The following is a 72,089-nucleotide window of genomic DNA, read 5'->3' on the forward strand; positions in this document are numbered from 1 at the left end:
ATTCTCTAAAATGAGTATATTTATGTGTATATAGCAGATGTTTATAAGACAGTGATTGATAAGATGCATTTGTTTTATGGATTTCTCATGATTCTTGTCAGCATGTTTAATTCCTAATCACTAATAATGCGTAAATTACATAACTGACTTTAATTGTATAATTCAACAGATTTTAGTATCAATACTGTCTGAGTATTTTATCACTATATGCAAAACAAATTCAATGACTTCAATATTAAAATGGATTTTCAACCATTTTATGCTTTTTTAGAGATGTTTAGTATGAGCTGTCTTCATTTTATCTAAGTTTAAATCAGCACTGATCAATCCATGCATCAATATTGCTTCTTTTAATATATTTACAATACAATTAGTAATAGTAACAAAAGTGGTAACAGAAGCTAAAATAACAATAATTATCATGAAAATTATTTATTAACATATTTCAGGAATGCACTAAGATTTGTATTTGCCATTGAATCTGCACAAAAGAGGTTACTATGGATGGTTTGTTATGATCCAATTACTCAAATGAGGAAGTATGTAAAAGGAAATTAATTGCTTAAGATTACTGGACACTTAAGAACAAATTTGAACCCTGATGTTCCTGATTACAAAGCCTGTGAGTGCTCTTCATCATGACAATTTATATCTGTACTGAATTTTAATTGAAAATTAGCTTCAAAATAAACTTCATGTCACAGATAATGTAGAAGTGCTAAATTCAAATAAAACTCACTCCTTTTTGAAGCAGTTTGAATTACGAAGGACTTGTTTTTGCCACACATATACACAAAAATTAGTACTCATTCATTATGTACTCATAAAAACTGAGACAATGAAACTTTGGTTATTCCATTCCCATATTTTTTTCCCCAACATTTAAGTGTAGGGCAGGTGTAGCGCTGAATCCTAGTAATAACTAGATTGGACACTTGGGTGTTCTGTATCTAGTTCCCTGAGGAGCTTCACCTCAGAAACCAGTTTCCCAAGGATCTGATCACGTACTGTTTCAAGGAAAGACAAGAGAAGTAGTGCTTCATAACTGGGCAGCATCTATTTCGGTTTAAGCCGGAGCCTTTCCAAGGTAACTGTGATTGTAAGCAAATTACTTAACCTCTAAAATCATTTTTCCCAATGGCAAAACTTAGTCTCATCATCAAGAGGGACTCTTGACACATTCCCCAGTCCTTACTGCAAAATCCTTATTAAAAGAAATTCTATCATCTTTCTTAAACCCCGAGGTTTTTGTTTAATATCACAACATAGTGTAAGTAGAAATAAATTTGGGAGTATTTGGCATGAAAGTTTAATCTATACCAGTGCAATACACATTGTTTTTACTGTTCAAATAATCCAAATCATTTATTGCCCCCACTGAACTCTGGAATTCAAAACAGCAGAGAGATTTCAATTAATTGATGGAAAACAGCCATTGTAACATCAGCAATCATTAGTTTTTCTTTTTAACTGCAAAGAGAATAAAAGATTCAGAAAGATACATAATTTGAGATGGAAATGGACGAATGTTTAGCATAGCAATTAAGGCAACCCTTGGGATGTCCACATTTAATAAGAGAGTGCCAAGATTTGAGTCTCACTCTGCTCCCAAATCTATGTTTCTTCCAGTGCTAACACTGGGAGACTGAAAATGATGAATCCAGTTGATGGGGACCTGTTACATTCCTGATAGTCACCTGACTGGATGCTGGATATTCACCTGCTTTTTGGGGAGTAAACCAGCAGATCAGAGCTTTTTGTTCTCATTCTGTCTGCCTCCCTGCCTTACAAATAAATAGTGTGTTTTTAAAAGAAGAAATCAGTCAATTGCTAATTTTGACAATATGATTTCATCACATACTCCTTATGAATAGCATTTGTCTTGAAAATGCATTTGCTTCCCAAATTCTGTCAGCCAAAAGTACGATTTACCCTAAATGTTCATATTTTTCTTTAGCTACCTGAAAGCCATATAAAAGTTCTCTACTTATATTTTAATATCTTTATAAAATATATTTATAAATATAGAAATTGTTTTGCTTCAGTTTAGTAAAATTGCTTTCTTAACATTGCCTCAAATATTTTGTTTAGATTTTGTTTATTTTGTTAATTGTGAAAAATTCTTCATTCCAACAACTAGAAACTAAATCATTTCCAGGTTTTCTTTTATGAAATGTGATTATGAGAATACATTCAACGTTCAAAATATTCCTTCTATGAGAAGTAACTTTTAAGTGAAATTTAACACCCACTTACCTCTCAAAAAAGAATCAAAGGCATTAGATTCATCATTGGACTGCACATCTTAGAATGTGACTAATTAGTTTAACGTTATGTCTCAGGTTTTCCTTTGCGTGGTTCTAAAAATGATCTTAATTGTGCATTTTCCATGTAAGTGAGCTGAAAAAAATCAATATAAGACTGGCAGTGGGTATAATAAAATCATGTTGTTGATCATTTGACCTTACTGCTGATAAGAAAGAGGAAGCATTTTTCTTTTTCTTCTTAATTTTTTACCCTTGTTACTAGGAATACAATTGTGATTTTTAAAGGAATTCCTTATTTCTTAAAAGGATACAAAGCTTGTACTCTTTAACTTTTTGAAAGATAGCTTTATTGTGGACTTGGATCCTGAGAAAGTGTTAGTGGCTCAGAACCCAATTTTTCAAGGAAGGGTGAACGCAGGGATCATTAACCTCCTCTCTCCTTCTTCCCCACAAGGGTACTTCCTAAGAGCTTTGCCATAACTGAGCCTTAGCGGAGAGAGGGCAAAGGTTCCCTGCAGGCCTGCTTGCTGGTCCAATCATAACCTGATCAAAAATACCATATGCCCCTTGTCAGACTCTCCTGGGAGAGTTGGGGGACACACCCTTCATGGATGCTCTATTCTCTTACAATCAATATCCTAATCATTCCTTGCCTTCAGAATAGATGGCTGTGGGATTAACCTTCACACTCACAACTCTTCTTGCCTTAGTTGAAGGATCTACATCTCTTCAACATATAAAATGAAAGACGTTTATGAGGGTGCTGCAGAAAGTTTGCTTGAAAAATCAAATTAAAGAAGTTTATCGTGGTGCAAAATATTCTGCAAATCATGTCTACCCTTTTTTTTTCAAAACCCACATTTTCCATCATCAAAGACTCATATATAGACTTCAATTTTTTGTATTAAAAAAAACCAAAAAGCAAAAAAATGAAATTCTATTTTTCTGTTTCTATTTTTCCACAAGCCTTTCAAAGTACCATCATATTCTGCTTGACTAGGTAGGGGCAAACTCACAGTTGCACCCCAAACTTTCTGATTGCTGCCTGGTTACTGTTCTGGCCCCACATGCAGGAGCTCAGGGATAAGTGACATGGCTTGCAAACCATAGAACATGTCCCTCTTGCTTCCTCTATCTCTTGCTTCATCTTACTTTGAAATTTATCTCAGATCCATACATAAAATTTATTGTTTTTCAGAGAATATACTTTTCAAAGCAGCAACATTTTCTGTGACATAAAAGGAATAGATGCAAATATGATATGGCGTGGATTAAATACACTGGCATCTTTTTCCCTTTTCTTAAAGTTTCTCTTTCAGATTGAAATGATTAAATCATGGATTTCAATCATTTGGATTAGTCCAGTGTAACGCTGGACTTAAGTTTGTTTCTTTTTCTGTTGTTGTTGTTGTTACATAGAAGATAAGAGAAGTGGAAGTGTAGAGAAAGACACAGAGGGCTCTTCTATACCCAATCACTTTTCAAGTGCCAGCAATCAGACAGGGTTGAACCTGGAGCAAAGAGTTGAGAACCCAATCCTTATATTCTGTGTATGTGGTAGGACTCCAGTCACTTGAGCCATCCTTGCTGCCTTCTAGGATCTTCACCAGCAGCTACTGAAGTCAGGATCCAGAGTCAACAATCTCAGACTCTGATGTGGAAGTTGGGCTTCCAACTGCTAAGCTAACATCTACTCCTCATTTTTTCTATATTCTGAATAAATAAAAATGATTATTACTGTACAACAAGTTACATTTTAAACACATGTTCAGCACTATTTAAATAGTATTGTTCAGAAGCAGATATACACAAACACAGTTACCCATCAGCTGTTCAGGGTAGTATGCAGTTAAAAATTTCTGTATTCAAAAGTTTGGTGCAATGCTTAATTTCTCTATGCTAATTTTCATCTACAAGCAGAGACAATAATACCAACACAAAATAATTATTACGTAAATACAAAGAAACTGTCACACTTAATTCAGTAAGTACTCTTGTAGCACATGGTAAATGCTTCATAAAGGCTTGCTTACAGTATCAAAACCAAGCAAGAAAACAATTGAGTATAAAGAAGGCTGAAGAATAAGTAGTATTATTTGAGGAAAACATCTGAAGTGGCAAACACACACGAGGTAAATATTGATATTAAATCATCAGATATGCAAATAGCACTGGACTGCCAAAGGCTGTGTGCTTCTGTTCGTTTTCTGTCCCTGCTCGGTAACAATGATATAATATCATGTTTCCAGTTATATAATCAAGATGGAAAGCCATCCAACACAAACTCTTCAGAGTTTAAACAGAAGCAAGAATTGTATTTTACATAGCTTTTCATGAGAAATATTTCTTAAGTTTGAAATTACATTGAGTTACTTCTTTCTAAAGCCTCATTGAAGGCAATAAAAGCAGTATGAAATTCCTCAACGTTCAGAACATCAGTATTTGATATTTAGTGTCCCTATTTTATCCTCATGTTATTTTATTTCTTGTGCCATAACCTTTAAAGGAAGATCAATTGACAATCTATTGCCTTAGAGATTTTCTGAGATATATCGAATCTATTGCTCAATATTCATTTTTAATAGTTGATTCAATTGTAAAACAAAGTGATCTCTTAATTTTGTTGCTCATGGAAAGGAGAGGCACAGCCTGCTGTCCTCTCTGTCCTTACAAAACCTTATTTACAGCTCCATAACCTTATTTACCCAACCAATTTGGCTCTAGTGCAAGATCTATCCCTGTGACCAACAGAGTCTATATACCTCCCCAGAACTGTTCTACAAGGTTAGCCTACAGTATCATTGGGAGCCCTGCCACCACCCCTCTGACGATACTGCTTTTAGTAAGAGACCAAAATAGGGGCGTCTTGGCCTGTTCACTCTTCTTACAGCCTGTTGGGCATGGGTCTGTGTTGCTGTCATGGAACATATCCATTTCACTCCCCAGCCCTATCCCTACTGGTCTTCCTGTTTTACTGCAACTTCAGATGAAATACATGTCGGAAAAATCTTCTTAATGCCAAAACCAATGACGCAAACACAGCACCGTTTGGGCAGTGGAAGTCAGACCAGTGGATTCAGTGCTCTACAACAGAGTGACTCATTTTCTATAAGGCTCAAAATCCAGTGTTAACTATTATTTAGCATCCATACTTAATATTTTGACTCAAAGATTCTAAATATTTGTATTTCATAAATATTTCTGTCATTGGCAAGATGCGATAGTGATAATATGCAACTACTTTCTATTAAATAAGCTTGTGTCTCAAAAAATACTAAATCAGGTAATATGGACTTATTTATAATATTCCATTATTTTACCATTTTAGTCATAGTAAAGGTTAAAGTGAATATGTGTAATATTCAAATTATCTACAGCTATGTAAGAAATTATCTGGAGCCAACATAGTGATTTCCCAGATAAGCTACTTCCTACAACACTGGCATCCCATGGGGGCACCAATTTGTGTTCTGGCTGCTCCAGTTCCCATCCATCTCCCCCAAAATGCCTTGAGAAAGCAGCAGAAGATGGTCAAGTGCTTGAGCCCCTGCCATCTACACTGAAGACCTGCATGCAGCTCCTGGCTCCTGCCTTTGGCCTCTGTATTTCTCTCCATCTTTCTCTGCAACTTTTTTTTAATGAATAAATACTATTAACACACAAATTATTTCAGAAGTTGCTAAAATTGCATAATAGGATGGCTGGATACACTAGCTTATTAGCAAGTTAGAATTGCACTCTATGTTTTTGATTAAACTTCATGAGATTTTATGACTTACCAGATGGCTAATTATCCTGAAGTATCTTTTACAAAGCATCATTTACTTGAAATTTATGCTGGTGGCTAATGGTCAGAAATTGTTGCTTTGGAAATTGGTGCTTTGAATCATAGTCATCAGTCATAATGTTCACAAGGTCTCAGGTATAGCTTTTGTGAATTTACCTGGAAGAGCCCTTTTTTGGTTCCTGGGGACCAGGTAACACTTTGAGTTACAGTTTTAGATTCTCTTATGAAGTTATATTTTGGTAATTCTTTCATTTATAGCTTGTACTACTAAAATATACATTGTTATCTTTTCTAACTGTTACCTCCAAATTTTTCATATTTTAAATGATTTTATAAGAACTAAAACACTTTCTAAGAAAGGTCAAGATTTTCTGTTGATATGAATACATGAAACTTTGTTCTTAGATTTATTCTAAATGATGTAAGTAACTAGATGCTAAATTAGAAAAATAGATTGTGTAACAGCATCCCCTCATTCTCTGAACTATTCGTTATGACTTTTGAAATTACTACCGTGTATCTTATCAACTGTGCCATTCATTCATGTCAGTTTATTGCACCTACCATTTATAAAATCACATCTCCTTAAGAACCAATGAAAGTTATTATTTCTCTTACAGTCATTTTAGGTACATGACATTTTTCAGTTTTTGTTATTTACATAAAATAGTAAAGAATTTGAGTGAAATTCTTTATGCAACATATCTATGTTATTACTTCCTCAGATTATCTGGATATTAAACCTATATAGTTTTCTATTTCACTTTAGGAACGATCTTTCTTTTGACAGAATGATAGCGTATTTTCTTATGGAAGAAGGACAGATAAATTACTAGAGCAAATAGGTAATTCATTGATTAGTTGATCATCATTCTTATTATTTGCATTTAAAAGTTAGATAGTATATATTTAGTTCTGCCTATATTTTCTTATGTTATTACTACTTTAAGTAGTAACAAAAAATGTTTTTGTAAGAGTTCTATAAAGGAGATGAACAATTTCGTTTCCCTTCACAGTCAAATGAGTTATCAAAGCTTTCCCAATAGACATACCAAGATGAACATATTTATACTATGTAGTTGTATAAATTTATTATGTTTTAGAGTAATGTCATATTTTATTTCATTTAAAATCCACTAAAGCATTTGAAATTTAAGCCTGTCCTAGAGAAAATTCTCATACATATCTCAAAAGAGCAATTTGTGGTCAATGTCTGTAGACATGATAGAAGGATGAGTTATATTGTTATGAATACAAAACAACTAACCCTTGGTTACTAAAACTTTTCTAGAATTCTAGATGTGACTTTGTAATACCTTCCTTTATTTGCTGGATTATCCATGTTATTTTAATATAAGGAGGTGATGGTCTTGTTACAATAATCTGGCTATGGTATTTAGATATTTCATGAACATTATATTAACCTGAAAATCTTACATATTTCTCAAGCATCAGCTTTTACAGTTTTATTATGAGAATAGTAAAGGACCAATGAGTGGAATGTTCTTTAATGATGACCATCAAATAACTCCACCTCTTTCTATTCTGGTGTTTGGTTGGCACTTCTTAGTTCCCCTAAAGCTACTTGTGCCTTTCTTTAGTCCATAAACTGTGAAAAGTGATGTGTGAAACTTTCATGTGAAAATTGGAAGAGGATTCTGCAAACTGCACACTCTGCTTTGCTTCTGCTATGATCATAACAACCAATGTTCCAGTGTGTCTTCATCAACCTAGACTTAAGAGCTGGGGTAACGTAAGGACAGCCTCCATGTAGAGACAGGGAGAAAGAAATATTTGTTCATTTAAATCACTAGGACACAGATTTATTAATTGGAGTTTTATTACACAGTTCTCTTTCTCTGTCCATGTCTGTAGGCAATACTACTGCTTATCTACAGTTTGGAATAAAGTTAAACTCACTCCTAGTTCCTTAATTTCATTTCTAGTTCTCTCATCAGAGTTTGACCTGTCATATCAGACAGCAAACTTGATCATGGATTAAACACACACTGTTCTCTAGCAGTGCCTGGGAGATCCTGCATGATCATGCCACAGCATCATCTTAAGTCCCTGTCTGCTTCACTCTGCTCTCAGGTTTATTTTAACTTTCGAAGTCACGGTGCACATGAATCCCCAAAACCTGTGCATGGCCTCCCTCCTGCCTACTGCAAAGAATCCTGCCTGCAACCCAAGCCTGCTCTTTTTGTCTCAATGTTCTTGAGGGATCAGCTAAAGAAAAGCTGACTGATGCAAGTGATGTTCCTGTATATATTATCTCAATGAACCACATTTGTTTGAATAAAGCTGTCCTTCTTTTTTTCTTTTCATAGCCTATGCCTGAATTCTTTGAACACACTAAGCTAAACAGAAGTGATACATCAGATTGTGTTTTACTGCTGCAAGTCAAACAGTTAATCATGCCTAATAACTTACATTAAATCAAAATTATTTGCTGCTAATTAACACAGGTCACTTTTTCAAGCAGTAATGCACAATTCTTCTATTAATGTCGCTGTGAATTAAGTTCCTCTGATATTAGTGTTTGACAATAATTCACTCTATTTCTTGTTCTTCTGTCTGTATTTTAAATTGCTATCACAGTTTCAAACAATGCAGAGAGCAGCTTCTTTTAAGTGCATATACATTTTGATTTGGGATGCCTTTAGTTGCTTAAGATTTACTAGGTTCTTGTGATTTAAAAAGGGGAAATAACTTTTTCAGTTTTTAGTACAGATTATGATATAAATAGTAATTTTTCCCTCCCCCTCAATTGTTCTTAAATTTGGGGGTTTTCAGTTTATGTATCACTTGAAACACATATAACCACTTATATCCTGAAAATACATTTACCCAATTATATGTTTTTTTGATATTGTATTTTACAAATTATTTTTTGAAGCCTCTGTGTGCTTACTGCAATTTCCTATAGAGGAACTTCTATGCTTTTTAGAAAATTACTTGGCGTCATCTTAAAATGGAGATTAAATGCTGTGAGCTCAAGATCTATTGCTTTTAAAATTCTGAGATTAAACACAGACTTAAAACCAGAATACATGATGATATGCTTAATTAAAGAAAATGATGTCTTGTTCGAAGAGGAAAGTCGATGGCAATAGTAGCAATGGTTATGTATCTTTGTTTTTGAGTCTGTTTTTGAACTGTTATGGTGCAGGAAACCTAGGTTCCTATAAGAGGTAGAGGAGTGATTTATGGGATTCTATTTTCAGAAGGAAATAAAAGTCCTACAATATGAAAAGATTTTTGATTGCTCAAGATAATAATGTAAAAATTAAGTGTTTTTTACCTGAACATTTTATTCTTCCTGGTTACCATATACTGCTTCCCTGAATCCAGATTAATTAAAGAAGAAACTAGACTGTTTTTTGTGTTAACCAATCTTCCTAAATCAGAGAGTAATTTATGTATTATGATCACATAAAATTTTCCTAAGAGAATTACAGAAATGAAAACTAATTATGTTAAAATTTTCCATTAAGCTTTAAATTGAAAGAATTATGAAAGAAATGACAGGTTTTACTTAATTTCAAAGATATGGTAACTTATTATGAATAGATGAAAATATCACAGAGATAAAATTTCCACTGCTTTCTGATTTCTTCCTTGCAGTGCAGTAGAATTTGAGAAAGCCCTTTCTTTTACTAAATTCCCTATTCCATATATTTCAGCTGAAACTTCTTAATAAATGTCAAAGGAGATGCAAGTTGCTGCTCAATTTTTCTTGCATGAATCACTCAGTGAGGCTTTTTCCAACTGGAAGAAGGTAATACACTGTGGCTATAAATTAAACAACTATCTAGTGACTATAGTTCCAAAATGTGTGCTTGAGCTTGTTTTATGTGTTTAGTTCCTGGGAGTGTTCGTTCAGCACAAATCCCACACACAGACTTATTTTTGAAAGGTTATTATGTGTTACACTTTTATGACACACTCTCAATGATCTTTGTATATATGACAATACTTTATTGTGCTTTTCTTTTAGAAAGATGCTAGGTAAAACAGATTAAAGATTCACTTACCAATTGTTAACTACATCTAAAAATCATATTTCATTGACGGATATATGTGGACTAAATTCACATTGAATTTAGTAAGAATTTCCCATATTCCCATACTAATCAAAAATGATATATGTAATATTTTAAAGCTATTATTCCAGGTGAATGACAATATTTAAATAGTATAAAGGCAGACATAGAGTTTGATAATTTTTTGTTTGTTTTTATAAGTTGAATCATTGAAATATCACATTCATCTTGAAGTTTCAAAATCCATATAACAAAAAACAGACCAAATCTTCCTTTCTAAAGGTTTAAACAGATGCTTCATTGCATTTGCTTTTATTTCTTTTTTTCTTTATTTTCTTAATTACATTGCATTATGTGACACAGTTTTATAGGCACTGGGATTCACTCCACCCCTCCCCACACCCTCCCCCCATGGTGGATTCCTCCACCTTGTTGCATTACCACAGTTCAAATTCAGTTGAGATTCTTTCATTGGGAGTATTTACCAAGCATAAAGTCCAGCATCGCGTTTGCTCGTATTTCACAGTGGACTATAAACTGTCTTCTAGCAGACACACCCAATTTTGGTTAACATAACCAACAAAAATTTAATGAGTAATACATACTTTCTTAAAATATTTATTTATTTTTATTGGAAAGGCAGATTTACAGAGAGGACAAGAGACAGAGGAGAAGAGATTCCATTCACTGATTCACTCCCCAATTGCCTCAATGGCCAGAGCTGAGCCGATCTGAAGCCAGGAGCCAGGAGCTTCTTCTGGGTCTCCCATGTGGGTACAGGGACCTGAGGCTGGCCATCCTTGATTGCTTTCCCAGGCCACAGGCAGGGAGTTAGATGGGAAGCAGGGCTACCAGGATTAGAACCTGCGCCCATATGGGATCCCAGTGCGTGCAAGATGAGACTTCAGCCACTAGGCTACTGCATCGGGCCTGCAACAAATACTTATTTAAAACCAATTTCACCAAACCTTTCCTTTCTACAGTTAACAAGAGCTCTCAGATATTTCTACCTGCATGTGAAAATAGAAACCAGCAATAAATGTCAGAACTTTCTGAAAAAGACAGAAAATTTTTTTCAGCCCCATAATTCAAAAGCTTGCTTATTCACTTACTTCAGAAGTCAGTGATTTCTTGCCAAAATTATAATTAAGAAAGCCTTAAAATAACAAATTACTTCAGTATGGTGACTTACTTTGATGGATTGATTCTAGCTTTGCATGGGAACTGAGAACAAATTATCCAATATTTAATTTTATATTCATTTTCATAGAGGGACAGGACAAAGTTCATACAATTCTACCAATGAGGAGAAAGGAAACCTTCAGGAAGTTTTATTTAATTTATAGATTACTATTCCAGCTATTAAGAAATTATATTAGCAGTAGGTAATTGCTCAAAATTTCAAATTGAGCAAAATAAACACCCATAGATTTTTATTTAAAACAAGTATTTATACAATCTTATAAACAAAATAAATATGAAATGAAAATAATTTTAAAAGTCAGTAACACTTGGAAAGATATGTTTTTACAGGATTTTTCAACACCTAAACTCTGTGAAGAAGAATGATTGTCAGCCTAGAGAAAAACTTAGCTAATGTATAAAATCAAAAACAATTTTAAAAACAAATGAAACAAAAAAAGTTTGAAAAGCTACTGAAGGATTTAAATAATAGAATCAAGAGCTAGCTTGGGATACAATAAGCTGAAAAAACATGATTTAAACCATAATCCTAGGAACTGAGTTGGATGCAAAAGAATCAGAGGTTGTAATAAATAAGTTTTAGGGGTCAGACAGAAGCAACGCTAACATTGCTGAATCCAAAATAAGAACTAGAGACTCTTTGTGTTTTTTTAAAAAATGGATAATAGGCTGTGCTTCAATGAATTCTACTGCGTTAGATTTAAAACTGCGAATCTTCCCTCTTTCAATGCTAAGTTGAAAACTTGCTGCTGAACTGTTACCCTAGAAGGGGATGGTGATTTCTTCTTCCATGACCATGAGCTTAAATCTCCTGGGAATATTACTAAATCACTGTTCAGGACATATTGATAATGGAGCTCCATATGGTTTTTCCTTGGGACCCTTGACAGGCCTTGTCCCACAACACATGGTGGCAGCTATTTTTAAGGAAAATTGCACTAACTAATACCATAAACTTTAGTATTTAAATTATGTTATATAGAAAACAGAATGTGTGTGAGGAATGCTTATAGTACTCAAGTTGTGCCCAGTTACCATAATTACTATAATTATTATTCCTCCATTCCCAGGTCATTATGACTCTTTAAAAAAAAAATTCTTTTATAAGCCACTAGACTTTTTTTATTTTCCTAAGTTCCAAAACATGTGTGATGCTGGTAGTTTTCTCAATTCCTTTAATTACTACAGAGGTAAGGATTGTTCTATTTCTGGCTTGAGTTTAATATAGATCATCTTTATTTTAATTAGAATCCATTTAGTTAAATGACTTTGGCCTCAGATCATGGATGTATTTGGAGTATGAGATAAAACTATTATGAAATTATAGTGCTTTATTTATAATCTTGAATTATTTCTTATTCATCTCTTATAATAAATAATAAATAAATAATTCAAGATTATAAATAAATAATTATTTATTTAAATATGGATTGTCATCCCAGCACACTTTCTTCAACATACCCAGTCGTACTACTCAAATTTGTTGTGTGTATGACTTCAGTTTCCATCTTTGTACAGAAAAATGGCATAGAATATCTCCATGGAAAAATCAGACATTTACCTATTCTCCTCTCAGAATGTTGTTAAATTGTGCTTTCAGGAAACCTATGTTCCAAACAGAATCATGGTCAAAAATAGACTAAAGGATCACTGTTACTAAAGCTAATCTAAAAGAAAGGGAAAAGAGGGCTAGGGCATTCAGTAGGGCAGTTAAAGATTGAATCTTGGAACACCTGCATCCCACGTAGCTATTCCATTTTGGACTGAACTTCCTTCAGTAGTGATGGTTCAAGTACTTGGATGTCTGTTTTCTCACAAATCTGTTTTGGATTGTGAGCTTCTTAATTTGGCCTGGCCAAGCCCTGGCTGTTGCAGGCATCTGGGAAGTGAACTTGTGGATGGAAGACTTCCATGCCTGTCTATCTCTTCCTTGTTCTCATTCTTTCTCTGTCCTTGTTCTCATTCTTGCTCTGCATCTCTGCCTTACAAATAAAATAAGCATAAATAAAATTTAATAGATGTCTCTTGAAAAGTCGTGATAAGACCTTTGCAACACAACTGTCCCTATGGTTTGGGTACTGGGCCTCATGGGTAAATAGATTTGCTAATAAGTAAAGTGAGTACAAAAATAAAGAGGACATTATCCAACACTGTGATAAAGCTTATTCAACACCAAATATGAGTTGGTATCAATTGTAGTTAAATATATTTGGAAATGTATTAATCTCCCCATTTAAATGAGTCTTTGAATTTGCAACAACAAGGTCATGTGACCAAATTCAGCTTTATCTTTTAAAAAAGAATAGCTTCCCACAGAAAGATGTGAAAAAAACTAGACCCAGAATAAATAAATAAATAGAATGCAAGGTAACCCAAGTAGAGAAGATTGCTATATTCAAAAACAGATGTTATGCTTTATTTCATCTTCTCTCCAGTCTCCTGCCAGTACCCTGACCATAGTCATCCTGAAGTTGGTCCACTGAAGAGCAGAAAAACCTATTATTTAATGTTGTCTTTAGAACAATAGGGCAGAGCAGAATTAAGATGAACAGTGATTCTGAATACTGCAAATACCCAACCCAATATATAGATTCTTTAAATATAAAGTTATTGAGTGTGATAAATTGAATAACATCTTTATTTTAGACTTGCCTGGGGTAATGTCATGCAGCTACAATCAAACCTACCTTCCTGCTTTTTAATTTTGAGCATGACCATATGGTTTACTTTGGCCAATGACAGTAGATGTAAAACATAATTTCTTACAGCTTGAGTTGCTAGTTTGTACTTTTGCTATTGCCTGGAAGGTAAATTCTACATGACTGTAAGCTGTCAACTTTGATTCTTCCTAATCTAGCCCTGCCTGCCTTGCCAAATAACATGTAGAACAAAACTCCTTCAGTCAACCTAAAGATTTACAAACTAAAGAGGAGCTTTTCCAGTAGACCTGTGAGTACAAGAAGAAATAGATGGTTTTCTATTTTTTTAAGTTGTATTTATTCATTCAGGAGACTGAGAAAGAGAAAGGAGAGCGAGAGAGAGAGAGAGAGAGAGAAACAAGAACAGTAGCACTTCAAAAGCTGGCACACTCTCACCATGACCATAATGGCTGCACCTGGGTCAGGCTGCAGCTGGAAACAAGCAAGATGTCACATGTGGGTGGCAGGAAATGTGTTAGGAGACAGACCAGCTATTGAACCCACACACTCTGATACAGGATGTGGATTTTGTAACTCGTGTCTTAATCACTAAATACTCACCTTGAGTGTGTTTTTTAAATCACAAAATTTTGCAGTGGTTCATTATAATGTACTCCTACACAACCAACTGGGTAGAAAGCATGGTGTTCCTCACATGCATTATTCATTTACAATACTGAATTATTTAAACATCGCTGTAGATAAGTTGGAAGTATCAGCTCAGAGAACCAAACTGACACTCTAGTCATTGTAACCAGTAACATCCTGAAATCCACTTAGAAGCAATCATTTAATTCAGTATAGGACATATTAGTTATAAAACAGTGTTCTAATATGTACTCATATTACATCAGTTGTTGAAGAGACACTACTAATTGTCCATTTAGATCTTTTATTTTTTTAACATGATAATTGGTACTATCCAAGAATATTTAATAGAAAGATGGGTTATATGCACAAGAATGATAAACTCCTGTTACCTTGTCTCCAAAGCAAGTATTGAAAGATTATCCGTGAGAAGAATTCTTCACATTCTAGCCTTGTGTTTTCCTGGTTGCAAAAAAAAATAATGCGGTACTAAATGTAGCCTTTTCTGTACTTTTAAAAAAGGAACTGAAATTCAACGTCATTGATATGTTTCTTACTATATACCTCTTTCATTTTATTACTGGATGGATAGTATGCAGTGATAATTCTGTATCACATATTAGTTACCATTTTTCTTGTCAATGACTATTCTTAAATTCTACTTTATTTATTCATGTTTTACATGAATGAAATAGTCAAAGAGAAAGAAGAAAGTATAATTAAATCTACCTGCCTACCTCTTATAACATCTTGCTATAATGTACATGAGCCAGCCTCAGGAAATGTGGAATACTCTAAGAGCTCTCAGAATTATATGATTTATATTTTCAGTACAATACTCTCTCAGATTGTAACATTACTTCAATTATATAATGACCCTGTCATATCAGATAATTGAGATTAATGTCAGAGATCAACTATGTTCCCCAAAACGCAGCTAGACACACCACATCTTGAACTTACTTGTGCTACAGGTGTAGTTAATAAGTCAGAACTGGTACAGATACCTGTTGATATATAATTGAGAGGACTTTAAAATCTTGTACTTTAAGGAGGAAACTAATTATTCACACGAACTTTTTGCCACCATGCCAAAACTACAATGGGAAGAAACAGATACCTCAGGAAAGCTCAAACTCAGAAAATATCACAAAATCTAACATTTTTATTAACCAGTATGCCTGAAGACCAATATTTTTAATGCATGTTGGAGGAAGGCAAACACTTCCCATAAAACTCAACTGTTGAAAATGCAGAAAAAAAAGTTTGTGTATAAAATGATTCATAAAACTTTTCTGTGGCTAGCAAAAAGAGTCCTGATACAAGACATAGCTCTCATAACCAGGTATTTATGACAGAACGATGGAGGATGTTCTAAAGAGTATAGAGGACAACGGTCAAATAGGCACTTGAAGTGTTTGTCTCTCAGCCGTTGACTCTTGAGAACTCTGCATTCCAGCTTCCTGCTGAAGTCCTTCTTGGCGGGGGTGGGGCAGTGGTGGTTCAAATGCTCCAGGTCCTGTTACCAATTTGAGCCACCTCTGGCTGTCGCAGGGTTTTGGCGAATATAGAGAGGAAAGGAGAGACAGACAGGAAGATCATCTGTTGGATGGCTCACTCCCCAAGCGGCCGCAATGGCTGGAGCTGAGCCAATCCAAAGCCAGGAGCCAGGAGCCAGGAGCTATTCCAAGTCTGCCACACAGGTGCAGGGTCGCTAGGCTCTGGGCCATCCCCGGCTGCTTTTCCCAGGCCACAAGCAGGGTGCTGGAAGGAAAGTGGGGCCTCCCGGATTATAACCGGTGCCCATATGGGATCCCAGCGTGTTCAAGGCGAGGACTTTAGCCGCTAGGCTAACGTGCTGGGCCCAGGAGGTCTATCTTTGCATTTCTGTCTCTGTCTCTAGTTCTCAAATAAAAATGAAAATAAATAATCATGTAGTGAAGATCCATTTATTTTTATAAAGAAATAAAAGGAAAAGTATATAAGAATTTGTACTACTTCTTTTGATGGAAAAGATTAACATGATAATAATTTTGTCTACTTATATATGTATCTATATAACACATAGATACATATCAAATATAATTCAAAACGTTCAGTCAATCTCCAAATAACATTTTATTCACCTTCACAAAGTCCCAAATTAAAATAAAGGTGCTCTAAATATCAAATTTTTAAGCCCATAGAGGGACTAGGTGACCACATCCTGATAACTGCTGGTGCTCACTGGGGGAAGCGTCCCCTTTTTACACAGTACTGTATCAAAGCAGCTTCAAGGTGCTACATATCACATTGTCAGACAGATTTTATCCTGTGTGATCAACATTGTTTCAAACTCTTGGTGTGGTTATTTTTCTTTCACAGTTGCTGCCAAAAGGCTTGACCCAGTTGCCGTCAACTAAAATGCCGAAAAATAAAATGCCGTCAAAATAAAATGCCGAAGCCCTTCCCTTCTAAAGATACATGTCTGTTTAATTTAGCTTGAATGTGCACCATGGTAAATACGATAAACTAAAATCCAAAGAAAAGAATGGTGTACTTTAACCCCAACTAGCTATCTCTAAATGTTAAACCACTATTCACAGCATAGATGGTGTAAGAGATTATAAATGAAAGGCTATCCACAAAGGGAAACCAATTACAAAGTGAATCACATTACTGTTAAGCAATCCTTGCTTCCAGAACTGTCTTACGTATTACAGAATGCCCTTTGCCTGTGACAATTAAAAGTCTTAAACAAAGAACTGGTTATCATACAAAGGCTATTAAGCAGCCAGCCATCTGTAGATGGGTTTAAATTTTAGCTGACTGGATCTAGGAAGCTCATGATCATTGCTATGAATATTGATGAAACATTCCTGGAGTATGGATTGAGAGGAAGACATGTTTGAGAACACAATGATGTGGGATTAGGTGCACCAGCACCAGGATGGGTTTCCAAGGAAGACTACTAAATCTCCTTTCCTGGGGATTTTGATAGACGCCTTGCAGTCTGGCATAGTGAAAAGTATGTCCTGTCTCAAGTGGAACTGATGACTTATTTCCTAACCTTCCAAGCCTATGACAAAAATCTAAACTTAAGACAGTGTGAAGCACAAAGAATCGTGCCAAATAAACTGCCCATGTGCCTCTTAAGGACCTTATTCCCTGAGGCAACAGATGCGCCTCAGTCATTATTATATGAATAAATCTCACAATTAATTACGGTGTGCATTGCATGAGGTTAACCTATGGGCTGTTATAATTTTCATTTCATCATAATGTGAGCTACATAGAAAAGAAGAATAAAAGTTCTGGTAGTAAAAATCTTGCTGGAATGGTTAAAATATCTTCTTATGGAGTCCTGAGGAATGATGTATGTGATTTGATTAAATGAATTAGTAAGTTTGGGTAGTTCCTGGCATGTATAATAGGAATCATATCAGGCTTCCCTTAAAAGCTTCCTTCCCTTGCACTTGATTTAATAGAGGTTCTAGCTCTTCCCTATGTTAGCATGCTGTTGCAAAGAAACATCAACAGTATCCTATAAAACCTTCAGGTCTCAAGCTTTTGTCTCCTACAGTTCATATTAAGTGAAATCTTTCATCGTTTTCTTTCTTTTTGGATACCTGGATCAATGAATATTTTACTACCTTGGAATTGTATTACATCCTCTCAAAAACATTGACAATGCTGACTTCACTTTTGCTGAAAGATGCTACAATGTGCTCATTCCACAAACAACTCAAGAAGATATGATGGTATGAAATCAACTTTTCTCTCACCCTTTCAAACACACCTTTATCACTGCAGATTGAGACTTTTAAAATTCACTTCGTGATTCACAGCAGCTCGTTGAATGTTTGCTGAGCATGAAAACATGCTATTGGAAAGGAAAAATAGACTTCAGGGCTTGAAAAATAGCAGATTCTTTACATGGGGAAAATTCAAATGTGCAGTCCCAAGCTGGCAACATGGGGTGTCATATTTCTCACAATGCGTGGTGAGGCCTGTCGGAGTAACAACTCTGCCACAGCTTCAAGTAAGCACAGCTGTTCCTTCTTTACGCTGCAGTGCTAAGGCTTCATCTACCTCTGTTTCATTTGCTTGCTGCAAATCATTTTCAGAAAACTATTTAGAATGAAGCACTATAATCCAAGCACATTTCAGCTTTATTTTCATCTCATTGTGAATTTTCTGATATTTCTGACTATTGAAAGGTAAACTAAATATTCCCAAGCACTTAGTAAAACTGCATCCCATCAAACACAGAGCAGCAATCAAATCTCTGATCTTAAACGAGTACTTCAGGGACAGTTTCTTCGGATTCCCCATTATCTGGCTTCTTCCTCTCATGTAAGCTCAATGCAATGTATAGCACGAGATAGCCCTGATGTAGGCTGGAAGGCAAAGAAGTTGCTGAGGTTACTAGCACTGTCCCAAAGTCCGTTGCAATGCAATGGAAAACTGTAGCTTCCCAAGACCTCTACTACAACTTGGCGCTGGAGAAAGTTATTGAGCCTGTAAACAGAAAGCATTATTCACTCTTTAATTTTATCAAAAGAAATGTAATGAAATTCTGTTTTTCACCTCCATAGTTATCTCATGAAGTTAAGACAAAATGGTTATGCTGCCATTCACCCTAACAATTGTGGGTAGATGCTAAACTGAAATAAAAATGCTACTTTTATATAGTTTACAATAGATCTGCGTGAAATAGATTTAGCTTAACATATGTTAAACAAAATATTGTGTCTCATGTTAGAACTTCACACAAACATTATTATGCTATAAGTTCTAATGCCCCTTTATAATGAACAGAATCACCATAAGAATAAATTTTCAGAGAAAGTTCATCTGTAAGATAAATCCAATAAGCCACCCACAGATAAGACAAATGCAGTTCCGTTTGTATCTCTTTAGACTTTCAAAAATTTCACATCTATATTATACAATTACTAAACATGTGTAGTTAGAATCAATTTTTTTTGAAGTAGACATGCCAAAGCAAAGTTATTAGAACCAGATGGGAAGACAGGCATGTAAACATGTAATTGAGACATTCTGACTTTGAGCTGGTACAGCCATGGCTATTGTGACCATTTGAGTGACTAAATATATGTGAGCTCTGTGACTGCCAAAGCTCGACAGATTCTTTAGCGTAGTATGGCAATAAAAAGCCAGGAAACAAGTGCAAGCATTAACAGCAAAGTGATAGGAAAACACTGCCCCCAAAGAAATAGGAAAGTGGAATGTCCAAGTGGACAGTGGATTTAGGGGAAACAGCTTGGGCTTTTTTGCAATTTCTTTGCTTTTCTTTGAGCATATGGGGTTAGGGATACACAGGTTTATACAAGTGTTTGGAAAGAATGATAAAGAGGTGTCTTGAATAAGAATGTTCAAGTAAATGTATTATCCTTATTCTGGGAGTATGGCCTGTATCTTCCCACTGCCTAGATCTGAGCCGAAAACAGAAGGGAAACTCTGTTCACCTTGGTTGTCTTGGCAACTCCAAGGTCATTCTTTGCACAGCCAGCCCATCTAATACCTACAAACAGTGAACTGTGAGATGGGGTTCAATAATTGGGCAATCCTTCTCCTCCTTCTGGGCTCTGGACCAGGCCTCAAGATCTCAATCTGTTTCCTTTCTCTGTCTTTCAAATAAACATGTGTTTTAAATAGCACTAAGCATTACCATGGTAAAGACAAGTGGCTCTTTTTGATGTGTGTCAAAATCATTTTATTCACACAGATACACTATACAAGATCATTTTATCCACAGATATCACCTACACAGTTTCTAATCTAATAGATTAGGCGTGAAACTTCAATTGCATCAACAAGAAGTTGATAGTGATATGGTTCATCCTAAAACTACATATTGAGAACTACCAGAAAAGATAATATGATCTTGCAGCCACTGTTTTGGCACAGCAGTTTAGGCCAACATCTGCAATAGTGACATCCCACATGAGTACTGGCTCCAGTCACAACTGCTCCACTTCCAATCAGTGAAGGATAGCCCAAGTGTTCGGGCCTTATCCACCTGTTGAAGAAAATGGATGAAGCATCTGATTCCTAGCTTCAATCTGTTCCATCCCTGGCCATCGTGACCATCTCTGGAGTGAACTAGCACATGAAAGATCTTTCTCTCTGTCTCTTCCTCTCTCTCTGAAACTCTGACTTATAACTAAATAAATAATTTTTATAGATTAAAGGAAAACAAAAATCTGACACGTCTAAAATCTGCAGGTGATACTGAAAACTAGAATGTTTCTTACACTGCGATAAGAAGCAGAAGTTGATACAGAATTTTGAAAAGTGATTAAGCAAGACCTAGGAAATTCGAACACCCTCATATTTGAAGATCAGTAGTCCTTTTCCCATGCATATCCCCAGAGAAACCCTCATTGTGCATAGAAGAAGCCTTAGAAGAAAATGTGTTCATGTTGGAACAATATTTATCTATCTATCATCTATCTACCTACCTACCTACCTACCTACCTACCTATCATATCATCATCTTCATTATCAGGCATCATTGTCATAACCATCATTATTATCTGTGTATGTATACATATAGTTAACATACATATATAAACCAAAAGAGTAAGTTTATTGTATATATAAGAATTCATTGAATATATTTTTAGTTGAAATGAATTAAATATCAGAGATCAGCATGGGTAAACTTCAAGAACAAAATATTAAACAGAAGACAACACAAAATGATGCCTTCTTCCATTACAGAGCTATGCAAACAAATTATACCTAATAATTGACATTGACAAGAAATAGAATATTCCAGATTCAGAAGTATGATAACTTCTGAATGAAAAGTGGGAGTTAAAAATACATAAGCGTTTATACTTACGCAGTAATTATGTTTTGTAAGTGAGTGTTTTTATTTGAAAGGCAGTGTCACAGAGAGGCAGGGGGATGGAGTGAATTCTTCTGTTCACTGGTCACTCCCAAATGGTTGAAACAGCCAGGCCTGGAACAGGACAAAGCCAGAAGCCAGAAACCAGAAACCAGAAGTTTCTCATTTATCTGGGGGCCAGGTGTCCAAGCAGTTGGGCCATCTTCTGCTGCCTTCCCAGGTATATTAGCAGGGAGGTGGATCAGAAGTGGAGCACCTAGAACTTCAATCCGTGCTCATACGCGATGTCAGAGCTTTAGCCAGCAGAGTAACACTACAAATCAATATCATCCCAATAATTATTTTCTCTTAAGCTAAGTGGCAGATACCTGAATGTTATACTGTCATCTGTATTTGTATACAAGAGTCAGTTTATAATTGCAAAAAATAAATTGGCAGTACCAAAAGTTGTACCTATTTTGCAGAATGCACTGAGAGGGAGTGATAGACAAAAGGCTATAAGAATACCTGTTGAGGTGTTACTGTTCATATTGGCTTTACAGGCATTGAGTTTCTTGTTATTTCTGTGAACTTTCTAAACAATGCTTAATACAGTACTCCACTTGAAGGTAATTGTCAGTAAAATATTTTTAATAGCTAATATAAAGGGCAAAGCATTGACTTTGGTATTAATAATTAGCTCCAGTCAACAGACTTGTGTTTGGTTAACCTGATAAAACTGGCAATGCTAATATCTTAGTATTCAAGGGCAGGCACATAGTGTGGGGGATGGAAAGCCCAATAATGCTTGTTTCTATAGCGTTCCTGGCAAGTAATTACACGCTGTCTTTGAGCATTCAATCATCTTCCTCTTCATAGGTATGTCTGACCGAAAAATCAACTTTAGTTTTTATTCGTGGGCTACCCTTGTATTACTCACATTCTGACACTATCAATAATGAAATGAACTAGATGAACAAAAAGCTCTAACAGGAAAGGTAACACCTCAGTAAGTTAATTTTGCAAACTGTTCACATTTTTCTGCTCTTATTCCCTCCTGTAGGTTCCATTATTTAAAATTTCAATTACTTTTGTTTATTACTAGTCACATTATTATTGGTAAATACTAAGTAAGTAATGGGAAGATTTCAGTGATTTTTAAAACTTGCCAGCAACTCATAAACAATAAAATCAGGGGCCCGGAGTGATAGCCTAGTGGTTAAGGTCCTTACCTTGACCAAGCCAGAATCCCATATGGGCAGCCCCACTTCCCATACAGCTCTCTGCTTGTGACCTGGGAAAGCAGTCGAGGACAGCCCAAAGATTTGGGACCCTGCACGCAAAAGAGGCTCCTGGCTCCTGGCTTCAAACTGGCGCAGCTCCAGCCATTGCAGCCGCTTGGGGAGTGAACCATCAGAGGGAAGATCTTCCACTCTGTCTCTCCTCCTCTCTGTATATCTGCCTTTCCAATAAAAATAATAAATAAGTTGTTAAAAAAAACCAATAAAATCAGCGAGACAGATCACTAGTACTAAATGGTAATGTATTAGGTTAAGGCATTGAGGCTTTCCTTATCAATGTCATTTTTTTTTTGTTTCATGATAAGCCATCTTCTACATTAAGGAAAATCACTTTGTTTTATTAGTTATTTCTGAGATAAGTAATACTGTAACTTTTGCTTTAAGCTTAGCAAATAGAGCACTAACAGAAGTGAATTATGTTACATAATCATATAATGCATTTCAACACCTAAGCTACTGTTGAACTCTCTTTTAAAATAATTGCACACCTGCTTTTCTATTTGAATTTCCTTTACAATTTCAAAAAAAAGCCCCAAATGGCTAAAACAAACATAAAAATAATTTTCATGGTGCCTGATAGTCAATGAATGTTATCAAACTTGTAGTTAAATGTGATCAAATGAAATACAAACTAATAAGATACTATGAAAAATGATAATGATGTTAATGGTGATACTTTGCATGCTGAAACCTGAGTTGATCCTTAGATATTTAGGCCAAATTGAAGACAGATTGAATTACACACTATAATATGATTATTTAGCTATCTGTACTTAAAATCAAGTTTAAGTAACCATAGATGAATAAGCAGAAGAAAATTTTTTGTTTTTTGCAGCAAGTTTGGAAGTGAGGCACAGGGTATATTTGCAAACTCCTGGAGTCCTCTTTTCACATTTTAAGCAATGATGAATTTGAAAAAATTATAAAAAATAAAACTTCACAATTTTAGATCTGAAAGTGACCAGAGTTACCTCATTGATATAACGCACAGATTTTATTATAATGGGATAACCTTTTCTCCTCTTTTCTCTGTAATTCTTTCAAATAAAAAAATCTTTTTAAAAATAGGATATTTTATCAATTTGTGATACTATTGAAAGATTGATCTGAAAAATATTATTTTGTATTAATATGTAGTTGAAATTTCTACTCTAACATTTGAGAAGAAATCATAAATGAATTTTCCGCGATAGGGTATAGAAGAAGATAAGTTTACTTAATAGATAAGACAAAAACAGTTTGTGTAAGTTTTTCCAACCGCTGTTAGATTCACTGGAAGAAGTCAATCTTATATTTCAAGGCAGGTACTACTGTGTTATAGCAAACACTGTACTTCTAAACCACAAAACAGTCACTGTTACACAATATTTTTCTTATGAAATATTGAGCCAAAAGCAAAAATCACACATAATTTATGTGTAAATAAACATAATTTGATGTTTTTTTTAATTTCTAAAAAGCACTTTTCGCTTATGAAAATAAAAAACAATTATATGTCACTAATTAAAGGAGTTTGTAAAAGCACATTTTTAATATGCATCCTGTTGTTCAGGAATTTAAACTACTACTGTGGTAAGACCCAAAATAAAGTTCTATAATAATACATCTTGTCTCTATAATTATGCTTTCTGGAAAGAATTTGAACAACGATCATAATGAGAGTCTCCCTTTCAGCTTTGAGGGGACATAACTTATATTGAAGTCACACTAAAACATCTAGAAGAGGTTCAGAACAAATTAGAGGTAACTGAAAATTCAACCTGGAAGACAAAGTGAAGAAGTTACAAATGGATTGCCTTAATATAATATTGAATATAATATTGCAGAAAAATCAGCACAATGAGGTATTGCTTCATTATAAAGCAATCTTGGTTACTGGAAAATCTGTAATTATTCTTTTTTTTTCCTGTAATTATTCTTAAAGCAAACAAAATAAACAGACATCACGAGTATTTTTGGAAGTTTATGATGTTTACAAGTGGGTTTAAAGTAATACTTCTGTGAATAAATTCCAAAAATGGAATTTTATTTTTATAACTTTTATTGGTGGATACCAATAAAAATATATGGCCCGGAAATGTCAACACAAATGTAAATACATTAGAGTGTACAGCGTAATTTTGTATAATCTGGTCTGAAATATGTCATAATCTTTATACAAGCTGTAACAAAATCTTTGGTTGGAAAGGATGTCATTTTGTTATAAGTGTTCAGTGTTTGATGATTTAGCTAATATAAAACACAAACTAATGAAAATAAGAAAACCTAGTGTGGTAGCCTAGTGGCTTAAGTCTTTGCCAGCAAACACACAGGGATCACGTATGGGTGCCACTAGGTGTCCCAGCGGCCCCACTTCCCAGCCAGCTCTCTGCTGGTGACCTAGAAAAGCAGTTGAGGACGGCACAAAGGCTTGGGACCCTGAACCTGCCTGGGAGACCCAAAAGAAGCTCCTGGCTCCTGGCTTTAGAACAGCTCAGCTCTGTCATTGTGGCTACCTGGGGAGTGAATCTGTGGATGGAAGATCTTTGCTCTGTGTCTCTCCTCTTCTCTGTATATCTGACTTTCCAATAAGAACAAATAAATCTTTAAAAAAGAAAACAACAAGCTGAAGAAGTCCACACTGAGTCTGTTATAGGGAAGGTAGACTTTGTAAAAATGGAATGACCTATTACCTTTTATCAGCTAAGTGATGTTAAATCTACAATACGCTTCATAAAAACAATTTATGTTGCTTCGCCACAAAAGCTACATGGACATGCAGAGTCAGGTTGGATTTCTTTCAATCTCAGGAGCTGAAAATCATTAGGCATTTCTTTTTACTAGATACAATTTAGTGAGTAAATGGCCATAACATGCTTGATTACCACCATGTCCTTTAGTTTTTCTATTTTTTCCAGAGTATATGTTTATTTATGTGAAATAGTCAATTTCACATAGTTCAAGATACAGATGGAGAAGCACAGGCGTCTCCACTCCCCATTCCGCGCCTCTTCCTTCCTCCCCTGCCCCAATTCACTGCAATGCCATATTTCCTTTTGCTTCACATAAAAAGTGATATAAGTTGTTTTTTCAAGAGGATAAACCCTTCCACAAAAAAAAAAAATATTCTTTTGAAGTCTTTGTGAGAAGAACTCAAAGATCAGGGTCATTTATCTAGGACACAACAAAATTTAAAAGAGCTGGATATAAATCTTCAGGGATTTTAGAATCCTACACTTCAAAAACTCAGCACACATAAATTGGAAATATAAAAACTGAAACCTACCTAACAATGATCAGTTTATCTGCAGAATTCCAGTATATAGATACGTATTTTCATATCTTCCATAAATTGGTCCAAATTGTCTACTATAGATACTATACATTTCTGGTCCAAATAATGACTAGTAGCCGGGTTTTTAGTCATTCAAGACCCATAAATCACCAGAAAAGCACAGTAAATATATAACATAAATATGTACTTATAAAGATTACATTATTTTGACTTACTAGGGAAAATCTATTTAAACCAAAATTTTCCTATAGAAAAAAAAGAAAATTATTTAAAAGTAGTACATTAATGTGTAAACTACACAGTGTGCACCTATTTCCCCCTCTGCCACTAATGTTTGTGATAATGCAGCAATAGCCATCATTCATCAGAGAGAAGATGGATGTAACTGCTCCCATTCTCTCTCTGTGGACACTTTACAGAGGCCCAGGCCATTAGATGACATCAATCTTTCCTGTTACGTACATTTCACGGAGTGAATGACATGAGGCACTGCACACCTCAATTAGGGCTGATGTATAGGCAGCTACTGGAACTGAAAGCAGGTGTGTTACTCCAGGAAAAAACAAAAATCGCAACTGGATAAACTGTAGAAACCATAAGATCTTGTAAAATGGGTTTTCTCAATTTTGACTGTAATACTTTTCCCTGTATGATTCCTTTTCAGGTGGATTATCTACGCATCACAAAATATTTAGTAACATCCCTGGTCATGATGATTGCAAATGTCTTAGAATTGCCTAAAAGGGGTTGAAATTGTTCCTTCTCAGAATCACTGTTCAGTATAAAAAAAGTCTTAAATTATAATGATGCTTGTACTATATTTACTTTAGCTATTTAAAAAATAGCACCAATACCTTACTTAATGATAAAACTGTGAGAAATAATTGTTATATTTTGTTAGTAAGTATAATGAATATTGACTGTAGTAGACTAATTTCATGTACTTCTGCTATATAATTTGAAATACTCACTACCATATGAAAGTGTGATATTGGCATTTGATTTAGCGAAATTATATCTGATTTATTCCTTATCTGTGCAAGTTAAACTTGAAGTTCCCAAGATAAGAGGATATAGATAGAAGGATGCGAAATAGTGAAAAATAAAAAGGAACCCATTTTTGCAAAAATTACTGCACAAAAGAGAAAGGAAATGATTGCAAGTCAGTGAAAACACTCTCAAAACGGTTCCTCCCAGAAACAATTGTCATAGAGCTTATTTCTGAGAAAATTTAAGTAGCATACGATAGACTGTTTTTGTATCATGCAAATAGATTATTCTGCTTCGGTAAGACAGGAAAATTATGCAATGTTTTTAAGTTGTTAGAATCCTTACAGTAAATGGCAATAAAGTTTCTGTAAGTTTTAAAGACGTTAGTTAATGTGAGAGACCATTGTAATTCATTAGTGTCAAAAATACCTTCTGTAAAAACGATTTACTACTAAAACTAACCTACAAAATTTTTTTGAGGTAACAACTACTTTGAGAAACAAAAGGGAATAGTTGAAGTTGAAATGAGAATTTTTTTTTTTACTGAATGAAATTAAACTGATACCAAGTGGCAAATTCTCAAATGAAATTCCCTGCCTCTCAAGAAACTAAAATGCATTGGAGATAAGAGATAATTGTTTAAGTTATTATTAAAGGCATGTACATTTCAAACACGCTTTCATCTTTGCACAGAAGCTTGTCCCACGGTGGGTTTGGAACACCTAAAAAGAATTCTTAATCTGGTCATTATTTTATCTTCCTTTCAGAAACTCCATATAAAGGTACTTTTTAGGTTGCTGTGAATTATAATTTTACAATCAGAGATTAACAACATTTCTAGAAGAAGGAAGGAGGAGTCATAAATATTGATTAATTTTGCTTTAACTCTCACAAACTCTTCTATTATCTTTATTTCTGTGTTATTTTATTTCCCTAATTTAAGAGATTAATTAAGCTTATATGGTTATAGTTAGGATTAAAAATCAATAAAATAACTTAATTTTACCACAATATAATGTTCAGGCTTATGTAATGCTTACATATTATCTTATCTAGCTAGCAGAGAAAAATGTATTGCAGTTTCGTATGTGAAAAATGTTAAGCATAACTAAAATAATGTAATAAGTAATTACAAGAGTTTAGGACTGGATTAAAAAATAAACACATAATGTCATTAAAGAGCATAGAATTGATAGAACAAACATACAGATATTAGTGCTGTAAAGTTCTGGTCCCCACAAGTCTGACAAAGGCTATTGGGAAAGCTTCCACTACCGTGTAAGCCTCCCATCTCTGATGCTCTCTCTGAGACTTCCGGCATGCTTTTGCTTTGATGTAAAATATGTTCTCCTTCCTCTGTGAGCCTATCTTCTATGTCTTCATGCCCATACTTCAAGAAGCATGTTGATTGCACTGTCTACGAACGATTTTTTTGATCAAAAGTTTGGAGATTACTTTCTCCTCAGTTTCTACAGCTTTTAAAATCACCACATTTGATTTGCGCCTTATTATACTGCATAATGTGCTATTTGTTGTCAGTTTAAGTGTGTTTTTCTTACTGCCTCAATTGCATTGTTATTTTGCTGGAGAAAAAGGCATAAATTGTCTGAGTTTTTCTATTTCTCAGAGTAATTTTGTATGATATGTATACAGAGAGAAAGTGATTAATTTTATGTTGTTCTTTAATCATTTTTCCTACTTTGATGATGGAATGTCACGAATGGTAGGATTATAATTTATTTATTGACTATACTATTTTAAACTTGTTGTCTAACTCTTTAATCACTTTTTGCTAGCCTCTTATTTGGGTAAAACTTCTTCACAAACACACTGACGTGCACACAATACATTTGGTTATATGTAAAACAGAAATATCTTACCCCAAGGACATAATATCAGGAACTTGTGTTCTGATAGTTGGTTAGTAGTCTGACCCTTCATTGATAGGCTGCCTTATAACAGGAAAATTAGGTATGAAGAACATTTATGAAATATTTGAAATTTGAGGAAATTTGAAGATAATCATTTTTGAAAGGCTCTTGTATATTAAAGAAGATAATGAAAAATTATTTTTGTCAGGCAAAAGTTTGCTTACCGCTAAATGGTCTTGCATCACTATGTTAATTTGAATGCCTTAGAACAACTTCTAGGTTAATTTGGAAAAATCCTTTTTAAAACTAATTAATTTACTTCCAAATCAAAGAGATGGAGAGAGGGGAAAAAAAGAGAAGAGAGATCTTCCATCCAGTGATTGCCTCTTTTGCTGGCCACAAAGGGGCTGGGCCAAGCCAGAACCAGGAGCCAGGAGCTTCCTTCAGATCTCCCATGTGGATGGCAGGGACCCAAACACTTGAACCATCTCTCTCTACTTTTGCCATTCCCTTAGCAAGGTACTGGATCAGAAGTGGAACAGCTGGGACATGAACCAGTGCCCATAAGAGAGGCCTGCATTGCAAGAGTAGCTTTACCTACTATGTAACTTCTTCCTATGTTACGAAACTTTAACAAATTTGTCTGTGTTTTTCTAAAAATCTGACTAAAATTAAGGATCAGGATAGTAGTAATTATTATTATCTCCATCATCCTCATTAACATACTCCAAAAAAATCTTTGAAGAGAATTAAAAATTCTCAGTTTCAAAGGATAAGATCACACACGCTCATGAAGATTGCCCAATTTATTTCTAACCAAATGGTTAACGATATGTTATTTGAGGAATGGATTTTATTTAGAAAATTACTTGTCATTTTCCAGAAATAACTATTGTTATTATCATTAATAAAATTATATATTCTCGTTTACTGAGAATTACTGTACTAGTTATAGGAATATGTCATTTAAAAATAATCATAGTTCTACTTTATATTACAAAGAGTCTTAATAGTATTCAACAATATTTAGGTTCACAGATGCTCAAAAATTTCACAAGTTTAAAAAATTCTGTTAACATCTTTGTTGTTCTTTAACCTTGACATCATTTATTATCTATAGTTCCTCAATAGTTGGAGGTGTAAACACATTTAAATTTTATATGAACTTTTTACTTTTTAAATTGTTACAATAATAAATGTTCACTGGTTGAACATGAAAGAGAAGTTAGAACCTGGAAAGGTGAATCTTATTCAGTTGATTCAAGTCAGACAAGAGAATCTTAAGAAGGGGAACAACATAAACAGATACTTCAGGCTAGCTAGCATGAAACATCTGGGCAGCTTAGGACATTGAGTGCTGTTGAATGGTTAGGTGGGAGGCAGGTAATGAGGAAGCTATCAAGTTGTCGGTAATACATATTGTTTTAGTTTCATGTTATTAGAGATCACCATTATTTTGCTGTGCTGTTGATAATAGATTGAAATAAAACAAATCTTTAGATTAAGTGATTAAATAAATGTTCTCAACAATGAAACATTATAAGAAAAGCATTTCTCATGTGTCTGGTTATTCGTTCTATATGCTGCATAAAGCAGCATGAAGATAAAATGAGGAAGCCCAGATTTTCATCGTGGCCAAAGCTATAGATTTCCATAACACTATTGAGGGAATTTCATAAAGTTTATGGCAATACAGAATTAAGAAATTAAAAGTATAGGATACAAACAAGATAAGCTTATTCCTGGGAAGTTGATATGGGTGGTCTGTGCCTGCTGCCACATTTGCAACACTGTGCAATGTTCTTTCCTAGGTTCATACATAAATAAATATGCATGCACATTCTTAAAAAAATGTGGATTACATTCCTTTGTATAACATGTAAAACTAGCAAACTCCCAGAAAATAAAAGGAGAAAAGAACTAGAAGTTGTAATTTTCCCTGCCTAGAATGAGGATACATTAACTGAGCTCCAAAGTAAATTGAAATTAACTCCAGTGGATGAAACAAATCATTTGGATTTTAACTAATTTTAACTGAAAATTAAATATATAAATCTAGTATTGGTAGCGGTGAAATGTTTATTTAAATACCCTTTAAAGTATTTTAATTAAAAGCAAAGTTTCCCAGAGGAAGCATTTAGCCTAGTGGGTATGAAAGTGGCATCCCAAAGCAAAATACCTTGGTATAATTTCTGACTATGGTTTCCCACCATGGCAGAAACTTGAAGACAGACATGATGGCTCAAGTAATTGGATTCTTGCCACCTGTGTTTGAAACCTGGAGTGTGTTCCCAGTTGCTGCCTCTGGCACTGGCTCACCTCCAGCTGTTGCAGAACTTGGAGAGTGAGTCAGTGGATGTGAGCTCTCTGTCTCTCACATAATGAAAAAGAAAAGATGAAAAAGATGAAGAAGACAGTGTCATGTACTGCAGCTATTCCCAGAGACAGATCAAATCAGCATGGCATCTTTCTTCAAATTCTAATGCCATGATGTCAACTTTGAAAATTTATGTGAATAGTCCTCAAGATTTCATTTTGTATCTTATCATTTATTAGAAACTAAAGATAAACGTGTTTACTTGAGGATTTTTTCAATTTCTGTAACTTATTATGAACTTCCTATCCTAATATATTCTACGTGTTAAATTTGTTTTAAATTTATTTGAGGGACCAAGTTGCAAAGGGAGAAGAGAGACCGAGAGAGAAAAGGGCAAGGGGAGAGAGACAAACAGGCAGAAACAAAAACAGGGGGATCTTCATCTTCTGGTTCCCTCCCCAAATGGCTGCAATTGACAGCCTGTGGCAGGCTGAAGCAGGAGCCTGGACCTTCTGAGCCCTCCATGAGGGTGCAGGACCTCATGCGTTTGGGCCATCTTTTGTTGTCTTCCCAGAGCAATAGCAGCAAAGCCGACAGATCTCTAACTGGAACTCACATAGGATGGAGTCACTGCAGCCAATGCTAGGCTCTATATTATTTTTAGCTGACACAAATTACATGAGATATTACTGATTTCAGTACATAGACTTCCCCCCAAATCATCTAACATCTCAGAAACATATTGCTACCCCACATTCTGATCATGTCGTGTGATATACGATAGGGCAGGTTGTTTAGCAACATATCAATGCTTTTTAAAATGCACAAGTGCCTACCAGTCGTGATACTTCACAAATTTTGGAATAAATCTGATTTGGAGCTATGCACCTCTGATTTTTTGTAGTTTAATAAGTTATTTAAATATAAAATAATTCACTGTAAGGCTCCTCAAATATACAAATACTTAACCATATTTTCATATATGCAAGCTTCAAAAAGTAAATGAACACTTGGATAATTCATTTTATATGAAAGCTGTATTCAATGACATCTTTATAATGAAGTAATTGCAATAATGACTATGTATTTCATCAACTGGTTTTCTATTGTTGAATGAAAATTACACCAAATAGTGGCTTAAAAAACACACATTTATGATCTTACGGTTTGCCTGGGTGAGAAGTCTGATCAGAGCCTAAGTGGGTTCTCATGGTTTTCTTAAGGCTACAGGGAAGGTTTGAGCAAAGTGGCATGCTCGTTTGGAACTTAGAGTCCCACTCCATGATCGTCTATGTTCTTAGCAGAATTCAGTTCTTTGTACTTGTAAGATTGCAGATTCCAGTTTCTAGAGGCTACTCTGTACAATGAGTTCACAAACTACCTGTTATTTCTTCAAGGCCATAAGGTGACATACTTTGCTGCTTCGAATATCTTTGTTCAGGAAATGCTTGGATCCTCTCTCTATTTAAAACTGTATATTTGTTTGACTGTCAGAGATAGAAAGACAGGCAAATAAAGAAGAGAGAGAGAGAGAGAGAGAGAGAGAGAGAGAGAGAGATTGCCACATTGAAGCCAGGAGCCCAGAACATAGTTAGGTTCTTCCATGTGGTTGGTAAAGATCCAAATACTGGAGCTATCATTGGCTGCCTCCCGGGATGCACAGCAGAAGGAAGTTAGAATCAGAAGTGCAGTCAGAATGTGAATCCAGGAACTCTAATGTGGGATGCTAATATCCCAAATGACGTCTTGACTGTTGTGTTAAGCATATGCCTCTGGATCCTCTATTAGGAGACTTACTTGCTTGGCCCAAGTACAACCAGCACAAGCTTCTTGATTGAAAATCTCACCTACAGCTACAAAACACCTTTACCTTTTGCCATATTTTATTTAAAAGAAATGTAAGGTTTCTGCGAAAAGCCAAAGGGAAGATATTGCACAAAGGTGTGAACCCTAAGGGTAGGAATCCTTAGGCCCATCTCAGAATTCTGCAAACCACAACTATCATCAAAAGATGTCCTACTTATTCTGCTGCTTATGGCAGGATAAGAATACGTTGCTCAACATTTATCCAAAAATAAAATGCAATCTCTAAATCCATATTACTTCCTTCTAGCTAACATTCTGTTCTGATTATGGATTCATTAAGTTAAAAACGTATATTGAACTAAATCATACAATTGATTGGTTTCAATTATACCCTGAAATAATGATCGAATAAGTGTTCCAGTTTCATTTTTCATAATATCTGTACTAATTGCAATATTCTTCATATAATGAGTTGAGAAATGCAAGGAAAATATGCTTCATTTTAAAATCTTATATTTTGCCAATACTCAGATGTTGTTAATATTTAGGTTGTTAGGTAATATTAACTTAGATTTCTTAATGAGAAATTTGATCATAATTGATACAATCTTGGAATTCAAAACAACTTCTTGAAACTGAGAACGCTGGGATTCAGAGAACAATTGTTCTCATTTTGAAAGTGCAAGCATTCTAAAGCCTCAAATTCAAACATTTAGAGCAGAAACACAATCTGCTCTCAGATCTTGGCTCTCTGAGCCACGGGGCTGATTTTCTACTTCAATGCAAACACTTGTCCCAGAGGATGCTTTTCCATGGATTTATGCTTTACCCTTCAGTGCACATTGTGAGAGCCTACACTGTGATTTTGTTTTTACATAGAGATAGGTAATTTCTGTGACTTTTACATTCCCTCTGAAAGCGCTTGGAAGTCATTTGAGAATGCAAGTAAAATAGAAAAACATGTAAAATGCTGATGTCATAAAGAAAGCTCATTGTAATTAGAATGCTGTACACACTGCTCGACCTGCTATTCTGTACCTATCTCCTCATTCAAAATGGCTAATTAAAACATTGTGAAAAACTTTTTTTAAAGGGAAAAACAGGTTTTACCTATTTTTCCCTAATTTGACATATAGGATAAAAGACTTTTTGAAAGGAAGCAAAAATATTTCATTACATGGATCCTGAAATATGTTAATTTTCCACCTTACAAAAGTACTCTAGGCCAAACTTTGATTTCTGTGCACTCCTTTAATTAGATGAGTACAGCTATGTAAAGCATTTCTCTATTCTCCAATGTTTCTTGAATTTAATCTCACTTTGTGATAACATACTTTGAGTGACATCTTCTTTTTCTATTTCACTATTTTGCAGTCAAGCAATATGTATTTGTAGATAAAATATATGCAGAAAGCATTCTCCCTAATTTTCAGGGTGATCTTTTCTTACCTATGTCAATCGTTGGCAATAGAATTGGAATTATCAGTTATTTTCTACTGTAAGGGACAGGTTATTACAAAATATTTCAATTTATTAATAGTAAGAATAATATAAATAAAAACAATATTAAATTTTGAAAACTTCAATTTAACAGTATCAAAGTCTTAAGGGTTGACCTTAATTTTGCTGATTAGGGACATTAAAGATCATATTTATCAGAATTTCACATAATTGGAGAACTCAATATCTGTTTTATACAATGTAGAAAATACTATATATTTTTGTACTTCTTTACTTCATTTAGTGCCCCTATTGGCAAAAATGCATATATAATGCTAACATACTTAAAACGTATTGCACTAATACAGGATGAGCTGTGCCTACCCAAACTCATTTGTTGGCAGCTTAATTCCTGAATGCTTTACAGTTTTTCAGAGACAGTGTCTTTTTAAAGATCATCAAGACAAAATGAAATAATCAGGGTGCACCCTAGTTCAGCATGTTTCCTATTCATTAATGAAGGGAAAATTGGACTCTGGGATATGCGAAGGCGATGTGAAGAGACATAGGTAGAAGGCAGCCACCTACAGGTCAAACAAAATGGGCTGGAACTGCTCCTTCCATCACAGTCCTCAGAAGGAACAGGCTCAGACTTTACCTTAATTGTGGAATTCTAACTTTGGAACTATGAGACAGTAAATTGTCCTTATTTAAACTTCTCCTCCAGTTTCCAGTTACCTACTCTAACAAGGGAATGAAAATGCATATCTCCCCAAATTATAACAGTTTGACTTATTATATTTCACCTTATGCAGTGGAGTGGAAGTCATAGAGATGCAATGAGAAACTGTGCTTAGAGTTTGATCTTTTCCTAACTAGCCTGTGACCCCTGCTGAGGCTGGACAGAGCTACAGTTCTTGCCAGCCCCTGGTGTCAAGGTAAACCATAGACACTCAGCAATGTACCATGTCACTAAGCTATGCTTTTGGTAAGGTAAAATAAGTAAGTGCATTTTAGATTTACATTGTTTTCAACTGACAATGAATTTATCTGGACATTGAAAGGTGAGAAGTATCTGCATTTTGAAATGTGATTGTCTTGTGGATTTTAGGGAATCGTGTTCACAAGACATAGTCTTTCCCTTCTCTTTTACCATGTCTTAATTATGTCTTTCTGTTCATCAGTTGTCTGAAATTTCAAGACCATAATAGAGAAATTGTTTTTATGGATTAGAATTCAGACTTAGAGCCAGGTGCCCTAGGTTTAGCATCGTTTATAACTTAAGAATAAAGCAGGTGATTAGTGAAACATGAATAACAACATAAATGTAAAAGCTGCAAAAATAATACTTTTGTGCTGTAATTTTATGTAATAGAAGAATACTAATACTTTATTAATACAGTGTCTTGACTCACAATAATGTTCTGTCTTACTGTTGTACAACCTCATTTATTGAATCATCAGAATATAACATTGCAACAACCTTATTTCAAAAACTGCAGCGTGATATTCAGTTGACTTTAAATATAAATTTATAAAATGATGGCTTCCCTAACATTTTATGTAAAATAAAATCAGTTTAAGAAGTCAAAAATGGATTTACTTCGTCTCTTAATGCATCCTGTTCCTCTATTTCTACAAGAAACATTTTAAAATCACACGCCTTGTTTAATGTTAGTTTATCTGAAATTTTGAATGGAAATCATGTTACTTTCTGTCCAAAATAATGGTGTTTGTTTTTAATTTTTATTTGCAAGACTGTATGTGTATGCTTTCAATTATTGTAGCAATTTTCAAAATGGTAAATTCCAAACTCATTAATGACTTCAAACTCTTGCTACACCTCATTGTCATTTGTTCTGTCATAATTTACTGCCACTATATGTTTCCTGCACACTGACAGCTGTTGTCTAGCTGTTGGGTAAGAGGATTGATATTTGTGCACGTACCACAGTAATTGCCTCTGGGGATGGTAGGTCCAGCCTTACACTGGGCAGTGGGCTCCACAGCTGTCCATTTGTGGGCGTAACTGTTTCTGCTTCCTGTACTGCTTTTCCTTTTATTGATTTTGACCCAGGTCCTACCTGGCAATACTGGGAACCAAGAGTACTCTAGCTTCCCTATGTACCCATGCCCGTGTGCTGGGCTACCTGGCCAATAGCTCCTGATGTCTGTGGTAACCAGAATTTTGAGCCTCTGCTTGACCATCACTTCCCAGGACTATCTCCCTTGCTCATTTGCAAAATGCAAGTCTCAGAGAACTTACTTGAAGTTCAAAGGTGTGATTATCTAACTTAAGGTAGCAATTTAGCATACCAACAAACAAAAAACCTTTAAAAATTATGGGGAAAAAGGTAAAACTACTAAGCTTTCAAGGTGGTAAAAAGTAGCATTTAAATCAAGCGTAGGCCCCTTCTGAGAATGAAGACCTGTGTTTTACTCTAGAGGTCATGTGCCTGTAAAACTATCTTGTCTGTGCTTGCAAACAAAACTAACTGGTAAGATTAGAATTATAACGTCCACTTTATAGAGTTCATAATGATATTAAGTGTGATTATAAACATGAAAATATTTATCAGTGGGCGATTCATACCAAACTCTCAATATACATGAACTCTTACTCTAATGGCATGGAAGACTCAATCACTATCTCAAGTGAAGTACATGGTTTACTGAAAGAAAACAGGCACGGGAACAGGTCATTATACCAGTGTAATAAATAAATATCACTAGGCGCTGCAAATGTAAATGTTGCCTTTCAAAATAGAATTCATAGAGGTGAAATGTGCAATATACATACTTCCAGTTAAATGTAATTAGTGTCAATTCTTCATCCACTCATAAAATTTGAACACAAAAGAACACTGCTTTTATTCTGAAAATAAAAGAGTAATTTACAGAATGATGGATTTTGAACACATCAGCGACTTGAGCTTTTAAAGCGACTGGGTGAGCTGAATTTTGAGATGCAGCCTTTCCAAAAACACAATGGACAGCAAGCTATTTTGCCCTTGCAGAGTATGAAAAGAAACAACAGCAGACATAAGCAAATATTAAGTAGCAATCAATTCGAATTTTAACGAATTTTGAAGATGAAAAGTGGGTTGCCCTGAGGATTTAGAATTTCTAGAAACCACGGACATTAGGTGCCTGAGTCCTTCCCACCAGCTCTACCGTACACCTCCATGGAGTGCTTATGAGCAATGCTGAGGTCAGGAGACCGAGCCTCGGAAGCTCCCTCAGTTGCACAGCCTGGCAGCTGGGTAGGTACCAGTTCGTTTCTCCCAGCAAGTAAAACCCTACCATTGTGGATTGGGTCACAACCACGATTGGTGGCGATGCAAAGCAAATGTGGGGTTAGGGAAAGGGGTAGGAATGTTGCTTAACATCTGCCCCTCTCATCACAGTGAACAAGGCAGGGCTCACACGGGTGAAGCAGCAGCAGGCAAGCGTGTGACAGAGGGGTGGGAGTATTCTTGGAAAATCTTGCACACAGGGCTTACCTGAGACTGAGGCTGGAATAGAGTTGAGAAGCTGGTCTCCTTTGCTGTTTGTAACAAGCAACAGCAGGGAACTGCAGCAGAAGCCGATTTCTGCTGTGTCTCCCTCATGCATTGTTACTCCTGTACTGTAGCTCATGGCAGAAAGCTGCCATTAGATGGCGCCAGATTCGATTGGGTCCTATGTAGGTCAGGATTGCACAGCTGGACTCGGGTCACCTGCCTTGTTAGATGTGTGCAGTTCATCTCTAGTCAGTTTATTTGCTTTTTCGAGCTGAAATAGGTTTTTTTTTTGTTATCAATGTGATATCTTTGTGATACTGAATATCTTGTTCTATTTGAGTTTCCTAAAGCTGTTTTCTAAAAATATAGTATCATTTGAAGGCTGTGCTAAGTGCATTAGTAGAAATGACTGAACACACACACAAACACAGACGAACTCTTAAGTACAATGGTGTGCAGGGTAGGAGAGTATGCAACACACAGTAGATATTTTCTCATCATATACAGAAATCCTCGCATGACACTGAACCACCATTGACAACATGCACACAGTAGTATCTGCAGGATAGGCGAAACTCAACTTTTATGGTATCATAAATCACCAAATCAGTCACAAAATGATAACTGGACAATCATACGAGGAAATTCCAAGGGAGGGAAAAAAAGCAAGATCTAGAGCGATGTGAACCAAGTATTTAACTTGATTGTTTGAAGATTTATTTATTTCTATTGGAAAGGCAGATTTACAGAAAGGAGAGACAGAGAAAGGGAAAGATATTCTGTCTGCTTTTTGACTCCCCAAGTGGCCACCATGGCAGGAGTTGAACTGATCCGAAGCCAAGAGCCAGGCGCTTCTTCTGGGTCTCCCATGCGGATGCAGGGTCTCCAAGGCTTTGGACCATTCTCTACTGCTTTCCCAGGCCACAAGCAGGAAGCTGGAAGGGAAGTGGAGCAGTCAGGAGCAAACTGGGGCCCATATATCCCAGCACATGCTAGGTGAGGACTTTAGCTACTAGGCTATTGTGCAAGGGCCAGTTTTATTTTATTTTTTTAATGCTTTGTTTTAAAACATATACATAATCTCCAGATAAACACACGTGGAAATACAGAACTGCTAGCCTATTTTGTTTGGCTTTTACTTTTTAAAAAATTTTATAGTTGAAGTAATCTCCCATTGGAGCTAGCAGACTCCTTCACACTGTTTCAACATAAAGATATTTTAAAAACAAATGAACTTGAATGTAAAGAACTGCTTGGTACAGAAGAGCTGGTAGCTAGATGGCACTGAGGCCCTGGCTAGCACACAGTTCCAAAGCTTTTCATCATCAAGCTATGTCTCATCTTAATGATTGTCAAATTTTGAAATCTGAGATTTGGCCAGAACATAGTTTCTCCTGATCTTTACTATTTCCTTTCATTTTTCTACACAATACAAATTACAACCAGGTTTTACATTTTTTTCTTGCGTTCAAATTAAATGGTGCAATTCTTTTAACATCAGAGTGATGAAGTCAATACGCCTGTTCAGTGTAAATTTTTTTTTTAGAAAGATGACTAATACGCTCATAAGCCTGACACGCTTGGCTGCTGTCACCATGACCCGGACCCTCCTAGAACACACCCTGCCTCAGGATCTCACACGTCATCCAGGGTGGAACTTGTGACTTGTTAGTGGAAAAATGGAAACCACTTCTGGAGAGGAAACTGTTCTGCCAGAACAATTTACTTTACACTATTTCATTTCAGTTATCTGGAGCAGGACAGCTGAAATGTTTTCCTCTTATTCTGCTTGCTGCGGCAGCTAGATGAGTCTACACTGCCACCTGAACACAGCTGCCAAGACCTTTCCTTATAAAGAGGATTATTTCTACACAGAAGGAAAAGCCAGCACGTTTCCTGCCTCTGCCAAATTTTGTCAACTTTGGGATCAGGAAACACCCCACCCTACTTTCCTAAATTAGATAACACTGCAGTTTTAGGGAGGAGGTAGGTTATATCTTTAAATAAAGCACACTACAAGAAAAATATGGAACATGTATGTTGAATGTAATGTTTGCTTTTATACAAATGTTTCAAGACAGAAACATATGAGAGTGTGTGTACACTGATAAGTTTTTGTGTTAGGTTTTAGGATTTGGGGGTTCAAAGAAGGACAAGAGGTGACCAGTTACAATAGAGAGGACTTTATTTTAGGGAGGGCAGCAGGTGTTAGAGGGTAATGAGAGACCCGGTTAGAGCCTGTCTGGATAAAGGGCAGGGGGTCTGAAGCTGGGCTTCATTCTGTGTGAGCTGCAGGCTGCCTTCTCAAGCCGCTTGTTGGTGGAGGTGCAGCGCATCACAAGGGGCCAGTAAGGTGGGGGTGTAATGCCGCAAGGTGCTTTGGTGATGTTCATAGTGTGTTGTCTCAGCAGTGCGCAGTGTCCCAGATGCGGCTCCTTCCACAACAGTGAACTTTCTAGTAGCTGTTACATTAATGATCTGTATCCAGTTTTGTCAGGCCTGAGTATTCAGGCTCAGTGTTTCAACATGTATCTTTTACCTGTTTTGCTGAATAACTATAATTCTGTATACATATTTAGAAAACTAAAATTCCACCATTCATAGTAATAAATATGTTTAACTTCTTCAAAAATTTAAGAAAAAAGAAAACATAGAAACATGTGAATCAAAGATTGGCTCACTTTTGTTTAAGTTTACCTCTGGAAAGGAAAATAGCACAGTAATGTTACACATAAAATATCTATTCCCAAACTGTAATATTTGGAGAAATTCTAATCTCTATGTGGTTATAAGACTTTCAGAACTTAGTTGAGGGACATGTGTAAAAACTATCTGGCTGATTTCAAAATTCAAAAGATTAGAGAAAGTTTTTTAAAAAAGATTTATTTATTTTCATTGAAAAGTCAGATATATAGAGAGGAAGAGAGACAGAGAGGAAGCTCTTCTGTCCATTGATTCACTCTTCAACTAGCCACAATGCCAGAGCTGCGCTGATCTGAAGCCAGGAACCAGGAGCTTCCTTCAGATCTCCCAAGTGGGTGCAGGGTCTCAGGACTTTGGGCTGTCCTCAACTCATTTCCCAGCCACCAGCAGGAAACTAGACGGGAAGCAGGACCACTAGTATTAGAATCAGCTCCAATATGGGATCCCAGTGTGTGCAAGGCAACGACTTTAGCCACTAGGCTACCGTGCCGGGCCAAGAAAAATATTTTAACAGCTTTATTTATTCATTTCAAGGTCAGAGTTACAGAGAGGAGAGAGAAAGAGGGAACCTGAATCTGTTGTTTCATTCCCCAAACGGCTACAATGGCCAACACTGGACCGGCTCAAAGTTAGATTTCAGTTTGGGCCATCTTCTGCTTTTCCCAGACCATTAACCAAAACTGGATGGGAAGTAGAGCAGCTGGGAGAAGAACTAGTGCTCCTATGAATTATTAGCATCCCAGGTGGCGGTTTCACCTGCTATAGGCAAAGCTGGCCCCAGCAATGCTTTGTCAACAACACCTTTGATTTCCAAATCTGTTTCTTAAAAAACACAAAAAGAGCAATCTGGTATTGTTTATAATACAATCAAAAGATCATTCGACATGTAATGATTAAATGCTAAATTTATACCAGGCATGCTTGTTCATTGCTGATGACACAGTAATAAACAAGCAAGATCCCACCTCAGATAACTTAGCACAAATGAATGCAACAAGATATAAAGTGTCTCTTGTTAAGGATAGTTATGGTCATATCCTGGCTTTTCTACACACTCAGCAATTTCTAAAGTGACTAAAAGCAATGGATCCCTTTTTCCTTATCTTCATTATACATTAAATTGATCTTTGAAAACTGAAAGCAAGCACAGTATTATTTTTTAAGGCAGTGATTAAAATCAGCAATATGTAGTTGACCATTCAAAGTTCTTATTCTTGATTTCTTTTGACATAATCTACTTTCAGTAATACATACTTACATAATTCCTATATATGAATATGTATTTATATATATAGGAAACATATATACTCATGGAAAATATATGCATATGTAATTCTTATAAGCTATGGATAAATCTAGAAATAGGATATATGTAAAAAAGTTTCTGTTTCTGTTATTGACCTACTATTATTCATATCACTCATCAAAGAGTGCCACATTTAGACCTCTTGCATCAAGGGACCATCTTTCTTTTGTAGCACACGGTTTATTTATGCGCAGCCATTTGATGACTTGCCTGACAAGTATGGGGAGGGAAATCACATCTTTTTTCTCTGATTCATTTTCCTAGTAACTTTGATTAGAATTTTCCCATGGGCAGAGAGTGTACATTACTCATCTCTTTAAAATAAAAGGGTACAATAGGAAAAACCACTGTAGAAGTTACCCAATTAATGTGTGTTATCTGTTGTTGACTGTGGAACTAAAGCTTGGGGACATGAAAACAGATTGTAACTTCAAACAATCTCAGAGGGATTCTGTAATTAACACATTTAAGTGAAGAGCTATCAATTTCAATATGTGAAGACAAAATCCTGGCCTTCCTTTCTTTTTAACAATTCACTTCAGAAGAGTTTAAATTCACAAAGCAAAAATTGTCAGGTAGTGATACAAAGAATTCCCATACAAACAATACCTCACTTCCTCAATCACTAGCATCTCATATTAGTATATATGTCATAATTACCCAGCTTCTATTTTTTTTTGTCCAAACTCTTTTTTTCTCTACTGTCACTTAATCAACATCCAGGTTTTTGTTGTTGTTGTTGTTATTAGCTCCTGCCTTCTAAGGAGAGCTTTCTGTATTCATCTTTGTGGGTGTGTGTTTGCCTTATTTCCTTTAGTGTGACATTCTACATTTAATATTTTATTTTAAAATTGTTTTGGTTCTGTAGTATTTAATTTTAATTTGCAATTGGTCTTTTAACAGATTGTATGGTGATTTGTAGGTACAATTCTAAGAACATAATAATTTTCTAGCTGGATAATCCTCTATCGTGTGTGCAGCACCTTTTCTTTATTCATACATCTGATGTGGGACGTCTTGACTGATTGTGTGTTTTGGCGGTTGTGAACACTGCTGCTATCAGTATGGTGGGACAGCTATCTTGGACTCACTGAGCTAACGTCTTTGGGGTGTGTACTTTGTGGTGGAACTCTTAGATCCTGTGGCAGTTCATTACTAATATTTCAACTAATTTCTCCCACTGGTTCTCACATCTCAAAACAGAGCATGGATTCTAGCGTCAACTACTCTGCTTCCACCCCAGCTCATTGTGGTGCTACTGGAATGGCTAAGATGACAGCAAAAAAAAACTTGAACTTCAACCGCCCAGAGAGTTCTCGACTCCTCGTCTCAGCTCGTCCCAGCCCTGGCTGTTGTGGCTCTTTGGGGAGTAAACCAGAAGATGAAAAATCTGTCTCTTTTCTATCTCTTTCTTTCAATCACTCTGCATTTCAAACAAATAAAATAAACTTTTACAAAATCTCCATGCTGTTTTTCACAGCGGCTGTACTGGCTTACATTCCCACCAACAGTGCTTGTTTCTGTTTCCTCAAAGTCCCACCAGCACCTGTTGCTTATCTGTTTTTTTGATATTTTATTATTTTGATTTGCATTTATTTTCCTTGCTGGCTCTTGATAATGAGCATGTTTTCACACGTGTTTATTTATTTTATCTTTTCTCATCTTTTGATAGCTGTATTGTTGCTGATTCTTGATAGTATCATCCCACATGTGCTGAGGTTTGAGCCCTGGCTACTCTACTTCTGATGCTGCTCCTTGCCAATGACCTTGGGAAAAGCAAAAAAAAAAAAAAAGATAGCTCGAGTGATTGGGTTCCTGTCTCTCATGTGGAAAACCTGTCTGAAGTGCCTTATTCCTGGATCCTAGTTTCATCCTGGTCCAACACCAGCCATCACATCTATCTAGGAATTGAACCATTGGTTTGGAAGATCTCTCTCACTATTCTCTGTAACTGTGACTTTCAAATAAATTCTAAAACCAAATAAACCAACAAACCATCAAACATAGCAAAACAAACAAAAACAAGTTAGCCAAGTCTCAGAAAAATTGTCATTCCATTGTCTCCATGATGATTTTGTTTTTCAACATGATTACTTCTGAGAAAAAATTATTCTTAAACAAGAAATTTGTATTGATATAAATGACTGATCATCAGAGTTAACTTTAAATTCTACTGAATTGTAATAAGGAGACAGCATATATTTCAAATTTGTAAAAAAAACCAATGACAGCAACAAAAAGTTTAAACCTGTATGTCATGCTTTTCGTCATGTGTAGATTGCAGCCGTATGAATGATTTTGTTCCTTCCTAATTCCCATCATGCACCAACACGCCAAACCAGAAACTTTACCAAAAGTGGTGTTATTACCTTCCTTTGACATCATCTACTACTTGTCTTTCAGATAATGGCTCAAATAATACTTTAACAAGGAAATTTTCCCTGACCTTCTGTTAAACATTGATACTTCATTGTAAAAATCTCATAGCACTGTATACCTTTTCACTGTTTATCACAGTTGATAGTTCACATTCGTTTGCAAAATTATTTAATCTGTATCTGTTTATTCTGGTCAGCGTTGTGACATAGGTAGTTAAGCCACTGTTTGCAATGTTGGCTTCCTCTATTGTGGTTATGGTTTGAGCTGTGACTGCTCGGCTTCTGATTGGCTCCCAGCTACTGCAAATGGGAAGACAGCTGAGGGTGGCCTCAGTGCCCGGGCTCCTGCCACCCCTGTGGGAGACAAGCAGATGAAGCATTTCTTTCTGTGCCTCACACTTTCTCTGTAGCTCAACAGTTGAAATAATGTAAAAGAAATATCACAGAGTTTTACATAGTGGAACTCAATTTTTTTTTCAATGAATATGTACTTTGTACAGAAAGAAGGGGTTAGTCTGAAATACCCATCAGGTGAAACAGATATTTTGATTACCTTCTGAATGCAAAAATGAAGTAATGGGGGAAATAACATATTCTATATTGAAAAAGAAAAAGGAGGGTCACACAGAGCAAGTACAATGGCTATATGCTGCTCTGACAGAATAGCCGTTTAGAATGACAATTGCTACATGGGTTTATAATAACTTCTGTTAATCTTTTAGAGGTTGGTTGAGTTGTCAAATTTCCTTTCAAATCCACCCGAAATAATGTAGTTTTAAAGTTGCCAGTGATTTCTCTGGGCGGGAGTATCTGTTTGTGCATCATGGTTACCATGGTTAGGAAATGTTTCCTGAGAATAGCCCTTCAAAGTAGCTTTCAAATTCAGGTAAACAGCTGTTTTAGAGTCGATAAGACTATGAAAGCAGATAACATGTTGCCAATAACTACAACAGTCTCAGAAGATCTTGAATATAATATTTTCAGTAAGACGATTAAATAAGTGAGCACACCCATCTGCAAGGCACATGTTGGCAATCCCATCCATGGCAGGAGCAAAAAGCATACCCTCCTCTAAAAGCAAAGAAGCCTAAACATAATTATATCTAAATGTAAAGTTGTTGCAAATGTCAACAGAAAGATAAAATGTTCAATGGATAAAGGAGAAGGAAAAAGAAGTGGGGGACAGACAGAAGAGATGAAACCATAACAATAGAGTAATAATAAATTTAAGGAAAAAGGAAATATTAATGTCATTTCAAATTTTTAAAATAAATATATGATCATATCTCTTTGGTAGAAGACTACAATTAAACTGTCAAGCACTAAATTATGCTCTGATTAATTCAACTATATCCTTGTCGCAAGTACAAAATCAATGACAGCTTTCAAGTTGCTAAAGGACTAAATGGTTAAAAGGTTTTTTAAACTCAATACATTATGACTGTGCATCTTTAAAGGAGTTACAGCAGACTCAATCTTTTTACTTTGATGTTTGTAATTTTAATTAAGACACACATACACAAATCAAATTATTCATACAGTATACTGTCACCTTTTCTTTAAATGAAGTCCTAAAATATAGTTTATATATTAATGCACAAGAACTAGAATCCTTATAGTAAAACTTCAAGACTAATGTAGGGACAATGTGGGTAATACAAACTATCAACATCAGAAATGATCAGAACCAGAACTGACAAATTGAAAAATAGGTCAGATTGAGATGAAAATTAGGTCAGATGCTGTGAATCATTAGTGTATGAATGGTAGTTGAAACAATATACATGGAGGAGACCACCTAAATAGAGAACATAATGTCAAACAAAACATCAGAAAATAAAAACAAGATTGTTGTAACTAGAATATCTGGACTCAAACCCTGATCTCAGCATCTACTACCTATATAAAATTAGTGAAATGGGATAAATATGAGCTTTGATTATTGGATTTTTGCAAAGATTAAATGTAATGGTGAATATAAATCTTGGAGGAATACCTAGTTAAAAGTAGGTATTGAATATATGTTGACTGTTAATAGAGTGTATCTAAGGACTAAAAGCTAGCACCTTCCTTCTTTGAGATGCCAAAACCTTAGGATGCTTAAGGAACAGACTTAAGAAGTGTAGAGTAAAATGGGAAGATGTAACACTAAGAAACATAGATGAGGAAATTCATCAAAAAGCGAAAAACTTTTTTGGGACTTCAATTTCTTTCTTAGGCTTTTTTCTCCAACATCAAAGAAGTAATTCAGACAAAACAACTTTCAGGACATCAAGCATCAGTGTTGTGGTCCTTGTGAAAACAGGAAGCAAAGACAATGACTCTACTATTATCTCAGGTTTCTGCCTTCAAAGAGATCCCAGGCTGGTGGTGGGGAACCACATAGACTCCGACATGCTCCCTGAGTTGCAAAGAGCAGAGAATCTCAGAGGATGAAGATGGCTAGTGTTCACTTTGCCCTCATGGAAGAGATCAGCGCACAGAGCCTGGAGATCTGAAGTGACCTCACTTGAGCAGTGCTCTGCTTGGCACTTGACAATGAGGAATCTGACAGAAGGTGAGGAATGATTCCAAGGAATATAGAACAAGAATGATACTGACACATGGTTAAAATGAAGGCATTTTCTTGTCGGTTAAACTAGGAAATCTTACAAGGCCTGGAGCATCACAAAAAGTTCTCAGAAATAGGTTGCCTGAAGAATGAATGCATTTAGCTGCAAACTTTGAGTTTGTTTAACATAATTTGAAAAGCAAAACCATAAAGAATGAGCTTCTTCCAATTAATTAAATTTTGTCACAGAACAAAGTCAAGAATTTTTACAAGAATACACAACTACTTAGTGTTCAGCAAAATAAAATCCACAGTGTCTGATATTCAGTTAAAAACAGGGCCAAACAATGAATCCGGAACCATGATTGAAAAGAAAAAAATAAATAACAAAAGTGGGCACAAACGTATATAAATAAAATTTTTACTACTAATAAAATTATTTCGTATTTTTATAGCCTTTGTCCTCCATTCACCCTCTAATCCCCCAACCCAATTCAGAATGGATTTCACTATTGTCAAAGACACTGGACAGTTCCCTATCATTAGCACTTGTTAAAGCTGATTCTTTCAGAATTCACTTTCTTTTTCATATATTCGTGATACACAGCCATCTTTCTCCTCACTCATCACAAATTATCATCATTGCTTTTCTTGCTTTGTTTTGTTTTTGTTTTTATCTGGCTACCTTCTGTTAGATTCCATTATAAGCTCCATTTTTGGGGGGTTTCTCTGCTCAAGACACAGAGAAAAGTAGAAAATAATAATATGTAGACTTAAGGGTATCATTATAATTACCCTAATGACACATTTTCATCCACATTTGTTTTGAAATTTTTTTAAAATTTGCTTATTTTTATTAGAAAGAAAGATAGATTTACAGAGAGAAGGAGAGACAGAAAGATCTTTCATCTGTTGACTCACAGCCCCAAATGACTTAAATGGTTGGAATTGAGTCTATCCAAAGTCAGGAGCCAGGAGCTAAGAGCTTCTTTTCAGTCTCTCCCACAGGTGTAATGCCTCCAGGCATTGATCTATTTTCTGTTGCCTTCCCAGGCCAAAAACAGAGGCCTGGATGGGACGTGGAACAGCCAAGACATAAGCCAACACCCAAATCAAATGCCAGTGCTTGGAGACAAAGAACTGGTCATTGGAGCTACTACGCTGGTCCCTTGTGTTGGAAATTCTATACTTATCAGAATAACATATTGCTTTCATCTAGGAATATATATTCAAAGGCTAGATGTACCACCTTGCCATGTCATTAGTCTTCAAGAAAATGTTACAATCCAAGTTGAGTGGAGATTCCTAATATATGTAGACTTATTTTTAAAAATAGATTTGGTATGAAATAACCCATATGTTACACATAAGGATTATCAATGGGACCATTATTTAATTAAAAATATTAGAGTGAGTGAATGTTTAGTGGTTTTGATTTTTCAGCCATGCATTAGTCCTTCAGCAGCATGTTATTTAATTTCATGGCATTATAAATTTATATTTTTGTTCCTGTTGTTGATTTTGTTTTGTGACTTTTTATTTAAGGGGATGTATAGTAACTGTGTATATAGACTACCATACGGAGACTATCAAATAGAGACTATCATATCAAGATACAATGCACTATGCATCTTTGCTTTCAAATCAAAAATGGACTCCCAATGAAATTGTGAAATAGATCTTGACAATAGGATGCTGGACTCTGCCATTGTCCATGCTCACAATATCAGAATACACGTAAACAGCAAAATGATGGACTTATGACTGTTTATTAAAAACCATACTGTTGTAGTAATATAGGGGAAATCAATGTAAGGGGGAGGGGATTTGGAGAGGGAGTAAGGGAAAGCCAAAAGCCTATGGAGCCATATCATAAGATAATAATAAAACAAATAAATAAAAAAAAAAGATGCCTGGGTCCCAAACTGAATTTCTGGTTTCTGCCTTCTGATTCTAGCTTCCTATCAACATAACAGTGATCACTCAAGTAATGTGTGGGAGGCCAGAATTGTCTTGCCAGCTCCTGCCTCTGAATGGAGTCAGCTCCTGACCTTTTTTGGCATTTGGGAAATGAACCAGTGCATGGGAGCTCCCTCTTCCCCTATCAAATAATATACCAACCAAAAAAATATTTGGAGCATGAAAATATGGCTGAACTTCCAAGATCACTTTTCAGCATACTTTCCATCAAAAACAGAGTATTCAAAACATAAGAAATTTAGAAATAACACATTTTAAAAATGTCAGAACCCCCAAATGACAGGGTGTCTGAGTGCTGCTACAAGACTATGTTGAGAAATGTGGCATTGCCTGGTTCCTCAGCACTTGAGTCCCATCCCTGTGTGCATTATTCAGGTCTTGTGGTACAAATGTAATGGTATAATTTGTCCTAAATTAAAGAGTGTCATCAATTTTAACTAACCAAAGTATCAGTCATATGCAGCTTTTCTATTATAGGCCTGTCTAGATCTATTACCTTTGCATTGCCTCTCTTCTCTTACGGCTAACCTGTTACTCTCATTGGATCATTTTGAGAGTCATGGGATAGAAGCTATATTTTGGAAATTCTGAGAAATGAAAAAGTTTATGAAAATATGAGTCAACTCTCATCACTGCTGTTGTTAGTACTATATGCTTTCTAGATTAAAGATGTTTATTTATTCAAAACCACATTCACATTTTATTTTTATGAATACTTAAAAACTGCCTTAACCTCTTTCTGTTCTGGTACAAATGCCGAAAATTGAAATTCATCTGCTCGTTTCTCAGCCTTCTGGCTACGATCAAGTGAAATGTATGAGCAGTGATAACTGAAACTTCTAGGTACTGTTTGAAATAAAAGTTTATTCAATAAATATTTGACTGATTTTTGCATAAGAGCTCTAAGAAAACTTGTGCAAACCCTTGTCTAAATGACAAATTTCTTTAAAAGATACTTTCATGAATTTGACAAACAGCAGTCACTAAGCACAATACTCCCCATGATAACCACTTCCATTTGAGCCCGTCCAAAGCTGACGACTGACAGGAAATGCATGACAGGAAACATCTGTTCCTGTGGAGAGAGGAATAGGGTGTACCTTTTGATGATGAATAAATGAAACAAAATCCTAAGCTTCATGTTTGTTTTCTAAGGGTATCTTTTTGAAAGAGAGCATAAACATGCAATTTATAATATGAGAAGGTTGTTCCACAATAGTTAAAAAAAAAACTGAAAAAGACTTTGAATCTCTTTTTTCTCCACATTTTAGTAGGAAGAGGCTGAAAAGATTTTATTTAGAATCTGATTTTTAAAGGCAAAGAAAGTGGGTTGACATTTGGTACAAGGATCAGGATTCCACTTTGGATGCCTTGGGGTTCAAGTCCCACCTGCACTCATGATTGCAACTTCCTGCTAATGCTGAGCTGGGAGTGGAGAAACAGCACTTGTTGGCTCAAGAACCTAGGTCTCTGCTATTCAGATCAGAGGTCTGGATTTCAGGCTCCCAGATTCATTTTTGGTCTAATCTTGGTAGTTGTGGGCATTTATTTGGGATGTGAGCCAATGAATGAAAGTGTTCTCTCACATTTTCAAACAATGAAAACAAATGGGTAAAATTTATTTTTCAGAAAGCAAACATTTCCAAAGTAAGTCTATGACAAGCCAGATTCTAACCAACTTTTTGAGTGCTTATTTTTTTTAAAGATTTATTTATTTTTATTGGAAAGTCAGATATACAGAGAGGAGAAGAGACAGAGAGGAAGATATTCCTTCCGATGATTCACTCCCCAAGCGGCCGCAATGGCTGGAGCTGAGCCAATCCAAATCCAGGAGCCAGCAGCTTCTTCTGGGTCTCCCATGTGGGTGCATGGTCCCAAGGCTCTGGGGGGCCGTCCTCGACTGATTTCCCAGGCCACAAGCAGGGAGCTGGATGGGAAGCAGGGTTGTCGGGATTAGAACCAGCACCCATATGGGATCCTGGGTATGCAAGGTGAGGACCTTAATCACTATGCTATTGCGCCGGGCCCTTGAGTACTTTTTTAAAAAGAATATTCACTTATAAATTCAGAAATGAAAAAAAATATTTTGACAAAAGTTCAGGGATTTTTTCCCAGTTTACTATTAAAGCAGAAAATTGGATGTAATTGGTCTTTATTAAAATTAAGAAAAATGAAAATGATGAATTAATTTCTTTCTGTCTCCTTCAAGTGGAGGTACTAAAGATTCAATTTCTGTAACATAACAACTCTTTAGATCTTCTGTAGATCCAGCCTCTACTCTGCTTTGTAGAGGTACGAGGGATGGGGAAATGTACCTGTCACAGTGATAGTGGACATTGATTACAAAGTTGTTCTCCACAAGGTAAGTTTAGATGTTTCTGCCAACATGATCAACAAATGATAAATAGCAGTTAGATGTACAGGAGTATATTTGCAATTAGTGATATGCTTTCTTGGAATAATGATCAGGCAGTATCCTGAGCCAGACTCCGTTTATACAAAAGCCCCTGGCATGTCCCATGTGGAGACTCAACAGGTTTTTAATGCTGAGTATTAAGATTTTCATGTTTGATTCCCTTGCTGAAAACAATACAAAACAAACTCATTCTTCTCATTTCTTCTTTTGTTTTTTATCCCTGCTTGGGATAGTCTTAAATTATTTGTTGTAATTAAGACTTAGACTTTTTACAGTTTTATTTATTTGAAAAGTATAGTTATAAAGATAGATAGGGAAAGACATACATATACACTCCTTCTCTCTCTCTTTTTCTCAGGAAGAAAGAGGCCTTTCATTTTTTGGGTTGCTCTTCAAATACATGCAAGAGCCAGAGATATGCCAAGCCACACCCAGGAACCAGGAACTCCAGGAAAGTTTCCAATGTAGGCAGCAGAGCACAAGCACTTGGGCCATCACTACCATCTCTCAAGAGCATTATCAGGAAGTTAGGAATGAAGCAACGTCAGTCTCAGAGCACTTGGATAAAAGATGTGGGCTCCTACAGGGAAAGCTTAACCTGTTGCTTCCCAACACGTAGACTTATTAAAGCTATGTATTTATTTGAAAGACAGAAAGAGAAAGAATGACATCCATGTGCCATCCACTGATTCATTCCCCAGATGTCTGAAAGGCTGAAAACAAGAGCTAAGAACACAATCTTGATTTCCTGTGGCAGAAACCCAGTTGCTTGAGCGGTTGCTTCTGCTTGTCAGGATCTGTACTGGCAGAAAGCTGGAGTCAGGAGCTGGAGCCAGTGTTGTAACCTAGCTACTCTGATGTGGGATGTGGGCATCCTAGTCACTAGGCTAAATGACAGCTCAAGACCTAGACCTTAGCATCCAAAATAGTTAGCTCTTGCTCATAACACATTTACCTTCAAGATCACGTTCTTTACTGTAGATTTTAGGAGCTAAATTTTACAATACTCTACATACTCATTATGTAGTAACTATACATGTTCTACCCTCAAGTTCTGTGTTAAATAAGAGCAAGAGCGAGAGCGAGAGCGAGAGCGAGAGAGAGAGAGAGAGAGAGAGAGAGAGAGAGAGAGATTGACTGATTCATTCATGGTAAAGAGAAAGTGGGAACAGAGGAGGAAATAATCTTCCAAAAATATTTTCATTTTATATTTCTGGTATACACTGTTAAGTAAATTAGCAAAAGCAAAGCAATACCAAAAACACAAAATGAATAACAATAACATACTAAGCACTGTGGCTGTTATTAATTACTGCAGTAATTTGTTGACATTTTTAATAGTTTTTAGCTATCATTCTTCTCTCATTTAAGTATACATGTCCTCTATAAACCTCATAAGTTAAACAAAATTATAGGGAGTAAATAAGAGACATTTTGGGTTGACAGTATTCAAACTGAAATGAGTAACTTGCATTATTTTACCTGCTTAAACGGTGGAATAGTATACAAGTGTTTTTTGAAAATGCCTGCATACTTCTTGACAACACAGTTTTTGAACATTTTGTACGCTGTAAATAAGACAAACAATTACAATATTAACAGCCTGAAAAGACAAACACAAACCAAGCAATAGATGACTGCTGTCATGTTACAGTGGGGCTGCAGGTGTGCCAGGTGTGCCAGATGTGCCAGGCGGAAGGGCTTTATTTAGAGATTCAGAAATGTTCAGCAGTTCGGTGGAAAGTTCCAGTGAAGCTGGAAATAGTGGAAAGTAACCTCAGTAGACTTGGGACACCAGTTATGCCTTTTTTTTTTTCTTTTTTGCAAGTAGGACGGAACAATGCTTGCTACCTGATCATCAGGTTTGGTAATCAGCATATGATAATATGAATTCTCATCCCAGACCTAAGATATTACTATTTCCACATTCTTCTCTTATCCAAATCAGAAATATCAGGATCAGTCCAACAACCTTTTATGCCAGGAGGAAGTTTATCTTAATCGGTGTATGTGTGAGCCTGGGAATTAAGCAAAATGAAATCACTGTCCTTGTATCTCTCTCTCTCTCTCTCTCTCTCTCTCTCTCTCTCTCTCTCTCTCTCTCTCTCAACACTTATTTATCCCAAAAGGACAAATATCATATGTTCTCTCTGATATAAGCAACCTTCATGCAAAACATAAGATTCATAGATATATAGGTGAACATGCATACATATATAGTCAGCTGGAGGAACTGTACAATAGAGACTCTCATACTGAGATGTGAAGATACAATGCAGTATGTATCTCTACTTCCAAATCAAAGATGGTCTCCCAGTGAAACTGTTAAATATATCTTGCTAATAGGATGCTAGACTCTGTCATTCTCCATACCTACAATGTCAGGATCACTTAAATAACAGAACAAACGATGGAAATTAGTAGGGGGAGAGGTAAGAAAAAATCCCAGAAACTTTGGAATTGTGTCATAAAATAAAGAAATCAATTGAAAAAAATTCAAAAAATCTATTTATTTGAAATCAGTCTGTCACACACACACTCACACACAGAGGGGGATAGTGCTAGAGACAGAAGTAGGGGGATTGACAGTGAGACAGAGAAAGAGAAAGGCGATGCGACTGGGGCTGGGACAGGATAACACTGGGTCTAGGAATTCCATAGGCATTTCTATATGGTTATGAGAAACTCAAGTACGTAGCTCTCTAGGTGCGTTAGCAGGAAATGGATGAGAAGCAAGCAGTTGTGACTTGAATTGGCCCTTTGGTATTAGTGGCTCAACTCAGTGTGCCACCATGTCCACCCCTCACTTCCATACCTGGCCTGCTTCTACTCACTTCGTCACTATATGTGGGCCAGATGGGAATAAACTCATCCACAGACATTTCCAACGTGTTGAGACATACAATGTTGAAAGAGTTTTGTAAAAAATTTCACTTCTTTGCTGTATTCCACTTTTGTGTTTTCCACTCACAATTTACAAACATCAGTATCCATTATTTCTCAACCAAATCTTCTTTCCTGTCCTGGGAGCACTTAGTTTTATTCCTCCTAATATGGGTCTTTAAGTAAGGACTATTATTTCCTGGGATAAGTGGTTGGGATTATATAGTATATAGAGTGTGTGTAGTATTTGGATCATTGAGGAATTTGATACTGACGGATAACGGGCAACAGGATTGGGTTTGCAGAAATAAAAAATGCAAATTATTAAAATAATGACTTTGTCTTCATAATGTCCCTGAATGTCTAGTATCACACAATTATCAATCTTCTAGTCAGATTAAGTGTCATGTTTTACAGGTTAAATAACCTTTATCTGAAATGCTTGGCACCAGAACTGCTTAAAATTTCGCTTTGTTTTTGTTTGTTTTTGCAGTATTTGGTTATGTCTCATTGGATATATCCAGGATGAAACCCAAGTCCAAACATGAAATTTATTTATGTTCAATAAAATTTTTGTACATATGGCCTGATATGATTTATAACGAATTTTATTGTCCCTATATTTTAACTGCTATCTTGCATGAAGTCAGGTGCGGAATTTTCCACTTCAGGCATCACACTAGTACTTTAAAATGTCCTGGATTTTGGAGCGTTTTCAGTGTGTATTTAGTCGTATCTTCCTACACAGCGTTGCTTCACACAGCATTTGTTCCTGTTACGTGGGGAGACAAATTTGCCTTAAAGCTTGTAAATATTTTATTGAATGAAAAATGTGTGTGGCTTCATTTTCTTTTGAATTAGAGCTGATATTTAAAAGTAATTATTGTTTGCGTCTTCAGTGGTTTGGCTAATGAAAGGAAGTTAATAAATTTAAAATATTTACATTATAATAAGACCTATTTTTAAGGAATTTTGTTCAGTCGCTTTTTGAACTAGGTTGAAGGACCATAGGTTTCTTGCAGTTAAAAAGTGTTTCTAGAAGCCGGCTCCATGAACCAGCAGATGAAAGATCTCTACCTCTTTCATTCTCTTTCTGTAAATCTGCTTTTCAATAAAAATAAATAAATAAATAATTTTTAAAGTACTTCTAAACAATGTGTACAGGATCAGAAAACAAATGAGCAAGAAATCGCTGTTAGGATTGCCTGATTTGCCCTCCCACTCCCTGTTCGTCCTCATTATTTATTAGCATGTGAATTCTACATCAAGGAAAACATACACAAAGATAAATAGTTATTTTGAAATACTCAAAAAACACATCATTAACTCAGTATGTTTTCATTGATTCCTTTATTTATCACCAACCAATTATTTAAAGTAATTTTTATTCTACACAAAACTTTTATTATTTATATATATATATATATATATATATATATATATATATATATTCCCTCCCAATTACTGTAGTTTAAGTTGGTGTATAAATAAGTCTTATAAGCAGAGATTTATTTAATACAAAAATAAAAACATAAGGAGCTTTCTGCATATTGGTGTTGATTTTGTGTTTCCCTTCTAAGCATGAAATACAGGAATAGAAGGATATATTAGAGTTTCATGGGAATGCTGCACCGTGTCCTAAGTGACAATAAGTGGAGTTTAGGAAAGGCAAATCAATTTTCTAGAGAGAAAATTACTTGAATTTGCAATATGCACTTGATAAAAAGTATCTAATGCACTGCATCAACACTTTCCTATACAAGTACAATTCAACTCAACTAAAAACGAAGTTTCAGCAGTTATTTTAATGATGGCAAAAAAAGCAAGTGAACTTGATTTTAGTAATGTTTGATGTGTCCAAAACATTATCATTTCCATATGTACTCAACAGAAAATTATTAATGAGATATTGCATGCTGTTTTATTTCAACTTAAGTTTTGCAATAAGGTGTGTGAATTTTACACAAACACTAAATTTGCATACTATCTATATATTCAGATTTTGTGCTCAATATTTACATGTTATTGACATTTATGATTACAAAAATAGATTTACATCTCTAACTTGTTCCATACAATTTTCCAATAGTTGAATTGAATGTGGGCTTTAAAATTTAAGCATAAATTAATTGAAACCAAAATCCCAACTTTCTATCAGACTAGCTGTTTCAGGTGGCAAAGAGTCACATATGGCTGAAGTATAGCTCTAAACACAGAATTGTATCTGGTAAATCAGTCTTAAAGAAAGAACCAAGAAATGCCAGGAAGACAAGAAAAGCAGAGGGTGTATAAAATTTGCTAGATAATCAGTGATGACTGTAAAATCCACTTGCTCAACCCTTTTTAGTTAAGTTGATCTTCAATCCAAGGTATAGTAATTATTCACCAACTACTTTCACACCTTGTATGTACTAGAAGAAAATACTGCAGTGACATTTTGTCATCAGAGAAGAATTAGATGTGTGAACAAATTAACAAAGGTTTTATAACTGGATTTTTTTTGGAAAGAAATAATTCAACAATTACATATATTGAGCTCTGTGGTTGCATAATCTGAGCTCACTAATATGGATTGAAATAGGTATTAATTTTGAGAAACTTCTCACTTATTGAGCTCTTTCATTCTTTCAGGCTTGTGTGAGAACCTGTTGGTACAGAGACATTTATAGCATCGGCAGCAGTTACTTGAGTTTTGGCACAGATTCAAAGGCAGGCAGGTGAAAAGGAAGCTTTAAGTTGGAAAAACAGAATGCTTCATCTATGCCCTGAGTGTAGGCTGTTGGCATGGGGAAGCTTTAGAGTGACTAATCAGAAGCAAGACATCCTTTGTGGTTTGTTCAGGGTACATACATTTCTCTTATTAATGTTATTTGGGAAAGATATTCTTATTAATCAAGTTCTAACCATTTTCAGACAATGGCGAGAGGCATTATTGCTTGGCTTCCTAGATTGTTACCACAGGAAGTCTGACTTCACACACAGCAGACTGGCATTCTGGCTGCTATAGTAGAGAATGGGTTGGCTTTTCTGGTCTTGTTGCTGTATATAATGGGCTTGAATTACATTGTTGTATATGACTATCATCAGTTTGCATAGTCAGTCTTGTGCTATCCATAAATAAGAATGACTCACTCTTGAATTTTTATCAATTAATCATGATTTGTTTAAATTAATGGTATTTTTAATTCTTCAGGCTTGCATTTATGGTCCATAAATGCAAAAAAACGAACTTGAGCTTGTGTGAACTGCTTTCCTAGGCTTCTTCGGAATAAGAGAACAAAATATCTACTTAAGTATAATTTTCTACAAACTTCAATCATAATCAAATACGTCTTTGAGTTTTATGTGGTTGTTTAAGAACAAGAAAGGAATTCAAAAATAGGAAAAAATTGTTACAAAAGAAGTGCAATCAAAATGCTAGGTTAACAAATTGACAGAAAATGATGTTTCTAAAATTCTGTTTCCTCTTTTGCTTCTGTGTTAGGAGATGCTCTGATAGCATCAAATTTTATGCTTTGAAATCCAAATGAGGGACCAGCATTGTGGTACAGTGTGTTAAGCCACCATCTGGTCAAGTTCAAGCTGCTCAGCTTCTAATCCAGTGCCAAGCTAATCTGTCTGGGAAAGCAGTAAGGAGTGGGTCAAACTGTTGGGCCATTGCTAGTCATGTGTAAGACTCAAATGAAGCCCTAGCCATGTGGCTTTTTGGAGAGTGAACCAGTGCCTATATGATCTCTCTTTTACTCTGCTTTTTCCTTTCTCTCACCCCCTCTCTCTCTCTTTCCCTTCCTCTTTTTCTCTGTAACACTGCTTTTCAAATAAGTAAATATTTTTTAAAAATCAAGTTATTTCAGTGGTGTAATTTATGGAAAATAAGCTAATATAAAGTATTTGGAATTTAATAAAACAATGATTTCCATTTTGTTAGCTGAATATGATTAGATCAAGGAAGGAGACAATTTAGAGAAGAAAATATATTCAGCATTTAAATTTGATATTTTATATCTTTCTGGACCATTTCAATTGACTAGAGATATTATTTAATCATGTATTGCTGTTGAACTTTTGAAGTATATGATAATTATGGCTTTATAGTGTGAAGATACAAATGGGAATGCCAATAGAATAGTGATCAAGCTAGTATTTTAAAGGATTTAAGAATGAATTCATTGGGTTTTTTTAATATTTATTTATTTGAAATTAAGAATTATAGGGAGAAATAGAGAGAGAGAGAGAGAGAGAGAGAGAGAGAGAGAGAGAATGAGAGAATTTTCCATTCACTTAGCTCACTGCCCAAATGGCCATAATGACAGGGGTTGGGCAGGGGCTGAAACCATTTGCCAGAAGCTTCATCCGAGTCTCCCGCACAGGTGTAGGAGCCCAAGCATGGGGCCATTCACCAGAGTTTTCCCAAGCGTATTAGCAAAAAGCTGTATCAAAGCGAATTTGCTGTGACATGAACCAGAGCCCCGGTGGAATTCCAGTATCACAGATGAGTGACTTAACATATTACACCACAATGCTGGAGGTCTCATGTTCTTATATGTAAAGTCAACTGACAATTTTCCAATGTCTTTCTTGTTTCTCTAGTAGTTATCTAGTTAGTTTCTTAGAGCCGCCATACAAAGTACCACAAACCATACTGCTTAAAGCATGAGAAATTTTATTTTCTCATAGTTACTGAAACTGGAATCTCAAAGTACAGTGTTCTGAGGGCTGTGTGCCTTCTTGTCCTGCTCAGCTCTAACTTGTGGTGGTTTCCAGGAATCCTTGACCTTCCTTCCTTTGTGGAGCAAAGGAACCTGGACCAAACGGGAGCAGCTGGAACACAAAGCAGCATTGATATGGAATGCTGCCATGGTAGGCAATGGCTTTTCCTGCTATGCCATAGCATTGGGTCTCTATCCTGATAAACCTTTAATAGAGTTATCTGATTTCAATATAGAGAGGCTTAAGACATATATACACAAATGTAGCACATATTATTATACTTATCCAATATCACACAATATTCTAGGTGTGTTATGCATGTTTTTACATTTGATCCTTATAATAGTTCAAATGTTACTGTTATTACCCTTAACATTGGATGGAAATTAACTGAATATTGCAGACTCAAGTCAGTTTGAGTCTTCACTTACTGGGTTGTGTCAGTAATTTTATTTAAATAGCAAGAATGTTTGCTACAGACAGGCTGTATTCTGAAAAACTCAAATATGCAAGTGAATTTTACTTTGTTATTAAGAGAAATGTACATAAAATATATACAACTTGTTCTCTGTGTTTAATTAAGTCCTAACTCACTCTTTTCAAACACTCTTCAGGCATATATTATGAAAGATTCATTCAAGACTATCAGTTAAGGTATAGTAGTAGACATTGACTGAGCTCCTATTTGGAGCTGAGTGACGAAGTCCTCCACTAAGCATACAGAACCATCAGAAGCCTGTGCTTTTCATATGATTTAAGAATGTCCCCCAGGGGTTCATGCACTGGAAACTTGATTTCAATGTGGCATGTACAGAAATGGTCTGGACTTGGAGAGGTAAACCTACTGGGATTTCCATAAGTCATTCCAATTGTTAGCTTGTCTTTTTTTTTTTTCTTCTGAGCATGAGAATGAACTTGCATAAAAGTCTAAGCATGACCTCTGACTTGTCCTCTGGTTTTCCATCTTGCAAATGTGATCTCCCCTGCTCATACGCACTCATGCCATTGTGCTGCCACTTCTGATGAGGCCTTCAGCAGAGCTGAGTAGAAACTAGTGCCATGCTGCTAAACCTGTTTTCTTTACAAGTTAAATGAATGTCTTTTTATAAAATACAATATCATCCCACATATATCATTATTTGGGTTTAGAAAATGAACTAATACAGCTTGAGTAGTATATCCTGTTGTGCATGCTATATTCGATGTCCATGTACAAGCAAACCTACATAACATTTTATAGTTTACAAATCTTGAACATTGTTTATTTTATAAGAGAAATTAATTTCTGTTAATTATTTCTTCAATGTTGACAAAACAAAATAATGTGAAAGAATATTTCAATCACTTGTGAGAATCTTGTCTACTGTACAAAATGTCTACTGTACAAAGACTTGACTTGTACTGCCAAATTTCAGTGCCCATTATAGAAATAAAAATAAAATTTTTATGAACAGTAACTTTAAAATTAATTAATTAATTAATTACTTTTCTTTAGAAAGTCAGAGTTAACAGAGATAAGGAGAGACAAAGATCCTCCATCTGTTGGTTCACTCCCCCAAGTGGCCGTAATGGCCAGAGCTCAGTCAGCCAGAAGCTTCTAGCGTGTCTACCACATAGATGCAGGGTCCCAAGACTTTGGGCCATTCTGGTTTCCCAGGAACAAGCAAGGAACTGGACAGCAAGTGGAGCAGCCTGGACTTGATCCTGTGCCTATATGAGATACTGGACTGACACATACAAAGTGAGAACTACTGCACTGAGCCTTAAGGATATACCTACTTGTAATAGCGTCAATCTAGAAAAATGTGCAACAAATAAATTAACAGCTGGTTTACTCATGCAAAGTGCCTTATATATGCAATGAGAAGGAATTTTTTTAAAAAAAATTATAAATATGTTGGCTATCAAGTTCACAGGCTGGATCACGGCAGAATAGGTAAAGCTTCTGCCTACAATGTAATAACCTCGTGTGGGTGTTAGCTTATGTCCCTGTTGTTCCACTTCAAAATCCACTCCCTGCTAATGGCCAGGGAAAGGCAGAGACAATAGTCCAAATGTTTGAGCCCCTGTCACTCAAGCAGGAGATCTGGGTGAAGCTCCTGACTCCTGTCTTCTACCTGGCCCAAATTGGACAGTTGCAGCCAGCTGGGAGTGAATGAGCAGATGGTAGAGCTCTTTCTTTCTGAATCCCTGAATTTTAAATAAATAAATATATGTTATAAAAAATGTCAAGAAATTATGCTGGATAAAAAAAATCATGTCCAAAAAAAAGCCATGATTATTATTTCATGTCTATAAAACTATAGAAATTTCATTGTAATTTATTGTGAGATATAAATCAAGGTTTCCTATAGTGACAAAAAACAGAATAGGATCTTTGAAGCGTTGAAATGCCTGAATGGATATATCCTATAAATCACACTCCATTACATATGCCAGAGTCTTTTCATAGACTCAACTGTAAGTGTGTGCCCTCATAATTTCCTATTATAACAAGTAATCAACCTGATCAAATGAAATGTCCTTACAGGAAATTTTCTGGTAGGGATCCTCACTCACAAATATCAAAGCTTCCATGTGCATATCTTCCACTGCCTTGGGCTTTTGTTTTGTTCTTCATGTGCAACCAGGACATTACTTCATCTGGTGCTTCGCTTTCAGCTTTACGATCTTTTTCTTTCCAATAGGCAACATGAAACTTCTTTAAACTGCCTTTTAGAATTCTCTTTGCTAACAATCTCTCTGCTGCCCTATGATTTTTGCTCTGCTCCTCCAGGAGAAAAATGGCCTTGGGTAATCAGTGGAAAATTCCTCGCTGCCATTTCTTTCAGTAAGAACATTTAGAAACTACTAGGGTACAATGACAACAAAGCAGAAGAGTGCTCAGTCTCTTTCTGAAAATGCGCACTAACATAATTGGACACATGTCATGTTGAATTCATGGCAGTTTATCATTTGCCTGACTGACATATGTCAAGATACATTGTCAGAAATCCCAGAGGCCTTTGTGGGAGAATCTCAGCACGTATTCAACAGCTAAGAGAATTCTCTAAAATATCTTGATACCTTGAAAAATGACAGAGGTAAAAGGTAAAAGATTATTAGAGTTAAAATTACTCTATAAATTCGTTTTCCCTGAGATCAACATTGTAAAACTCACCTATTATTCATTTTGGTCTGCCACTGGTTGTCTGAACAAGTTTTATATTTCGGTTTCGTTAAATGAGGCATTAACATTCCTTAAATTGAATATAATACAGTTAACCAACGATGGTAATGATTTTAAGCATTTGTAAGTCCTGAGTGCATTCCACATCCTAGTGAAAATAATAATTATGTTCTCTAATAAAATTCTCATTGTAAAAAATCTCCAAAAGAATTGTAGTTATTACAGTCAGAAGCCACTGGAGTGAATTTCAGCCTCGGGGAAGATGAGTGATTTAATTCAGTAAGGGAGCTGAAATGCCTCCTTAGTAACTGTCAGTTCTTCAACTCCACACTTTGATTAATATGTCTCTTTTTATAGTTGCACCAATTTTTACATACAGCATAGATGTAGTCGACATTTTAAGTAACAATACATAAAAATAGTTCTATGGACACATTTTTAGCAGATGTGATGATTTTTAGTTATTTCCTCTGTTTTCTTTTCAGACTCTCAAACTACAAGGGGAGCAAAGCAAAAATGACCTTGAAAATAACACCTTCAAGAAAATTAACATATCTAGAAATTCAGGCAATAGAACATGGGCTTCTTGCATGACTATTGGCAAATTTTGCTTTTCTTCACATGCTTTTTGGAATAGTGTCTTTTCTATTCCCAATGGAATGCAAATTTTTAAAATTTTAAAATTCACTTAAAGTTTGTAGAGAAAAAGAAATATTTTTTCTTTCTATTTCAAATTCGTTATTGAAAGGATAGCAGAAGAAAGATCAGCAAGAGAAAGCTGACACGTTTATTTAATATGTAAGCTTCACATGACGTGGATCTTCCAGAAATAAAAATCTAAAGAAACAGGGATACTCCTGTAATTTTATGATCAGTCATGCAGATATAGAACTGCAGGACAAGAGGGCATTCTCTTCTTGGAAGAAACTGACAGGATCTGAGCAAGACCTGTTTGTTCAGAATCTTAGTGTCTGTGGTTTCCAGGGGAAGTTGTTCCTTTCCTTTGGTTTTAGGGCTGATACCACTGAAGCGAAGGTTTTATGTCCTGCTTCAGGAGAATGACTGACAATTATTTTATGCCTGGCTTTAGGAGTTAAGCACCCAGGCTAGGGCAGAGTGACCTTACTGCTTGCAGTTTCCTGAAATGTCAGTGTGCAGTATTTTAGGGTAGATATCCTAAACACCATCAGTATATACAAGTTGCAAATCAATGACAGTCTATATATAGTACCATACTATTCAAAGAGTGGTATAGTTAAGTTCCACTTTGTATATGCTTTCACTAATATCTATAATCTATCAGAGTAAAGTCCTGGTTCTGAAAACTGCAGTATTAGCATTGGTGAATTTAGTTACACACACACACACACACACACACACACACATACACACCCACACTGTTGTATTGAGAAAAAGTTAAATATGATTAACGCCAGAGCGACATTATTATTCACAAACAAATTAAATCTATCTATCTTACTCTCTCTAGTGTGCATGTGTGTGTGAACATTATACATTAAATTTATTATAGGATTTTTACGGTGGAAAACTATTTCAGGTCCTAAATAAAATCAATAGGAGCAGGTGTTTGGTACAATGGGTTAGGATACTGAATGGGATACCTTCATCTCAGGTCGCAGTGCTTGAATATGAGTCCTGGATCTTATTTACATTTCTAGTTTTCTAGTGCTTACTGTGACAAGCTGCAGGTGCTAGTTCAAGTACTTGAGCCCAAGTTAACCCTAAGAGGTGGATTCTGATTGTACCTCTGGTTTCTGTCTTCAGCCTGACCCACCCACTTTTCGCCTGGTAGCAAATTAAAAACATTTTTTTTTTCTTGAAAAGGTAGATTTACAGAGAAAAGGAGAGACAGAGGGAAAGATCTGTCTGTACGTTCACTCCCCAAATGGCTGCAACGGCTGAAGCTGAGCTGATTCGAACTCAGGGGTCAGAAGCTTCTTCCAGATCTCCCATGCAGGTGCAGGGTTCCAAGGCTTTGGGTCGTCCTCGACTGCTTTCCCAGGCCACAAGCAGAGAGCTGGATGGGAAGTAAAGCAACCAGGACATGAATTGGCATTCATACGGAATTCCGGCAAGATGATGAGTTAGCCATTGAGCTATCATAATGGACCCATGGGGATAAAATTTTAAACTCTTGAAAAGTGCATGGTTAGAAAAAAAAATTTGTATACATTTAGAAAACTTTCACAGTGAGCAAATTTCATGAACCTCAATCCCCTGTTTACCAGAGGAAATAGGAAGTATGGCTACTCCACAATAAATGCAGTGTCTTGATCAATGTGAAAGTCAAGTTTCTACTTCTTAACATCCACATTCTGAACTCTTTAAATTACACATCCATCAAAATGCACAATAAATCCTCTCCATCAAGTTCACTGTCCCAGCCTCCAAGTCTACATATGTTATTGCTAAACGGTCTCTGAATATTTAGCTTTTTGTTTTATATTTGTATAATATATCTTCTATTATTTCCTTTTATAAGCATCTTGACCATGCAGACTTCAAGAGACTCCTGGGTATTTTTTGCTTTCTTTCTTTAATAATCTCCTACCACTTTTTATTTTCCTCCCTTCTTTCCTTCCTTCCTTCTTTCCTCTTTCTTTCTTTCTTTCTTTCTTTCTTTCTCTTTCTTTCTTTCTCTTTCTTCCATCTCTGTCTTTCATTTTGTATATGAAAGCTTGTGATTTATATATTTTTTCTTTTTCATGATATGGTTTTATATGCAAGGGGTTTTCCTTCTACCCACCCTGTTTCTTTTCCCACATTATTACAATAGCAAATTCATTGTAAATACTTCCCAGTGATTATTCCAGATATTGAAAGTGACTAAACAGACTATGGTCACGCTGGTGTTACTTCCAAAATACTCATTTTCTTTTTCAAAGTCTGACTTTGTCACAGTTTGTAAAGTAACACCTAGATGCAGTTTTCCCCTTGTGCTCATCGAAAGGATAACTTTTCCCAAATATTAACATAATGAGGCAAAATGGGAATTGCCCATCTACTTTGGGTAGCAAATTATTTTTGAAGTCCTAAATCTCAAATTAGCCTTCTATATAATAAATAATGAAATGCGTTGATAACTTTTCCTTGCTTTGTAGTTATGGCGATGGCAATAGGACCAGAAATACTCAATTGTCAGAATGGGCATTCTCTTTCGTTTTATTCAGGTAGTGAAGTCAATTTAGCAAGAATCGAGACCAGTGTTGGCTAACTGGTAAAGCTGCTGCCTGTGATGATGCTGTCCACATGGGCACTGATGAAATTCGAGGGCAAGCTGTTCCATTTCATTTTAAGTACCGCTGGGACAGCATTGGAGGATAGTTCAAGTCCATGGGTTCCCACACTCAAATGACACCTTAAAGAAACTATTTGCTCTTGACTTTGAATGGCACAGCTTTGACTTTGTGGCTTTCTAGGGAGTCAACCGGGGGAAAGAAGATTCTATCTATCTATCTATCTATCTATCTATCTATCTATCTATCACCTATCTATCTATCTTTGTGACTCTGCATTTAAAATCAATAAATTGACAAACATAGGCTGTCTAGCTGAGCATCTCAAAGCTTTGCATGTAGAACATCACTTTTCTTTTCTAAAAATTCCAAATAATTAGGCCAACTGGTTTTCTCTGATCTTTGGGAAGGAACGTGAACTGGAAGTTTCTCAGGAGAAATACTGAGCCTAACACAAAAGCATAAAATATGATACACATTGCACACAAGGATCAAGGGTTACTTTCACTAGAACTGCAAATAAACAATAACTTTACAAAAACAATAACAATTCTTAAAACCTAGATGGCTTTTGGCAGGATTATCAACATTTGTAAAAGCTGTCCTTTAAAAATTACTTTTTTAAGGGAAGTAAGTTAAGTATTTAATATAAAGCAACCTTTAGGAATGTTTAAACAGGTTTTTACCTCCACAGAGTAGTGACAGATCTGAATCTTTCTAGTTTACCTCTGACAGTTTATTCTGGCAACAATGCAATTTCAAACAGCAGATGGTTGCTTGCATATCATAGATAAGTGGGGGGAAGCTGGTAGCACCAACTGGGATTACACTTCTGGGAAAACTTGCAAATTTCAGCAAAGGCCATAGAGATGGAGTGTTTGGGAGCACTAGGCAGAGGGAAAATGAACAGGAGGCAAAGGCTTTAATACATAAAATGAAAGGTTAATGTGGCAGCTGGTATTGGCCTGTTATTCTTCTCCTCCGAGGGAAGAATAAAGGTATTTGATAATTTGCTGCTGTATAATGTGCACAACATGAGAAAATTGCCTCCTGGACACAAAGTTCAGTAATGAAGCAGATAGAGACTCCTCATATGTTCACCACTGAGAATGTTTTTATGCATTCAGGGTATGGCTTCCTTTTGCATACAGAATCAAGCCCATTCTCAGTCTAACTTCCCTTTCTTCTCTGTACATACTAGCAGATTTCTTTTACTGTCTCTTCATACTTCTACAGCAATTATGCTAACTTTTAAGTGAACAAATTGTTTCTGTAATAGATGACCCGTTGCTCTAATTTTCTCAGAGCTCACTGAGTGTCCTAATGCGCAATAAAATTTGGGAAAAAAAATAGAAGTCATAATATCTATTATATTTCAGTGAAGTTCAGAGTGATCTGTAGCTTGTTTTTATTCTCAATGCCAATTTTGTTATTTAATCTTCATGTTTCCACGGCTGAAAATGGGAATCATGATAGTACCTGACTCAGAGATTTGTTGTGGGGATGGAATGAGTCAACACAGAGCACTGAACAAAAATGCTGCTGGTATCCCAGTGTTATTTTTTATTAATAATGGGATGAATTATTTACAGTACAAAGAACCAAGTAAAGCAGCGCTGCAGATCCTCCTTATTTGAAAAGCTTTGATTCTCTCCTACCCTCATGGTGAAGCCAATGCCTTTTAAAATAATAAATTACACATAGCTGACATTTAGTGTTCACCATGTTCCAGACACCATCCGACGGGCTGCACATGTGTTAACACATTTAATTCTCACAATGCTCAGATGATGTAGATGTTAATACTATCCATGTCTTCCATATGAGGGAATTGAAATCCAGAGAAGTTAAAACTGTGCATGCCAGCAATGCAGCTAATAACTGGAGGAGCCATGCTTCAGACCCAGGCTGACTCCAACGCCTACTCCGTTTGATACCTTTCCACAGAGCTACTTCAGTTTGTCTTCATGTGATCCAGGCTCAGAGGCTCAAGACTTCCATTGCTCTCCTGAATACAACTGAACGTATCACCTGTTCTTTGATGGGATCCATTCGTATGAACTCTTGCCCTAGGATTGTGTTTTCTAGTATCTTCTATGGACTTTTCAACAACTTTCACCCACACACCAAATGTTCCTGTTTTTTGAATTTAATCAGTGTGGGCATCGGAATGAAGCGTGTGTATGGCAAGGGTGTGGTTTTAGGTGTAGCCTGCTTCCCAATTTTGAGTTGAATTCTGCCTCCAACTTTGTGTCTGATCCAACTTCTTGCTAATGTGCGTTTTTGGAGAGAGTCTATGGAGGCTGACATGCTGGATCACTTTTACCCACTTAGGAGGCCTGAATGGATTTCCGGCTTCGTGTTTCCACTGGCTCAGCACCGAGTGTTGCAGACATTTGGAATTGAGCCAGCTGATGGAAGATGAATTTTTTTCTGTCTCTTTCTCTCTATTGCTCTGCTTTTCAAATAGATCAAAATGATTTTAAAAAATTATTTAAACAAAGCATTTATGTCTTAGGAAAATAACACATTCTGTTCCATTTTTCATACTGAACTTCACAAAAATAAAGTTCATGGCAACAAAATTGTCCACAGTGTCTCTCCCTTGCCATCTACTTCTATTATAAATATCCTTTGGAATTTACTCTGACTCAGGCAAATATAAAGCTTTCCCTTAGTTTTTCTCTCACGAAAGGGCCTTTGAACAGAGTCTACAAAAGCAGAGTTACTGTCTGGCAATGATAAAGTTGGGATAAGTGTTAACAGAGTATAACTGAATTCTTTGAAAAAAAAAACCTTCTTTGTTTTATTTCTTTTTATTTATTTCGTCAGGGCTATTCATGATTACACAGGAGCTAAATGGCTTATTCTATTGATTTTAATTTTTGCCAGTAATTTTGGGAAAGCATTTTAAATTTGAAGGTTACGTGGCTTTTGTTTTTGCATTCTTTTGATAGTTTTATTCCATTGCTCTTTTGCCCTAAAGAACAGTTTCTTTAGTTTAGAAATCTTAACAAAAAATCTTAACAAAATATCCTAGCAAATGGAGCAGATAATTGGTGAGATAATATTCATGACCCTCAGTTTTTAAAGCATTTGATATTTAAGAACTAGGAGGGCAGGTTTTCATTAAATTATGATAATTAGCCACATAAATCTCAGATAATTGTTCATTTAAATTCCCACAGTTTGATATTGTGTGTTTTTTTTAATAAAAGAATGGCATACATTCATATACAAGGACCCCTCTCGCCCAAGGACATAAACTCTGAGCAATTTAGCTTAAATTCGTATTCTGTAAAAGGAAGTTTCTTGATTGGACTGAGTTTTTGTGATGTCACTTCCTGAAGTATTATTTTAGGTCCATCTTTCAAGAGTATTATTGTATGCCTTATAACACCAAGCACAGTCTCTCAGATACAGGAAGACATACATGATGGCTTATTGAAGGGCTACATAAATGCATACTGGAATCAAGAAGAATGAGAGGATCCCAAGTCTCTTCTGCTACTCACCTCCATGTAATATGTCATATTTCCAGAGTAAGATCCTAGAAATCAGACAAAAAAGTATATTTATAGATGGTAATATCTCTCCTCCGGAAACCAAGCCACTATCTTGACTCTGCTCTTGACACCATCAAAACTAAAACTAAACAAACAAATAAACAAACTAACAAAAACAAACAAAGAAAAAAATCCTCTGTTGTGTCTTCCATCTCCCTAGGCCCCCAAATACCTATGCCCTATTCTTTAGCATTAGATTTTAACCAAGATATTCAGAATAATGAATCACTATACCTTAAGCTGTTTTGGCAGGTTTCACCAGAGAGCTGCTCCAAATTGTTCTCAACCAGATTGAAGCTGACCAGCTCAGCTTTGCACGCATATAAAGGAATATGCGTGAAACATTTGCATACATGCAACTCTCCTGACCCCCATGAAATGTAAAATTGAAGAATGTATAGCAACAGGAAAGCTGAGTGTAATTGGGAAGCAAAGAGTCATCCAGATTACATATGATGACTATTGACTCTCATGAGCGTATTAAGTACATTTATTCTACAGACAGAGAATATATATATATTTTTTTAACCAGTACACAGAACTTCCTTCAGGACGGACCATGTTACAGGCCACAAAAGAAGCCTCAGCAAACTAAAAAAAAAAAAAAAAAAAATCGAAATTATACCAAGCATCTCAGGTCATCATGGAGTGAAAATAGAGACCAATAAGTCAAAACACCCAGGAAGACATGCAAATTCGTGGAGACTAAATAATATGCTGTGAAATGAGCAATGGGTTAGAAAGGAAATCAAGGGGGAAATTTAAAAATTGCTTGAAACAAATGAAGGCATCAACACAGCATATCAAAATGTATGGGGCAACACCGAGGCATTATTAAGAGGAGAGTTGATCTCAGTCAATGCCTATGTTGAGAAATTAGAAAAGGAACCAAGTTAATGAGATAATCTTACAGTTAAAGAAGCTGGAAACAACAGCAAAGCAAGCCCAAAATTAGCAGGAAAAAAGAAATAACCAAAACCATGCAGGATATAAATCAAATGGAGATCAAAACAACAATACCGAAGATCAATGAATTAAAAAGATGGTTCTTTGAGAAAATCAACACCATAGATTCGCCACTAGCCCAACTAATAATAAAAGAAAGAGTGAGAAGATACTCATCAATAGCATCAGAGATGAGAAAGGAAATATAACAACAGATACCTCAGACATACAGAGAATTATTAGGAACTATTACAAACAACTATATGCGAACGAATCAGAAGACCTAGAATAGATGGGTAGATTTTTGAACAGATGCAGCCTACCAAAACTGAATTAATGCAGCCATTAATAATCTAAATAGACCAATAACAAGGGCTGAGATTGAGACGGTAATTAAATCTCCCAAGCAGGAAAAGCCCTAAACCAGATGGCTTCACTGCTGAATTCTACAGAATGTTTCAAGAATTAACCCCAATTCTGCACAAGTTTTTCCAAGTAATAGAATGGGAGAACATCCTTCCAAACTCTTTCCATGAAGCCAATGTCACCTTAATAGCAAAGCCAGATGGAGACACAACAGAAAAACAAAAATACAACCTCCGGGCACGGTGAAATGTCAGATGGGGGACCCTTCTTTCAAAATAAAAATGACACTTGTATGGGGGAGGGTAACAGCTATGTTGTTAATGAAGTAAATTTTCCAAATAAATCAGATAAATCGAATGCTTTCAATATTTAAACATCACTTTGAGCATAGTTAGAAAATAACAGCAGTCCTCCCTGATACAACAAAGGGCCTATAGATTGAATAGTCTACAACTCTTTTTTTTTTAAGATTGATTTATTTTTATTACAAAGTCAGATATACAAAGAGGAGGAGAGACAGAGAGGAAGATCTTCCATCCACCAATTCATTCCCCAAGCAGCCGCAACAGCTGGAGCTGAGCTCACATGAAGCCAGGAATGTCTTCCAGGTCGCCCATGTGGGTACTGGGTTCCAGTGCTTTGGGAAGTTCTCAACCGCTTCCCCAGGCCACAGATAGGGAGCTGGATGGGAAGTGGGGATGCCAGGATTAGAACCGGTGCCCATATGGGATCCTGGCGTATTCAAGGTGAGAAATTTAGCAACTAGATTAACCACGCTGGGCCCATCCAAATCTTGTTGATATCAACATTCTGAAGAACCTACACCCCAGGTAAAACAGTGCCTGTAAGTTTATTTTAATATCATACTCATCTTTTAAACTTAAAGAGATTAAATAATAGATCTATCACTCAAGTGTCAAACCTTTAGCCAGAACTCAAGAGTTCAGGTAACCTATAATCAATAGACTGTTACTGGATTATATGCAGTTGAGAAATAAAGTTACAGGCCAAAGCATTCCAACACAGGATTGTTATGGTGACATGATCATAATTGCTCCAAATTCTAATCCACCTTTGAGCCTGCCAAGGATGTCAGAAATCTTTCGAAATAGATCCTCATATAAACAATAAAAGAGGTGTCTGCCTCCTGTTTTATCTTGGTAGCACTGCTTGGTTGCTTAATTGCAATCTTTCATGTATGTATATGCATTTGTGTTCTGCCTAAAATTCTAAAGCAGTTTTTTTTTGCAGCTGCTAAAGCACATTAGTCTTTGCCACCCTATCAGCATCCTAGCTTCTTTGAAATTTTACCCCAAATGACTAGTTCATCATTTGTTTTTATAATTGCAGTAGTTTTCTGTGTTTTCCTCCTATTAGTACAGCAAAATAATATCTTAGACAAACAGCACAAAGGTATGGCTAAAGGAGGAAGTCCTGAACCCAATATACAACTAAACACAAAATGATTTGTTTTCCTTTTTGGCATTGGTGTCTCCAGACGTCTTGCATGCCTGTGTTGAACAGGAAGCAGTCAGAATCAACATAACCCGTGTTAAAAGAAAAAGTAAAAAGTGGAGCAGCTGGAACTAGAATCAGCATCCATATGAGACACCAGCACTTGCAGGTGGAAAATTGGCCAATTGAGTCATTGGGGAAAAAAAGACTCATATTATCTCGTCCCATAATATGGAAGAATGAATAAGAGAGAGGAGTCATCTCTTCACACGCTCAAAATTCCAAAGCCTGGCACTCTGTTTCTCCATTCCCTCCCTTAAATCTTCCTGCCTTGTTCTTTAACAATGCATTCCAGCACAAAATTCAATTTATCAAATCACTATTTCTTAAGTTGTTTTTATATGTTTCACCACCAGCTGTTCTAAATCAATTTCAACTGGATGAAGATGAGCAAGTCCAGCTACACATATACGA

The sequence above is a fragment of the Ochotona princeps genome, chromosome 15 (assembly GCF_030435755.1).
Source record: "Ochotona princeps isolate mOchPri1 chromosome 15, mOchPri1.hap1, whole genome shotgun sequence".
Lineage (NCBI taxonomy): Eukaryota > Metazoa > Chordata > Mammalia > Lagomorpha > Ochotonidae > Ochotona > Ochotona princeps.